The sequence below is a fragment of the Solanum dulcamara genome, chromosome 6 (genome assembly GCF_947179165.1).
Source record: "Solanum dulcamara chromosome 6, daSolDulc1.2, whole genome shotgun sequence".
Classification (NCBI taxonomy): domain Eukaryota; kingdom Viridiplantae; phylum Streptophyta; class Magnoliopsida; order Solanales; family Solanaceae; genus Solanum; species Solanum dulcamara.
This window is the reverse complement of record NC_077242.1, coordinates 9,774,368-9,846,456: the sequence shown is the minus strand read 5'-3', so window position 1 is coordinate 9,846,456 and position 72,089 is coordinate 9,774,368. Positions and strand designations below refer to the sequence as shown.

At 34.7% G+C, this 72,089-nt stretch overlaps 2 protein-coding genes, 1 long non-coding RNA gene and 1 pseudogene across 3 annotated transcripts; 3 read left to right on the top strand and 1 right to left on the bottom strand.

The window, feature by feature from the left end:
* The first annotated feature begins 18,570 nt into the window (after positions 1 to 18,570).
* LOC129892465 (uncharacterized) lies at positions 18,571 to 20,999 on the top strand. Its single transcript, XR_008767322.1, has 2 exons — positions 18,571 to 18,659; positions 20,495 to 20,999. It is a non-coding gene; the product is annotated as an uncharacterized LOC129892465 (long non-coding RNA).
* Positions 21,000 to 42,809: 21,810 nt separating this feature from the next.
* Positions 42,810 to 44,624, bottom strand: LOC129892625 (benzyl alcohol O-benzoyltransferase-like). Its single transcript, XM_055968206.1, has 2 exons — positions 44,095 to 44,624; positions 42,810 to 43,930 (listed from the first exon to the last, which is right to left on the bottom strand). Exons 1-2 carry the CDS (start codon positions 44,557 to 44,559, stop codon positions 42,998 to 43,000), a joined length of 1,398 nt encoding a protein of 465 aa, XP_055824181.1. The 5' UTR covers positions 44,560 to 44,624; the 3' UTR covers positions 42,810 to 42,997.
* An 18,274-nt stretch (positions 44,625 to 62,898) lies between these two features.
* Positions 62,899 to 64,715, top strand: LOC129892589 (benzyl alcohol O-benzoyltransferase). The gene is made up of 2 exons (XM_055968167.1): positions 62,899 to 63,430; positions 63,595 to 64,715. The coding sequence occupies exons 1-2, from the start codon at positions 62,966 to 62,968 to the stop codon at positions 64,525 to 64,527; spliced, it is 1,398 nt and encodes a 465-aa protein (XP_055824142.1). The 5' UTR covers positions 62,899 to 62,965; the 3' UTR covers positions 64,528 to 64,715.
* Positions 64,716 to 66,666: 1,951 nt separating this feature from the next.
* On the top strand, positions 66,667 to 71,620 carry LOC129892433 (benzyl alcohol O-benzoyltransferase-like; annotated as a pseudogene).
* The last annotated feature ends 469 nt before the right edge of the window (positions 71,621 to 72,089 follow it).

The following is a 72,089-nucleotide window of genomic DNA, read 5'->3' as shown; positions in this document are numbered from 1 at the left end:
CACCCAGTTAGGCTAGGTTGTCCTCATTAAGTAGTTGTAAACTTATTCACAATACATATTATATCGTAGATTAATAACAGATTTCATGCTTAGGCCTTCGGAAATAGTGTCCAGATGGTTAAGTGATTGTCATTATTGGTGGTGCTGCAGTCCCACAGGGAGGAGGTAGAGGTGTTGTGCAGGCCGGAGGAGGTAAAGGTGTTGTGCAGGACGGAGGTGGTAGGGGAGTGTTACATACGATAAAATTACCAAAATACCCTTAGACTAAAAAATGCTCATGCAACTTATCTTCATTAACTTCTTCGGTCAATCCGAGGCCAGAATGTTGATCAGGATGAAAAAATTATGTGAAAAAATGGTTTTGGTTGAATTTTAGGCCAACAGGATCAAAAGATAAATTTTTGAAGTGTAGTGACGAAAATAGAGAAGAGGGAGACATGTCCTTGAACTATGAGTGAACAAGTCCGCATCGCACACTTGTTCTCTCACAGGCCAAATTTTTTGCCTGTTTTTATTTTTAAGAAGGGACATTCTGGTCTTTTCTTCATCACTCCTATATTCAACCCACGACTAATATAGGTCATTTTTTACCTTAAAAAAGTTTATAAACATTCCTAAGTCCATTCTACGCAATTTAACTTGAGACATAGAGCTAAGGAGTGGAGAAGAGGCTAGGGTTGAAATGATTCAAACAACTTCTTGCCAGATTGATTATCTTGTCTTCATATGTAAGGCTAAACTAAAGCATGGACTTTGTTCTTCTATGTGCCCCATGATTGTGAAATGTTTATTTGTGAATGAATTGAGTCTTCATGATAGTGTTTCTTGAGAATTTTCTTAAATTTAACATATTTTATATAATATTGCGTAATTGATGTTTTCTACGAATTTGTTTTTTGAATGAATGATTTAAGCTACTATTTCATAAACCCTAATAGTATTTTGATTAATGCTAAATGTATATGCCTAAGGATTGAGTCTAGAACCTTGAACTTGTAAATGCATGATTGTGATTGGGATGTAAGCATGATGATTGTCTTGATGAAACTTTATAGTCCTTTATATCTTCATAATTACACCCAAATAAATGGTCTCAACTAAATGTTGTCATAAATAATTGTCAAAAACTATTCTTAAATATATAATTGGGAATGATTGTACAATTGATTAGTTGAAAGAATTGTTTGGATAAGACTAATGAACTGATGTGAGTCTATATGAAACTTATTGATTGATTTGATAGGGATTGATTGTCTTATGAGCATTGATTCTTGCGAGGAGTATTGAGCACTGAATTGGATAAGAGTATAGTCACTACTCAAATCCCATGAACTACGTAGCCAGCGTAGAATGGAAGATTAAACCCCTTAAGTCCCAAAATAATGGACTTTGATAGATTGTGGATCCAATGATAGTGATTTGTCCCTTACCCTAACAAAGTATTTGATGGGTGTGGCAATGACACCGCTTCATTGTATATCACTGGCTTATAGGTGATGGTTGTCAGTTAGAGAAACTCCCAATTAGGATATGATCTTGCCTGATAGGATTGTTTCATTGAGATTTTGGGTGATTGAGTTGATTTGAAAAGTTTCACTATATTATAAATTTGCATATCCTTTAAGTTAAGTCCTTTGAGTTGATTGATGATATTGAGGTAAGCGTTGTTGATTGTTTCTCATTTTTTCCATTTTACATATACTCGTACATTTCATGTATTGATGCCTTTTGGCTTGCATCATTTTATGATGCAGATACAAGTGCTAGAGATCATCAACAGGCGCTCCGTTGAAGATCTACTTCTTTTCTGAGAGTGGTAAGACATCCTTGCTTTTCAGGGGGATCATATTTATTTCATCTTTACTTTCGTAATTTCTTTTGAGTAGCCATGAACGTATCATTGACACCATCTAAATAGTGATAGAGGTTTTATAGATGGATAGTGATGATGTTGAGTCTTTGTTTTGGTTTTCAAACTTTTTCCTTGAGTTGAAGTTAAGTTGAGATTAGATTTAAATTGCTTTATAATTCTTTAAAATATTGAGTTGGTTAGCCCATCTGAATGATTGCATGCATGAATGAATGAATGGATATGTGATTGGACCAAGTGGTTTGCTTGGGGACCAGCAATGGTCTTTGAGTACCTGCCACGCCTAGGGTATCCTCTTTGTGTGTGAAAAACTTAGTATCAGAGCATGAAGTTCAAGAGTTCTAGGGAGTCTATGAAGCCGTATCTAGTAGAGTCTTATTTATGGATGTATTGTACACCACACTTATAATCAAGAGGCTATAGGATATTAAGAATTGTCTTACTTTTGTTGTATTTTGAGTTTGAGCGATAAAGTTTAACTCTATGAAAGCTTTTTTCTAATTCGTGTATTTACACGTTGTACACAATACTTTCGGCCAGAGGAACACTGATAAGACCGAGGTTTCATAGTCAGAGATGCCTCCACCAAGGACTAAGGGCCAGCCGGTAAGGTCTACTGAGGTGCCTCAAGTACCTATTACCCATCTTGCACAAACTTTAGAGGCAGAGTTTTGAGGAGCTATTTCTATGCTCACTCAGTTAGTAGCTGCCCGTAATGGTAGTCAGAATACACCAACTCCTAGCTCTAGTTCTCAAGAGTCGTCTTCTACCATGAGAATTATAGATTTTCTGAGAATAAATCTGTCGGTTTTCATAGGGACTAAAGCTGAAGAAATACATACTACTGAGATTGAGGGGGTTGAGTTGGTTTCCTATCAGCTCAAGGAAGTGTCGAATGTGTGGTATAACTAATGGGAGGAAGGTAGAGGTAAGAATGCTGAAGCTGTCGCTTGGGATGAATTTGAGGGTGTTTTTCTTGATCACTTCTTCCCTAGAGAATTGAGGGAAGCTAAGGTAGAAGAGTTCGTAAACCTGAAACAAGAGGGTCTAATAGTAAAGGAATATGGTCTGAAGTTCATCCAACTATCCAGATATGCTCTAGAGATGATCCAGATATGAGATCAAAGATGAGGAAGTTTATCTCCGGCTTGGGAAAACACGTAAAAAAAAGTGGTAGGCCTCATTATTAATTTATGATATGGACATTTCTAGGTTGATGGTGTATGCTCAGCAGGTCGAGGATGATAAAAATAAAGATAGAGAAGAGCACTTGAGCAAGAAGGCCAAATCAGTCGAGCATGAGAATGAGCAAAGGCAAGGTAAGGGCTAAAGGTCCTTCTTCCAGAAAAGGTCTTCTAATTATTCCCCGTCGACCTTAAGTACACCTGATCCCAACCAAATATATGATCAAAGGTCACAGAGCCACCAAAATTTTAGGGCCGAGGGTTCTCAATCCCAAGATAATGTCTCTCCAGGTTCGAAAGAGAAGCCACTTAGTAGTAAGTGTGGAAGGCTCCACCTGAAGAATGTTGAATGGGAGTAATGGTTGCTAAAAATATGGAAAGATAGGCCACTTTCAGTGGGATTTTCCGATGTGGGGAGACAGAGCCCAATCCTCTACTGCATCACCCCCAGCTTAAGATAATCAGAGAGGTACTACTTCCGGTAAGGGCGAAGGTTCAACCCGTCTGTATGCCATGGGTAGTCGCCAAGATCAGGAGAACTCACCAGATGTTGTCACTGGTATGATTCAAGTCTTTACTATTGATTGTTATGTTTTGATGGATTCGGGTGCCACTTTATCATTTGTAACTCCTTATGTGGCTAGTAGATTTGATAGAATTCTTGAATATCTTCTTGAGCCTTTCAGTGTGTCTACTCCTATTGGTGAGTCTATTTTAGCTGAGAGGATCTATAGAGATTATGCTGTATCAATCTATCACAAGGATACCATGGCTGACTTAGTTGAGTTGGACATGGTTGATTTTGATGTAATTCATGGCATGGACTGGCTTTATGCCTGTTATGCCTCTGTTGATTGTAGGACTCGGATTATTAAGTTCAAATTCTCGAATGAACCTGTCTTAGAGTGGAAGGGTAGTCCTGTTGTGCTTAAGGGTAAATTTATTTCCTATCTTAGGGCCAGAAAGTTGATCTCTAAGGGGGTATTTATCACATCGTGTGAGTTAAAAATGATAGTGCTGAGTCTTCTACTCTTAAGTCAATTCTGATTGTGAATGAGTTTTCTGAAGTGTTTCCTAAGGATATGACCGGCGTCCTTCCTGATAGGGAGATTGACTTTAGGATTGATGTTCTTCCCGATACTCAGACTATCTTTATTTTATCTTATAAAATGGCTCCTGCTGAGTTGAAAGAGTTGAAACAGCAATTGAAAGATTTGCTAGATAAGAGTTTTATTAGGTCGAGTGTCTCACCCTAGGGCGCTCATGTCTTATTTGTGCGAAAGAAAGATGGACCTCTTAGAATGTGTATTAATTACCGACAACTGAACAAGGTCATAGTAATAAACAAGTATCCTCTCCCCAAGATAGATGATTTGTTTGACCAACTTTAGGGTGCCTCCTATTTTTCAAAGATAGACCTCAGATCGGGTTACCATCAGCAAAAAGTGAGAGAATATGATATCTCAAAAACAGCCTTTCAGGCCCATTACTGCCATTTTGAGTTTTCGATCATATTTTTTAGGTTGACTAATTCACCTGCAGCGTTTATGAATATCATGAATTGGGTACTCAAGAAATATCTTGATATATTCGTGATTGTCTTTATTGATGATATTCTGGTCTATTCTAAGAATGAGGAAGAACATGATTATTACCTTAGAATTGTCCTCTAGACACTGAAAGATAAGGAGTTGTATGCAAAGTTCTCCAAATGTGAGTTCTGGCTTGCATCAGTGGCTTTTCTAGGCCACATTATATCTGGAGATGGTATTCGGGTTGATATCCAGAGAATTGAGTCAGTGAAGAATTGGCTCAAACCCATCTCTCCAATTGATATAAGAAGCTTCTAAGGTTTGGATGGTTATTATCAAAGGTTTGTAGAGGGATTCTCCTCTATATCATAACCCATGACTAAGTTGACTCAAAAGAAGACTAAGTTTAATGGTCCGATGCTTGTGAGGAGAGTTTCCAGAAATTGAAGACCAAACTGACCACCGCTCCTATTTTAACCTTGCCTGATGGAACAGAAGGTTTTATAATATATTGTGATGCATCTAGAGTTGGTTTGGGTTGTGTGTTGATACATAGGGAAGAGTGATAGCTTATTCTTCTAGAAAGCCTAAGAAACATGAAAATAATTAACCAACTCATGACCTTGACCTGGCAACTATGGTATTTGCTCTTAAAATTTGGTGCCATTATTTATATGGAGTGCATGTTGATGTGTTCACTGATCATAAGAGCCTGCAATATGTCTTCAGTCAGAAAGAGCTTAACCTGAGGAAGAGGAGATGGATAGCATTGCTCAAGGATTAGGACATGAGCATTCTCTATCACCCAGGTAAAGCTAATGTTGTTGCTGATGCTTTTAGTAGCTTGTCTATGGGTAGCACTGCCCATATAGAGGAGGGAAAGAAAGCATTGGCTAAAAAGGTGCATAGATTAGCTCGTTTAGGAGTTCAGCTTGAGGAGATTAATGAAGGAGGAGTTAATCTTCAAAATAGGTCTGCATCATCCCTTGTAGTAAAGGTGAAAGAGAGGCAAGAACAAGATCCTGTCCTTCTTCAATTGAACGAAGTTGTCCATAAATAGAAGGTGACAGTTTTTTCCAAAGGGAGAGATGGTGTGTTGAGGTACCAGGATAGATTATGTGTCTCAAATGTCGATGATCTCCGAGAAAGGATCATGGCTGAAGCTCATAGTTCTAGATACTCTATTCATACTGATTCTATAAAGATGTACCATGACTTGAGAAAAGTCTATTGGTGGATGGAATGAAGAGAGATATTGATGAGTTTGTTTCCAAATTCCCAAATCATCAATAGGTTAAAGTCAAGCATCAAAGGCCATTTGGTTAGTTCAGAATATAAATATTTCAGAGTGTAAGTGGGAGATGATCAATAAGGACTTCTTTATAGGTTTGTCGAAGTCTCGAAAGAAGCATGATTTAATTTAGGTGATTGTGGATAGGATGACTAAATCAGCCCACTTCTTGGCAATTAAGACTACTAACACCGCAGAAGACTACGCAAGATTGTACATCTAGGAGATCGTCAGATTGCATGGGGTTTCCCTTGTCTATTATCTCAGATAAAAGAACCCAATTCACCTCTAAATTTTGGAGGTCTTTTCAAAAAGGATTGGATTCAAATGTGAATCTTAATACAACCTTTCATCCCTAGATAGATGGTCAGGCAGAGCGCATCATTCAGACTTTGGAGGATATGTTGAGGGCATGTGTACTTGACTTCAAAGGTAATTAGGATGATCACTTACCTTTCATTGAGTTTGCATACAACAATAGCTATCATGCAAGTATTTAGATGGCTTCCTATAAAGCTTTGTATGGGAGGAGATGTAGATCACCAATTGGGTGGTTTAAAGTTGATAAATGTGAGTTGATTAGGCCTGATCTTGTTCACCAAGCTATGGAGAAGGTGAAGGTTATTTGAGAGAGGCTGAAGAAAGCCCAAAGTCGTCAGAAATCTTATACTGATATGAGAAGGAGAGACTTAGAGTTTGATATGAATGATTATGTATACCCGAAAATGTCACCCATGACGGGTGTCATGAGATTTGGAAAGAAGGAAAAGCTTAGTCCCCGATACATTGGCCCTTATCAGATTGTGAGGAGGATTGGGAGTGTAGCTTATGAGTTGGATTTACCTTCTGAGTTAGCCGCTATTCATTTGATATTTCATATCTCGATGTTGAAGAAGTGTTTGGGAGACCCTTTATTGGTAGTTCTCATTAATAGTATTGGAGTTAAAGATAACATGTTCGACGAAGATATTTTGATTCAAATCCTTGATCATCAGGTTCGCAAATTGAGGACCAAAGAGATTGCCTCAATCAAAGTCCTGTGGAGAAATCAATTTATTGAGGAAGCCACGTGGGAAGCTGAGGATGATATGAAAGCTAAATACTCGCATCTATTCGTGCCTAATAATGAGAATGATGAAGGTATTATCTCTACTCTTGACTTGAACTGATTAATCTATTCTTGAGTCTGAATAGTTAATTATCTAGATTGTTTAATTTGATTGATTGGTCGATTTGATTGAGTCTCGATTGTTATTCATGCCTTGATTCCATATCTAATGGCTCTTCATTCGAGAATGAATGATTCTAAGGGGGAGATAATGTTACACCCAATAAAATTATCAAAATACCCCTAGATTAAAGAACGCTCGTGCAACGTATCTTCCTTAAATTTTTTGGTCAATCCAAAGCCGAAATATTGATAAGGGTAAAATATTGTATGAAAAATAGTATTGGTTGAATTTTAAGCCAACCAGATCAAAAAATAAATTTTTGGAGTGAAGCAACGAAAATAGAGAAATGAGCGACAGGTCCGCTACTTGCACTTAAATTTATCCTAGTTATTTTCTAAAGGGTTAAAATTTGATCAAAAAAAATTTTCAAAAAAAAATGAACTATGAGGGAACAAGTCCGTGTCGCACACTTATTCCCCCACCAGCCAAATTTTTTGCCCATTTTGATTTTTAAGGAGGGACATTCCGCTCTGTTCCTCACCCCTCCTATACTTAACCCACAACTAATATAGGTCATTTTTTACCTTAAAATAGTTTCTAAATGTTCCTAATTCCATTCTACGCAATCTAACTAGAGACCTAGGATAAAGGAGTGGAGAAGAGGTTAGGGTTCAAAAGATTAAAGAAACTTTTTGCCAAATTGATTATCTTGTCTTCATATGTAAGGCTAAACTAAAGCATGGACTTTGTTCTTCCATGTGCTCCGTGATTGTGAAATATTGATCTGTGAATGAATTGAGTCCTCATGATAGTATTTCTTGAGAATTTTCTTAAATTTAACATATTTTACATAATACTGCGTAATTGATTTTTTCTACGAACTTGTTTCTTGAACGAATAATTTAAGCTACTATTTCATAAACCCTAATAGTATTTTGATTAATGTTGAATGTATATGCCTAAGGATTGAGTCTAGAAACTTGAACTTGTGAATGCATGATTGTGATTAGGATGTGAGCATGATGATAGTCTTGATGAAACTTGATAGTCCTTTATATCTTCATAATTGAACCCAAATAAATGGTCTCAACTGAATGTTGTCATAAATAATTGTCAAAACCTATTCTTAAATATATGATTGGGAATGATTCTACAATTGATTGGTTGAAAGGATTGTTTGGATAGGACCGATGAACAGATATGAGTCCATATGAGACTTATTGATTGATTTGATTGGGATTGATTATCTTATGAGCATTACGTCTTGGGAGGAGTATTGAGCGATTGATTGTCTTATGAGCATTGCGTCTTAGGAGGAGTATTGAGCACCGAATTAGGTAAGAGTATAGTCACTACTCAAATTCCATAAACTACGTAGCCAGCCTACGATTGAGAGTTAAACCTCTTAAGTCCCAAAATGATGGACTTTGATAGATTATGGATCCAATGATAGTGATTCGTCCCTTACCCTGGCAAAATATTGGATGGGTGTAGCAATGACATCGCTTCGTTGTACATCACCAGATCATAGGTGATGGTTGTCATTAGAGAAACTCCCAATTAGGATACGATCTTGCCTGATAGGATTGTTTTATTGATAATGTGGGTGATTGAGTCGATTTGAAAAATTTCGCTATATTTATAAATTTTCATATCCTTTGAGTCAAGTCCTTTGAGTTGATTAATGAGATTGAGGTAAGAGTTGTTGATTGTTTCTCCTTCCTGTCATTTTACATACTCATAAATTTCAAGTACTGATGTTTTTAACCTGCATCATTTCATGATGCAGATACAGGTGCTAGAGATCTTCAATGGACGCTCCATTGAAGATCTACTTCTTCTTTGAGAGTGGTGAGACCTTTTTTCTTTTTAGAGGGATCATATTTTATTTCATCTTTATTTTAGTAATTTTATTTGGGTAGTCATGAACCCGTCATTGGCATTATATGGATAGTGATAGAGGCTTCATAGATGGAAAGTGATGATGTTGAGCCTTTGTTCTGGTTTTCAAACTTTTTCCTTGAGTTTAAGTTAAATTGAGATTGGATTTAAATTGCTTGATACTTTTTTGAAATATTAAGTTGGTTAGCCCATCTGAATGCCTTTTAAATTGTATTGAGTCTTCTGTTGAGTGCTTGAATGAATGAATAGATATGTGATTGGACCAAGTGGTTCACTTGGGAACTAGCAATGGTTTTTCAGTTCAGCCACACCTAGGGTACCCTCTCGAAGTGTGATAGGAATCTCATTGTTATGCTTTTCTGGGAAGACCTGAGGCTGAGGCTTTCGATGCAGTTATCACAGGTATTGTCCAGTCTTTCTTCGACCTGCATCTGTGTTATTTGATCTAGAGTCTACTTTCTCTTATGTGTCTGCCTATTTTGTATCTGAGTTTGATTTGACATGCAATCATATGTTTGTGCCTCTCCATATTTCTACACCAATGGATGAGCCCTTACTGGTGGAACGAGTGTATCGATCCTGTCTTGTTTCTTTGGCCGGGTATAATACTTGGATAGATATGATTATTCTAGGGATGGTAGATTTTGATGTGATATTAGGTATGGATTGGCTTTCTCCCTATCGTGCTACTCTTGATTGTTATATTAAGGTTGTTACCTTAGCGATACCTGGTGCCTCGAGGATTGAGTGGAAGGGTACTAGTGGCTCCTATCCTAGTAAGGTTATCTCATATATTCGTGCTCAGAGGTTAATTGATAGAGGTATATGTCTTATTAAGCCGTTATTCGAGGTACTATTCTAGTGGTTAAGGAGTTTTCTGATGTATTTCCTACTGATCTACCTGGTATTCCTCCGGATAGGGACATTAATTTTGCTATTGACTTGGAGCCAGGCACTAAGCCCATTTCTATTTCTTCATATCACATGGCTCCGACTGAGTTGAAGGAGTTGAAGAATCAGTTGCAAGACTTATTGAGTAAGGGATTTATTCGTCCTAGTGTGTCACCTCAGGGTGCACCGGTTCTGTTTGTAAGAAGAAAGATGGGACTATGAGGATGTGTATTGATTATAGGCAGTTAAACAAGGTAACTGTCAAGAACAAGTATCCTTTTTCCCGTATTGATGATTTATTTGATCAACTTCAAGGAGCAGCACTATTTTCTAAAATAGACTTGAGGTTCGGTTATCATCAATTAAAGATTAGGGCATCAGATATCCCTAAGACAGTTTTTCAGACTCGTTATGGCCATTACGAGTTCTTCGTGATGTCGTTTAGGTTGACCAATGCCCCTGCAATATTCATGGAGTTGATGAATGGGGTGTTTTGCTCGTACTTGGATTCTTTTATGATAGTATTCAGTGATGACATCTTGATGTATTCCAAGACTGAGGCAGATCATGTACTTCATTTAAGTTGGTACTTCAGAAGTTAAGAAAGAGAAGGCTTATGCAAAGCTCACCAAGTGTGAGTTTTGGCTCGATTCAGTGACATTCTTGGGACATGTGGTGTCCAAAAAGGGGATTAGAGTGGATACGACTAAGATTGAGGCAGTTAGAGGTTGGGAAAGACCTATTTCTCCTACTGAGATTCGTAGATTTATGAGGTTAGCTGGTTACTACAGACGGTTCTTACAAGGCTTCTCTACTATTGCAGCTCCATTGACTAGATTGACTCAGAAGATCATGGATTTTCATTGGTCCAAAAAGTGTGAGGCGAGCTTTCAAAAGCTTAAGACTTTATTGACTTCGGCTCCTATTTTGATGCTACCCGAGGAGGGTGTGGGCTTTATTGTGTATGGTTATGCTTCTGATATTGGTTTAGGCGGTGTATTTATACAAAAGGGGAAAGTGATTGCCTATGCTTTGAGACAGTTGAAGGTCCATGCGAAAAACTATCCTACTCATGATTTAGAGTTAGGGGTCGTGGTCTTTGTTCTTAAGTTATGGCGTCATTACTTATATGGTATGCATTGCGAATTCTTCACAGATCATAGGAGTCTTTAGTATATATTCAGTTAGCGGATCTGAAATTGAGGCAACGTAGATGGCTTAAGTTGCTGAAGGATTATGATATGACTATCTTGTATCAACCAGGAAAGGACAATGTGATAGCGGATCCCTTGAGTAGGAAGTCCTCTAGTATGGGGAGTCTTTCGGCGATTCAAGTTGAGGAGTGAATTGCTAGAGATGTTCTGAGGATGGCTAATAACCTTGTTCGATTGCAAATTTCAAAGGATGGTGGTATTCTCGCCTTTGTAGAGGCACATTCCTCCTTGGTTGAGCATATTAAAGAGAGACAGTTGGAGGATGAGAAGCGGTGTATCATTCGAGACAAAGTGTTGAGAGCTAAAGCTAAGGAGGCGGTATTTGATTCAAATGGTATATTGAGGATTGGCGGCAGAAATTGTGTGCCTAAATGGGTGACTTGACTAGACTTATTTTGGACGAGGCTTATTGTTCGAGGTATTCTATTCATCCGAGAGCAGACAAGATGTATCATGATTTGAGCCAGCACTATTGTTGGTGTAGGATGAAGAAGGACATTGTAGTGTTTGTATCCAGGTGTTTGACTTGTCGATAGGTAAATTGTGAGCACCAGCAGCCTGGGGTATGAGTCAGAGGATGCCTATTCCCACTTGGAAGTGGGAAAAGATCGCTATGGATTTTGTTATGGGTTTACCTCCCACCATAGGTGGTTATGATTCTATATGGGTGATTGTTGACAAACTAACTAAGTTTGCCCATTTCATTCCAGTTAAGGTGACATACATAGAGAATAAGCTAGCCCAGTTGTATATTAGTCAGATTATTCGGCTTTATGGTGTCCCAGTGTCCATTGTTTCGGATCGAGGTTCAGTATTTACTTCGCACTTTTGGCAGGTATTACAGCATGGTTTGGTACTAGACTTAATATGAGTACAACTTTTAACCCACAGATCAATAGTCAGTCTGAGCGGACGATTCAGGTGTTGGAGGACATGCTCCGAGCTTGTGTTATTGACTTTTGTGCTAGATGGGATCAACACTTGCCCCTAGTGGAGTTTACCTACAACAACAGTTATCACTCCAGTATCCAAATGGCTCCATTTGAGGCTTTTATGGTAGGCAGTGTCGATCTCCTATTGGGTGGTTTGATTTAGCTGAGATGGACTCTTTAGATACAGACTCTCTTAGAGATTTTATGGAGAAGGTTCGTATGATTAAAGGTAGACTTTTGACAGCCCAGAGTAGGCAAAAGAGTTACGTAGATTGGAAAGTTCGACTATTGGAGTTCATGGAGGGTAATTATGTTTGGCTTTGAGTGTCGCCCATGAAGGGTGTGATGTTGTTCGGAAGAAAGGGCAAGCTCCGCCCTTAATTCATTGACCCATTTGAGATTTTGGGACGAGTTGGAGAGGTGCCTTATAGATTGGACTTACCACCTAGCTTATTGGCTGTGCATAACGTGATTCATGTTTCCACGCTCTGGAAGTATGTTCCGAATGAGTCCCATGTGTTATCACTCAATTAAGTGGAGTTAGGTCCAGACCTGACACTTGAGGAAGAGCCTATATCCATTCTATATAGGCAGGTTCATAAGTTTAGAACCAAGGAGATAGCTTCAGTGAAGGTACAAGGAAAGCACTTTTCAGTCGGAGAGACGACTTGGGAGACGGAGGCTGAGGCTTCAGGTATATTCCTTTACTTTATATTCGAGGATGAACAAAATTTTTAGTGATAGATAATGTAATGACCCATTAGGTCATTTCGAGAATGAGTCATCCCTCTTTCACAAAAGACCCTTCCATATATTTAAATTGGTAAGTGTGGACCATTCAGTAACTCCAGTAAGTAGTTAAGGGGTGATTTTAGCTAAGTAATTTAATTGGAGAACTAAATTGTTAATTTATTTATTATCCTATATCATATATATATATATATATATATATATATATGTATAAAAAAATAAGTAGTGGACTTGTCTCTTTTAATACTTAATTAATTAAGAAAAGGGAGAATAAGTGAGAACAAACGAAAACCTTACCTGCACGTCAATACAAAGAGGTAACACATTCAGGTAATGGATTCAATATTTCCAAATTTCCTTGAATACGAGCATTGTTGCTTGGAGGGTAGTGAGTATGTATTAAACTAAAAGGTAGAGGAAATTAAGTGCAAAGACAATTAATGTTACTACAAGAAACTAAAATTTTCAATTGATGACTATAAATTATTGGAGGGCAAATTGAAAAGTTAGTGATTAGGCAATCATTGAGTGATGATTGCTAAATAATTATAGGAATGTCATTTACTAATTCGTACCTTTAACAAGTTATTTAATGTTTCCTTTAGGTAGTATGCCAAAATTTTATTGGTATCGTTACTGCATCACTGACCGAGGATTAGTTAGTTCTCGAATTTTGATATATTGAGATATGTAATTAAATATTATTTGTATTGTATTATATGAACACCCTTAGATTTATGATTGGGAAAATTATAACCAAATCCTAGGCTTGAAATTTAAAAAATATGAGAGTTAACATGTTATTTGGCATCAACATTAGGAACCCAATTATAGATTTGGATGAGTTTTTGGGTTTAGGCTAGACATATGGTAATATGGGTGTTGTTAGTTTCAAAATCTTGTTGTGATTATTTATTTGATTAGATTACATTGATTTGGAGGCCAAACCAAAAGGGAAGGCTGAAGTTCTGAAATGAATGCTTGATTATTTAAGGCAAGTGAACTACTAAACCTCTGTTTAAGCTTGTAGATTCTAGTATTTCCTTGTTATGTGCATTGGAGAGTAATGGCTATTGAAATGAGTTATTGACTGTATGATTGACCTTAAAATGAAGATAAGGGGTATAAAATGGCAATCTCATAACGTGTATTGGTGAGATCGATATGATGATATTGTTGACTTATTTTGGATATGTGAAATGACTATACTGATATGAGATGTGAAAATTATTGTTGATATCATGTTATTATCGTAAATTATATGAACATGAATTGATTGTATTGAGGGGAAGGGCCACACGTTCCGTAGCAGGTATTATGAAATAAAGGAGTCGGGCCACACGCTCTGTGGAAGGATATGTATATTGAGGGGACAGGCCACACGCTCTATGGTAGGTTACCTGGACAAAAATATCCCCCATATATTCCGGACTGTGATTCAGCGGATGTGAACCGATAAAACAGACATGCATCATTTCATTACATTGCATCACACCTTTTTGATATTTGTGAATTCGTATTTATCCCTTATTGCTCTGTATATACTGAACTTGACTTGATATGATTCACTTGATGAGACAATTAATGAGTATTCGTGGATTGTATTATTATTATTGTACAAAGTGCAGAGTTGGGATGGTTTTATGCAGGTTGTAGTTAAGGAGGTTCGGTTGGAATGACAGGAGTACTTGTAATCTATTGAGCTTTTCTTAGTTTTAGTTGTCCACTTGCTGAGTACCATATTGTTTGGTACTCACCCCTTTCTTCTACACTTGTGTAGGTTATGATCCAGACTTTGTTGATCTCCTTGTGTTTCCTACCATATCCGAGGCTATCATTTCGAGTGTTAAAGTAGCTAGTACATCCTCTAGTGGACACCTCTTACTCTTTTATTATGTTTTAGTCCTATTCTAGAGACAAAGACATTATGATTTTATTTTCTTTCGTACTTCGGTAATGTATAAGTGGTTTGTACACGTGACAATCAATCTTATGGATACCTCTTACTCTTTTATTATATTTTAGTCATATTCTAGAGATAAAGACATTATGATTGTATTTCCTTTTGTACTTCGGTAATGTATAAGTGGTTTGTACTTCGTTAATGTATAAGTGGTTTCCTACCACATTCGAGGCTATCATTTTGAGTGTTAAAGTAGCTAGTACATCCATCTACTGGATACCTCTTACTCTTTTATTATGTTTTAGTCCTATTCTAGAGACAAAGACATTATGATTGTATTTCCTTTTATACTTCGGTAATGTATAAGTGGTTTGTACACGTGACAATCAATCTTGAGGGATTTTGAGTTTATTTTACGTGTTTTTGATTAAGTGAAACTTTAAATCATTTTATTTTCTTCCGCATTTACTTTCTGTTGGGTTTTAGGTTGACTTGTCTCGGTGGTTTGAAATGAGTGTCAGCACACATGGATTCGAGTCGTGATAAAATGGTATCAGAGCCCCAATTTTATAGGTCTCACGTGTATACAAACTGAGTCTAAGTAGAGTTTTGAGGATCGATACGAAGATGTCTGTACTTAACTTCGAGAGGCTATGAGGACTATTAAGAAATTTTCCTTTTTGTTCTTTCACTTTGTATCGTATGTGGTTACTTGCTTGGCACTGAATTGTCGCGTGTCCTTTTTGACAAATAGCTAAGACCAGATCTATTGCTAGTGGTAGAGGAGGGGAGGCACTCCCCGAGGTTTATACTAGGAGCCTAACTAGGGGTAGAGATAGAGGCCGAACTAGAGGTCGTGGTCATAGAGTGGCGGCAGGTAGAAGTCGTGCCTGAGGAGAGGCACTAGCTAGAGGTCATGCTAGAGAGGCTTCTCCTAGCCACAGATTGATGCTAGAGAAGACTAGGTCCCTCTACAGCTTGCTACTGCACCATTGCTTCAGGATACTTTGATGCGAGTATTGTATTCGCTCGAAGGATTTGCCCAGAGTATGGGAGTGATAGGTACACTCGAGAGTTCTCAGACTAGAGTAGGGGCTCATACCTTGGGGTAGCATCAGATTTCGGTTGTTCAGGGTCTGGTGGGCCAGCCACTTGCGGCCCTTAAAGCTGATGAGGATGAAGTACAAGTGAGGGGAGCTCAAGGTGCACATGTGGTCATGTTGACTGACGACGAACAGCACCGATATGAGAGGTTCCGAAAGATGGACCCACCACAGTTTTAGGATGGGAAGACTGAGGATGCACACAAGTTCCTGACCATGTGTCGGGAGCTATTGCAGACAGTAGGGTTAACTGATACCCACGGAGTTCGATATGCTACACTCCAGTTGCATGGACCAGCCAGAGAGTAGTGGAGAGTGTATCTGAGTTCCAGGCCAGTTGGATCACAACAGGTGACTTGGGATGAGTTTGCTAGTGCCTTTTATGACCGTTTCATCCCCTAACGTGTGAAGGAAGAGAGTCGATTATGGTTTAAGAGTTTGAGGCAAGAGAGTCTTACAGTTGCTGAGTATGAGACTAGTTTCTATCAGTTGTATAGACATGCCATGGTCGTCCTTCCTGATGAGACAAAGAGAATTCGCAGATTTGTGCGAGGATTGACCTATTCCATTCATACAGCAGTATTTCGACCCGTCCGTGAGGGTGCTTCCTTCCAGTCCATTGTGGGTGCTGCCAAGGAGGCGGAGTTGATAGAGAGAGAGGCGTTCGGAGACCCTAAGAGGGTCGTGCTTCTGGTCAGTTTTCGGGTACCTCATTTGGAGGTAGAAGGTCCTATAAAGGAGGTGGTTCTTTCTAGTGTAGAGGACCAGTTCATGCATCTATGTCAGCTTCTGAGGATGGTCAGACACCTCATGGATCCTACAATACAGTTCAGAGTTACCAGGGGTCACAGCAGAGGCCGATGTACCGGGGTGGTTAGATAGGTTCTTCAGATTCATCGCAGAGGTTTTCGCACGAGAGAGCTTGTTGAGATCCGGATCATCTTTCATGGCAGTGTACATCTCAAGGTTGAGGAGAACCCCAGCCTAGCTCTTCAGCTTCAGTTAGAGGGCCAGCGCCTCCGGTCAGAGGTAGAGGTAGAGCCCAGACTAGTAGAGGTGGTCGCACTCCTGATAGGGGTGTTGGTGGTGCTACAGTCACACCGCATCTTTTTTACTTCAATCCATTTTGCTTCTATTTGAGAAACCGTTAATAGTCCTATATTTGTATCTAAATATGGATTGAGTTTACAAAATTTGCATATTTGAAAATTACTCAAACATCTACTAATTGTTAACACAAAAAAGTTAGCACCAAATAGCACGGGATACTAGATATGGGCCTTAATTTATGCACCATAAAAGTCATAGAAGTAGAATTCTCTAGCCACTTTTTGATTATCTAAATAAAAATTAATTTTTAATATGAAATTTTAAACTTTACTCGTGATAGTATCTTAACATTTAGCAAATGATCTAAATTTTATGTCTGACACATATTCACTAATACACTATTTATGAATCGAACACGAAAATAAATAAATAAAAAGTGTCTGATTCAAAAGGAGAGTATGATGAACAACGATCAAATAGGTAGGCCTCTGCCTAATTACAAAGCTTGCTCAGGAAATATTTCTGACAGAAGATTTATTCCTGATGAAATTCTTTTCTTTTATAGTTTTTTGTGGTGGTAAAATGATTGTATATCAGGCGTATAACAAATATAAATCATTGTATATCATTTGTATCACTGTACTACATTGACATATTCATGAAAAATAAGTGATATAAAATTGATATATCCATGTATGTATCGACCTTGTATCTCGTGTATAAGTCATTTAATACCACGTGTATCATCATACATGTTGTGGTATACATATGACATACATGTGACACACAAGTGATACATCTTATGTATATTCTGCATATATGTTTATTGCATACCTTTTGCGGTTAAATTCATCGGTGGCCCTCTTAAGTTGGCACCAATTTTCACTTAGACACTTTAACTAGTCTTTGTTCATTTTAAACACCTCATGTCATGCTCCGCTGTGTCATTTTAACACTTTTGCTGAGTTGGCAGAGTGCGTGTATTGCACTTATTTTGGGCTTGTGAAAAGCATTTTTTGTGAAAAAATATTTTTTTTCCTTTCTTCTTATTTCATCTTTCTCCTTCCATCTTCCACCATCATTCATCAAATGACCACCACATTAATTTGAAAAATCTTGTAAAAGCATAGCAATGCTCTGATTTTGAACAAAATAAAAAAAATCATTGCACTGATTTTAAAATTTCTTACAAGAATGTAAAAGAATAAAACACGAATAAACTTCACCGAAAAATTACTATCGATAAGTACTACTCCAAATTAAATCTACAACTCGCCGAAAAGGATGGAGATCCACCATTGTTGTCACTCTCTTTATGTCTTCCTTACTCTCTTCCACCAAAACATATTTTATCTAAAATTAAAATTATTTACTCTAAAAGTAAATATAAAAAGTCATTGGAGAAAAATCAGATCTAATCTCATAATTTTATCCGGTGAAACTCTATTTTTTTCGGTAAGGAAGAGTTCCTGTTGATTGAGATGAATTTTCTAGAAAATGATTTTTTTTATTACTGAAATATTTTTTAAAAATAAGTTTAAATAGTTTTTCTTTCTTCTTCTTATATTTTTTTTTGTGAACCAAACTGACGTATCCTCATTTTATTAGTTAGCATGCCACGTCACCCGCGAGTAGATTACACATATTTTATAATTTTAGCTGATTTATAAAAATGTGTCAAAATGACACATGACATAAAGTATCTAAAATGAACAAAACCTAATTGAGGTATCTAAATAAAAGTTGATGCCAACTTTAGGATCAGCGATAGATTCAGCCTTGTATCACTTGTACATGTGATTACGTACACACGATCTACGGTGTCTCTCCCACAACTCTCTCAGTTCTCTCATTACTGTAATCAGGTAAAATTTCTTCCGTTGATAACTGTAAATTTGTAATTTAGGGTTCTTAGTGTTCTTCAATTTGTAGTTAACGCAAATACTACTGATTGTGTCTTCAAGCCTTGTGTTCTTGTTTAGGGTTCTTAGTTTTCTTCAATTTTTACAAAATTTCTTTGCAATATGCTTGTATACGTTTATGTTTTATACCATAAATTTGATGATTCTTAATGTGATAGTTCAAATTCATCCATAATTTTCCAGATAAACGATATCCTATACCTAAGAATGGCAGAATTTGATGATTGGTTTTAGCAGTCTTCCTTTTATGATGCAAGTTGAGATCCCCTATGAATCCACTCTTTATCGATAGCCTCTATACTCGTCTATTGTTTGTTCTCTTTGTTTTCTTAGTTGTGTTGGCTTGACTGGCATGTAGTATAGTGATTATGGCTTCAAAGTTTGTCCACTAGCGTGTGTTTGGTTAGGAGAAAAATTAGTGATTTTTTACTTCTTTTAGTTATACTGAGAAAAGATCCCAGCAAGATATAGGAGTAATGAACTGATAAGCAAGCAAACGCCTCTATAACCCCCACATGATGTGGATGGGCTCCCTTTGGAGGCTTAAATGGATATGTCGATATATTCTGTGAAACAGCATTGATTAAGATGGCAGATGGAGTTAAAGGTTGTTGTTATGTTTTAAACTTACTGATAGCCTTGTTACTTACAACAACAACATATCTAGTGAAATGCCACAAGCGGGATCTGGGGAGATAGTCTTATTACATGTGATATTAATATTCTCAATATTCATGGGGGGATACTTCTGTTTCTAACTTTTTTTAAGTTCAGTTTGTTTACTTTAATCTTTGATAAATTGTGAAAAAAGATCTGCTTACTTTGTTCAAGTTAAGATCCTTCAAGTCTCATTATGCTGCTATTGTTCGTCTATTCTTAATTAGAGATTATGAAAGTCCTTCATAACGTTGTTTGACTACTACGACTCAAGCCAAGCATAAATCACAAAAGATGACTGTAGTTAACAATCTACATAATATCCAGTTGTATCTCTCTTCTTGCCGAACAAGCTTTCTTGATTTTAACTTTCGCCAATATGCACACTTAGATTCACCCCTACTAATTTGAGGATGCATCAACTTGGGATTCAAATTAGGAGGAAGCTAGATTGTCATTCAGGAAGTTGTTGCGATAATTTAGGGGTGTGACATACTTCTAGGCTTTTCATTGCTGGGCTCTTTGTTATTTTAGTTTTATTTGATCTTATAAGGATAGTACAGTCTGCTTTTTCTGGGTTTTTTTCTGTTTATTGAGTGGCTATACTTTTATTCTAATATGTGTTCTTATAGCTAGCAAAACAGGCATATGGCTTTTGAGTTTAGCCTACTCAGAGCACTTTTTCACTTTTAAACAGTTTCTTTCTCTTTCTTGTGTCGGGATCAGTGGATAATGTTTTTATGACATATCTGACTTTCAGTTTTAGCAAGAGCTTAGTGCATCAGGCTACATTTTTTTTTATCTTGAGTTCCAATTTTAGTGTTGTTTTATAGGTCTCCGCGGAATTTCAGATGGGTGAATTGGTGATTATCATATATAAATAATAGATGACAGTTTGTTTGGGAAAGATAAATCCTCAAATTTAAATCATATATATATATAACAACTAAAGAAATTTATTTTAGTCAAGTCGAGGTTTCCGAAAACAACCTTTGTCTCAGTAGTTTAAGGTTTTGGAGGTAGCAAAAGCATTGAAGTACTTATTTTATATAATGTTAATTATTCATGTATACATAAATTCCCTCGTAATTTATACATGTATTTTTTGTTGGATTTCAAAGAGGATTGGATGAATGGAGTCAAACACAACATACTTTTGAGGCTGATTCCACTACCCAACTGTCATTTGATGATATTAGTTCAATATGGATAAATATGGACTTGGAGTACAACCTTCCTCGTGTCATCCATCGCCATTGTTTTCTGGTACTTTTACTTCTCAATCTTCGGAAGAAATAGAAGCGATGCGAAGATAGATTGTACAGCTGATAGACAGAACGACTTCAAACATCTGAAGCTAACTTTGCTAAAGTGTAGAAATTCATGGAGAAACATAGGCCTGAATCTGATAATGATGAAGAAGAGACTGACTAAAGAGTAGATTGTTTTGGAAGTTTATTTAGGATGTTTGGACATTTTCTATGAGATTTTGACTTGTTTTAAATAATGTACTTCTGTTTTTAATAACAGATGAATACTTATTAGACTTAATTCGGGTGATGCTTGAACTTTTAGACTTATTCATATTGAATGGAATTTTAGTGTTTAGGAATGTATTTGATGTTTGATTTCATTGTTCAGTTTTTACGGATAGATGGTAAAATTATTTAGCATGTGGTGTACCAAATAAACATCTTTTTTTTGTATGAAAATGCAATTTTTTCGATTACAATAATCAATAATATCATATAATTTTTTCAGAAAATGAATATTGCCGACTACAGTAATCGGAGAACACCTAATTAGTTAATAAATGAATTAATTATGGTGACTATAGTAGTTGAAAAGTACTTAAATGATTATAAATGAGTAATATGTGTAAGACTACAGTAATCGAAATACATATTAATTAAATAAATAAATATTTTAACTATTATGACCATTGTGGTCGGCATTGTTTAAATTAATAAATTATTATTTTGATAGTTTTCTGACTACGATAGTCGATATTTAGATAGTTTAATGGTCAAGTCTAGTTTTATATGTTCCGACTATAGTAGTCAACAAATTTTGACTACTGTAATCAGCAAATATTTTCTGACGTTTAATATGTCGACTACTTAAAAATAGTCGGAAAGACATCGGAGAACTCTATTTTTTATTATATTTTGAATATTTTTGCAGTTAACAAACAACAAAATTATAATAGTGTTTGTGCATCAGGTTTTAAAAGCCTCAAACGAATGGTTATTGTCACTTTCAACGTGGATTAAATGACCAATTGAATCAACCAACTCATTTTAAATCGCCACACCATTATACATACAACACATGACAGAGTGTCTAATCTAATGAATCAAGCAAATGTGGTGGTTTGTCTCAAGGTTTTAACCACCCCACCACTTGGTTCACATTTAAAACAAGAGTTCTAAGAACAATATCGCTTCTCACATGACCGTAACTCTCACAAGCCCATAAGAAACTGCGGTAAATGTTGATTATTCAAGTGGATGATATACAAACTTGATTCTTCGTACTCAAATGTAGGTGGATAAGGTGTCAATAGATCCAATTATTCATCCCTATAATTCTTTGATTTTGAGTAGTAAATTTTAACTTATGTGGATGATTTTATAGATCACAGAAAGCACAAATGAACTGATTGGAGAAGTAATTTCTCTCCACAACTAATAGATCCTAATAAGATTCGATTGTGAAATATCTCCTTGAATTCATCCCATACCTACTTTGCAGTCGAAGCAATGACTATACTAGAGATTAATTCTGGTGTTACTACTCCATTGATCCATGATAATATGATTGCACTACATCTGTCTCACTGTTTCGCTAATTCTCTCTTGTATAAACTTTGTAGGCAACTACCATCGACAAGACCTAACTTGTTTTTACCCAAAAAATTCATCCCATCCATCTAATCCATAATGTGTAATTTGTTGGTTCCATTAATTTCAAGCCAATTAGTACAACTCTAGGTGTATCTCCTAGCTGTAAAAACAATTGATGGGTGTAGTCTAACTGCGACATCTGTGTAGTTTTGACCTGTGAGGTTCCTGAATCTGCCATGGTTGCAACCCTTCCCAAGCCGATCTAGAAAACACTCGGTGTAACCCTTATAACGATCGCTGCTTTGATATCATGAAATTTTTTATTAAACTAGCTACTATGATTAGAGAGCATAAGAGTAAGAAGAGGAAATTAGTATTGTTTATTCATTGCTGCATCTGATACTCTACATATGCTCTTTATATAGAGTTACATTGACTTAGTCTCTAAAGATGAAAATACACTAATGCCCCCACTTCCAACTAACCAACTAACTTTTGTTAGTTTGTTACCTAAGTGACTAAGCATCAACTAACAAAAATACTTTTTTATTCAAGGTTTGTATTCAAAATCTTTGATTAAATGATAGATTAGTACTTACCACTTCACCACCACCTTCTGACTTCAATGGTACAAATCAAATGTTCTTCCTTTAGGTTAATTGCATTAATGCACCTTTTCAGTTTGGTGTATCTATTACCCTAAATCTCATTGACCATCTGTCATGACCCAAATTAATCCTCCAGTGGAAGAACCAATACTAACCCAACTAAAACATGCATTTAACAAACATAAACAATTTAATATAGTTTAAAAGTTGAGTTCCTATTAACTCTGGTAAAATTATCAAAATGTGGAGAAATTAACTCCCTAAAACTTGAAAGTCATTGTACCAAAACTCTATCTAAAAGTCTAGAATAAAGGGGTGCAACCCCTAAACAAGAAATACCAAATAATTATCTAAAAGTCTGAGTCTAAAAAGAAAGAACTAAGAACTAAGATGAATCCATGACAGTATGAAAGAATTGGCTCACCCTTGAATTCGAACGATCATGAATCTCCTAACCGAGGTCTCTCAATAGTCGTCTGAATATGCCCTATACTTAATAAAGAAAGACCAAGTGCAGTATCAGTACATAAGCATAGTGTGCTGATAGGATCTCACGATCATTATCAGTAAATGAAATATGAATAAGAAACTACAACCTAGTAAAAAACAGGTAATACACAATGAGCATGTTTAGTCATATTACAACAATCAAATATGATCCTAGCATGGAACCCATACCCAAACTGTTAGTGTATCGGCGTGGTACCCATTCCAATAGTCAGTGTACATGTGGTACCCATTTTAAATGTACCAACGTGGTACCAGATCCAATTGTACCGGCATGGTACTCGATTCAAATATACCGATGTGGTACCCAATCCAACATGAAGTCACATGTCACAATCATAACCACAGTAAATAGCACTCACACTTGTACAACCAAGTAATACATTCATTGAATGCAATTTGATCACATAATATCATTTCAATTCATGTTCTTTTATTTTCCATTATAATATATCATGCATGCAATACTAACGAATTAATTAACAGGAACATACAACACAAATGGAAAAACACAATCATTACCTACCTTGAAACAAGCCTTGGAAACTCTAAAGAACTGGACATTCCCTTTTTCTAGCACTTTGGCTCGTTCTTGGTCTAAAACAAATAAAAAAGTCAAGAATTAATGAACAATGACCTAAAATATCTTGATTATATCAAAATCCTAACCCTTGGGAAATTTCATTATCATCTCACCCAAATAGAGCTTTTCCACCATTAATTTTAGGTTAAAATATTCCAGTAAGAGAATTTTGACAAATTCTAAGGTCTAAGAATCGAATTACAAGTTAAAAGAATGATTAACTTACCTTAATTGAAGGAATTGGTGGAAAACTAAAAGGAAATAACCCTAAGTCTTCCCTAGCTCTCTAAAAATAAAGTTGCAGAAAAAAATAATATTGAGACTTTTCTGACTTACATACTGCGACTGTCCCGCTATAGCAGCCTTCAGTTCGCTATAGCGGGATTCATCCTTCTACGGTGGCTTGCATAGAGACAGAACCTCAAAATTCATGTTCCAAACTCCTATTTTGCAACACAACCTCAAACCTTAACATTTTAACATAACCCTTTCACACCAAGATCAATTTTGAGAGTTTTACTCGCATAAATTTAATTTAATAAAGTTGTATAATATCCCTGATACTAGTTTAAATAATCAACTCCAATCTATTACTGGATTGGCGTAGACCTTACCTGACTTAAATTCTGTCCAAGTCTAACCTAGTTTTGAAATTTTTTAAGTTACTACTCAAAAGTTTTTTGGCTCAAATTTCTTACCCATTATCTTATCCATAATGACAAGAGCGGTTCGTTACAATAGATATCAATTATCCATCGCACATCCCCTAGTGATCAAATAAGAAAAAATGGACTAAGGCAAGAGTAGAGTAGTACCTGAAGTATCAAACAAGTAAGGATACTTGTCCCCATGTTCTTCTCGGTCTTCCATGTGGCTTCCTCAACTGGACAATTCTTCCAATATACCCTCAATGACTTAATCTCTTTAGTTCTCAACTTCCAGACATCATGATTAAAGAATTGCACTCGGATCTTCCTCGTAATGAAGATCTTTGTCTAACAAGACTGAATTTTACTTAATAATGTAGTCTCTATCTCCATGGTACTTTTTCAACATGGATACATGAAAAACGAAATGAACTCCAAATTGGCTAGGTCTAGAGTCAACCTAGGAACAGACTGACTGAAGAGTAGATTGTTTTGGTAGTTTATTTAGGATGTTTGGACATTTTCTATGAGATTTGACTTGTTTTAAACAATGTACTTCCGTTTTGAATAACAGTTGAATACTTATTAGACTTAATTCAGGTGATGCTTGAACTTTTAGACTTATTTATATTGAATGGAATTTTAGTGTTTAGGAATGTATTTGATGTTTGATTTCATTGTTCAGTTTTTACGGATAGATGGTAAAATTATTTAGCATGTGCTGTACCAAATAAACATCTTTTTTTGTATGAAAATGCAATTTTCTCGATTATAATAATCAATAATATCATATATGTTTTTCAGAAAATTAATATTGTCGACTACAATAATCATAGAGCACCTAATTAGTTAATAAATAAATTAATTATCAGGACTACAGTAGTCGGAAAGTACTTAAATAATTATAAATAAATTATATGTGCAAGACTAAAGTAATTGAAATACATATTAATTAAATATATAATTGTTTTAACTTTTACGACCACTGTTGTCACACCCCGAAAAAATACTCTAGACGCGATCGGTACTCAGAAATCATTGTTGCCTCTCAAGCGAACCACTTGGCCTAATCACACATTCACTTACTTAGCGAAAGACTTAATTTGATAAAAAAAAATACATCTTAGTGGGTTATCTCAATCAACAATCTAAATCAGTTCATATCAGAAGAATAGCTTTAAGCAAAACGGTCCAAATCAACTCAAAGGATAATAGTTTTAAAGGAAACAAATCCAAAGAATAGAAACATCAACTCCAAATCTATCATTTCTAGTCTATGAAGCATCTATCCTATTGAACTAGCTGGTGCCAATGACAAGTACATGTCTATCTCAAATAAATAGAAACTGCTAAACTCAAAAGAAGGAAAACATAAATGGTATCATCCAAATGCATGGAGGACTCACCAACAACTGGAAGTAGAATGATGCTCAACGATACACCTGTTGACGATCCCTAATACCTATATCTGTATCATGAAATGATGCAAACCAAATAGAGTTAATATATGAAATGTACGAATATGTAAAACGATAGGAAAATAATAAGGATCAAGATAGAATAATCTCAAATTAGAATAAGGAACTCAATTAGAATATCACAAGTCTAAAGTAAATATGTTTTAGGCGGGAACAATCTTATGCGAATCAAACCAATCATTTAGAGTACTATCAAGGTCTATTTGAGAGTTTCTCTAATCCAAAAATCATCACCTATGAATCAGTGAGGTACAACGAGCCAATGTCGTTGCCACGTCCGTCCAATACTTTGCCAGGATAAGGGATGAATCAACCAATCAAGGATTCACAATCAATCAATAAAGTCCACTTTAGGGAAAATAAGGGAATTCATCTAATTTACGATACAATCCTCACCTACGTTGGCTATGTAGTTATTGAGTTCGAGTTGTTAGTTACTCTTACTCAATTTGATGCTCGATACTCCTTCCAAGACTCAATGCTCATAAAACTCTATTCAATCAGTTCAATTTAGTCCTTCGACAAGTCTCATTTGAACTTTTATCAATTCATCAATTCTATCACAATTAAACCTCTCAACCAATCATACTATTCAATCAATCTCAATCACATCTTTCAAGAGTAGTTTAGATATGCATTTATGACAATATTTAATTTTATTCAATCATTTGGGTTCAATTTGTGAAAATACAAAGGACCTTCAAATTTTATTTAGGCTACTTTCATGTCCAATCCCATTCACATGCAAGGCATTCACAGTTCATGGTTCTAAACTCAATCATTACATAGGGACATTCAAATATTGGTAAATTTCTAGTTAGGGTTCATTTAGAAAAAGGTCAAATCATTTGTTACAAGTATTATTGACATAAAACAAACATCAATAACATATTATGCAAGAATATACTAAGGTTTATGGAAAACTTTCAAGAAATTACTCATGGAAGATCCAATTCAACTCAAGTCCACCCGTCAACTAATTAGGTCACATGGAAGAACTCAAATCCATGTTTTAGTTAGTCTTACATACCTTAATGACGAATCTATAAGAAAAAACTTGAATATAAGTCCTAACCTTGGTGTGTTTCTGAAGTTCTTACGCGTAGCAATTCTTTTTAAGAATGAGAGGGTTGAAGTAATAAAAACTAATTGACTTTGGCTTTTAACAAAAGTTAATAGTCGTGGTTTGGGGTTATGGGATGAGAGAGATACAAAAACACCCCTCCTAGAGCGTGAAAAGAAAAGAAAAATAAAATTTTGGAGTAATGGGCGCGATCGCACGACTGAAGCCTAATTTGCGCGGTACTTCACACAACCTTGACAGTAACACTACCCTCATCGTGCAGCTGGCGTCCACTTCGCGCAATGGTTTGCGCAAACTACTTAGTGTCCAAAAAAATGAGCATCATATTTTGCACACAACTTAAATTGACGAACAGTCAAAAGCGATTGAAAGAAGACTTTAAGGTCTTTCAATTGGTTGGTATTAAGTCATAAAGCACATACGAGTTCAGTATCACTTTGTTTGTGAGAAGGTGGAAGAAGGCAGTGTGGATATTCAGAAAATTCATACTAATGACAACTTAGCAGATATGTTTACGAAGTCGATCAACTGTAACAAGTTTATATGGTGTTGATCTTCTATTGGCCTAGCAAAAACATAACATTGCAGTAATTGGGTAAAAAAGATGGTGTGAAGACTTAATTAATTCTCAATTAAATCTTCAAGTGGAGAATACAAGATAGTCAAATACTAGAAAATGTATTTTAAACGCATAGTCAAAAAGAGAACAAAACGTGTTTTAACGCGTAGTTAAAAAGGGAGGTGCAATACGCAAATTTTACATGAATTTTACGCATTTCTAGTTTCTATAATTAGAGGCCTTTTTCTCTCATTTAGATCATCCCACAAAAATAAATACAATCCAATAGAGTAAGAATACAAAGAGAGTTATACACCAAAATAAATATTGTAGTCTTGAGTATCCTCTTTACTGAGATGTTCAAGTGGATGATATACAAACTTGATTCTTCGTACTCAAATGTAGGTGGATGAGGTGTCAATAGATCCAATTATTCATCCCTATAATTCTTTGATTTTGAGTAGTAAATTTTAACTTATGTGGATGATTTTATAGATCACAGAAAGCACAAATGAACTGATTGGAGAAGTAATTTCTCTCCACAACTAATAGATCCTAATAAGATTCGATTGTGAAATATCTCCTTGAATTCATCCCATACCTACTTTGCAGTCGAAGCAATGACTATACTAGAGATTAATTCTGGTGTTACTACTCCATTGATCCATGATAATATGATTGCACTACATCTGTCTCACTGTTTCGCTAATTCTCTCTTGTATAAACTTTGTAGGCAACTACCATCGACAAGACCTAACTTGTTTTTACCCAAAAAATTCATCCCATCCATCTAATCCATAATGTGTAATTTGTTGGTTCCATTAATTTCAAGCCAATTAGTACAACTCTAGGTGTATCTCCTAGCTGTAAAAACAATTGATGGGTGTAGTCTAACTGCGACATCTGTGTAGTTTTGACCTGTGAGGTTCCTGAATCTGCCATGGTTGCAACCCTTTCCAAGCCGATCTAGAAAACACTCGGTGTAACCCTTATAACGATCGCTGCTTTGATATCATGAAATTTTTTATTAAACTAGCTACTATGATTAGAGAGCATAAGAGTAAGAAGAGGAAATTAGTATTGTTTATTCATTGCTGCATCTGATACTCTACATATGCTCTTTATATAGAGTTACATTGACTTAGTCTCTAAAGATGAAAATACACTAATGCCCCCACTTCCAACTAACCAACTAACTTTTGTTAGTTTGTTACCTAAGTGACTAAGCATCAACTAACAAAAATACTTTTTTATTCAAGGTTTGTATTCAAAATCTTTGATTAAATGATAGATTAGTACTTACCACTTCACCACCACCTTCTGACTTCAATGGTACAAATCAAATGTTCTTCCTTTAGGTTAATTGCATTAATGCACCTTTTCAGTTTGGTGTATCTATTACCCTAAATCTCATTGACCATCTGTCATGACCCAAATTAATCCTCCAGTGGAAGAACCAATACTAACCCAACTAAAACATGCATTTAACAAACATAAACAATTTAATATAGTTTAAAAGTTGAGTTCCTATTAACTCTGGTAAAATTATCAAAATGTGGAGAAATTAACTCCCTAAAACTTGAAAGTCATTGTACCAAAACTCTATCTAAAAGTCTAGAATAAAGGGGTGCAACCCCTAAACAAGAAATACCAAATAATTATCTAAAAGTCTGAGTCTAAAAAGAAAGAACTAAGAACTAAGATGAATCCATGACAGTATGAAAGAATTGGCTCACCCTTGAATTCGAACGATCATGAATCTCCTAACCGAGGTCTCTCAATAGTCGTCTGAATATGCCCTATACTTAATAAAGAAAGACCAAGTGCAGTATCAGTACATAAGCATAGTGTGCTGATAGGATCTCACGATCATTATCAGTAAATGAAATATGAATAAGAAACTACAACCTAGTAAAAAACAGGTAATACACAATGAGCATGTTTAGTCATATTACAACAATCAAATATGATCCTAGCATGGAACCCATACCCAAACTGTTAGTGTATCGGCGTGGTACCCATTCCAATAGTCAGTGTACATGTGGTACCCATTTTAAATGTACCAACGTGGTACCAGATCCAATTGTACCGGCATGGTACTCGATTCAAATATACCGATGTGGTACCCAATCCAACATGAAGTCACATGTCACAATCATAACCACAGTAAATAGCACTCACACTTGTACAACCAAGTAATACATTCATTGAATGCAATTTGATCACATAATATCATTTCAATTCATGTTCTTTTATTTTCCATTATAATATATCATGCATGCAATACTAACGAATTAATTAACAGGAACATACAACACAAATGGAAAAACACAATCATTACCTACCTTGAAACAAGCCTTGGAAACTCTAAAGAACTGGACATTCCCTTTTTCTAGCACTTTGGCTCGTTCTTGGTCTAAAACAAATAAAAAAGTCAAGAATTAATGAACAATGACCTAAAATATCTTGATTATATCAAAATCCTAACCCTTGGGAAATTTCATTATCATCTCACCCAAATAGAGCTTTTCCACCATTAATTTTAGGTTAAAATATTCCCGTAAGAGAATTTTGACAAATTCTAAGGTCTAAGAATCGAATTACAAGTTAAAAGAATGATTAACTTACCTTAATTGAAGGAATTGGTGGAAAACTAAAAGGAAATAACCCTAAGTCTTCCCTAGCTCTCTAAAAATAAAGTTGCAGAAAAAAATAATATTGAGACTTTTCTGACTTACATACTGCGACTGTCCCGCTATAGCAGCCTTCAGTTCGCTATAGCGGGATTCATCCTTCTACGGTGGCTTGCATAGAGACAGAACCTCAAAATTCATGTTCCAAACTCCTATTTTGCAACACAACCTCAAACCTTAACATTTTAACATAACCCTTTCACACCAAGATCAATTTTGAGAGTTTTACTCGCATAAATTTAATTTAATAAAGTTGTATAATATCCCTGATACTAGTTTAAATAATCAACTCCAATCTATTACTGGATTGGCGTAGACCTTACCTGACTTAAATTCTGTCCAAGTCTAACCTAGTTTTGAAATTTTTTAAGTTACTACTCAAAAGTTTTTTGGCTCAAATTTCTTACCCATTATCTTATCCATAATGACAAGAGCGGTTCGTTACAATAGATATCAATTATCCATCGCACATCCCCTAGTGATCAAATAAGAAAAAATGGACTAAGGCAAGAGTAGAGTAGTACCTGAAGTATCAAACAACTAAGGATACTTGTCCTCATGTTCTTCTCGGTCTTCCATGTGGCTTCCTCAACTGGACAATTCTTCCAATATACCCTCAATGACTTAATCTCTTTAGTTCTCAACTTCCAGACATCATGATTAAAGAATTGCACTCGGATCTTCCTCGTAATGAAGATCTTTGTCTAACAAGACTGAATTTTACTTAATAATGTAGTCTCTATCTCCATGGTACTTTTTCAACATGGATACATGAAAAACGAAATGAACTCCAAATTGGCTAGGTCTAGAGTCAACCTAGGAACAGACTGACTGAAGAGTAGATTGTTTTGGTAGTTTATTTAGGATGTTTGGACATTTTCTATGAGATTTGACTTGTTTTAAACAATGTACTTCCGTTTTGAATAACAGTTGAATACTTATTAGACTTAATTCAGGTGATGCTTGAACTTTTAGACTTATTTATATTGAATGGAATTTTAGTGTTTAGGAATGTATTTGATGTTTGATTTCATTGTTCAGTTTTTACGGATAGATGGTAAAATTATTTAGCATGTGCTGTACCAAATAAACATCTTTTTTTGTATGAAAATGCAATTTTCTCGATTATAATAATCAATAATATCATATATGTTTTTCAGAAAATTAATATTGTCGACTACAATAATCATAGAGCACCTAATTAGTTAATAAATAAATTAATTATCAGGACTACAGTAGTCGGAAAGTACTTAAATAATTATAAATAAATTATATGTGCAAGACTAAAGTAATTGAAATACATATTAATTAAATATATAATTGTTTTAACTTTTACGACCACTGTTGTCACACCCCGAAAAAATACTCTAGACGCGATCGGTACTCAGAAATCATTGTTGCCTCTCAAGCGAACCACTTGGCCTAATCACACATTCACTTACTTAGCGAAAGACTTAATTTGATAAAAAAAAATACATCTTAGTGGGTTATCTCAATCAACAATCTAAATCAGTTCATATCAGAAGAATAGCTTTAAGCAAAACGGTCCAAATCAACTCAAAGGATAATAGTTTTAAAGGAAACAAATCCAAAGAATAGAAACATCAACTCCAAATCTATCATTTCTAGTCTATGAAGCATCTATCCTATTGAACTAGCTGGTGTCAATGACAAGTACATGTCTATCTCAAATAAATAGAAACTGCTAAACTCAAAAGAAGGAAAACATAAATGGTATCATCCAAATGCATGGAGGACTCACCAACAACTGGAAGTAGAATGATGCTCAACGATACACCTGTTGACGATCCCTAATACCTATATCTGTATCATGAAATGATGCAAACCAAATAGAGTTAATATATGAAATGTACGAATATGTAAAACGATAGGAAAATAATAAGGATCAAGATAGAATAATCTCAAATTAGAATAAGGAACTCAATTAGAATATCACAAGTCTAAAGTAAATATGTTTTAGGCGGGAACAATCTTATGCGAATCAAACCAATCATTTAGAGTACTATCAAGGTCTATTTGAGAGTTTCTCTAATCCAAAAATCATCACCTATGAATCAGTGAGGTACAACGAGCCAATGTCGTTGCCACGTCCGTCCAATACTTTGCCAGGATAAGGGATGAATCAACCAATCAAGGATTCACAATCAATCAATAAAGTCCACTTTAGGGAAAATAAGGGAATTCATCTAATTTACGATACAATCCTCACCTACGTTGGCTATGTAGTTATTGAGTTCGAGTTGTTAGTTACTCTTACTCAATTTGATGCTCGATACTCCTTCCAAGACTCAATGCTCATAAAACTCTATTCAATCAGTTCAATTTAGTCCTTCGACAAGTCTCATTTGAACTTTTATCAATTCATCAATTCTATCACAATTAAACCTCTCAACCAATCATACTATTCAATCAATCTCAATCACATCTTTCAAGAGTAGTTTAGATATGCATTTATGACAATATTTAATTTTATTCAATCATTTGGGTTCAATTTGTGAAAATACAAAGGACCTTCAAATTTTATTTAGGCTACTTTCATGTCCAATCCCATTCACATGCAAGGCATTCACAGTTCATGGTTCTAAACTCAATCATTACATAGGGACATTCAAATATTGGTAAATTTCTAGTTAGGGTTCATTTAGAAAAAGGTCAAATCATTTGTTACAAGTATTATTGACATAAAACAAACATCAATAACATATTATGCAAGAATATACTAAGGTTTATGGAAAACTTTCAAGAAATTACTCATGGAAGATCCAATTCAACTCAAGTCCACCCGTCAACTAATTAGGTCACATGGAAGAACTCAAATCCATGTTTTAGTTAGTCTTACATACCTTAATGACGAATCTATAAGAAAAAACTTGAATATAAGTCCTAACCTTGGTGTGTTTCTGAAGTTCTTACGCGTAGCAATTCTTTTTAAGAATGAGAGGGTTGAAGTAATAAAAACTAATTGACTTTGGCTTTTAACAAAAGTTAATAGTCGTGGTTTGGGGTTATGGGATGAGAGAGATACAAAAACACCCCTCCTAGAGCGTGAAAAGAAAAGAAAAATAAAATTTTGGAGTAATGGGCGCGATCGCACGACTGAAGCCTAATTTGCGCGGTACTTCACACAACCTTGACAGTAACACTACCCTCATCGTGCAGCTGGCGTCCACTTCGCGCAATGGTTTGCGCAAACTACTTAGTGTCCAAAAAAATGAGCATCATATTTTGCACACAACTTAAATTGACGAACAGTCAAAAGCGATTGAAAGAAGACTTTAAGGTCTTTCAATTGGTTGGTATTAAGTCATAAAGCACATACGAGTTCAGTATCACTTTGTTTGTGAGAAGGTGGAAGAAGGCAGTGTGGATATTCAGAAAATTCATACTAATGACAACTTAGCAGATATGTTTACGAAGTCGATCAACTGTAACAAGTTTATATGGTGTTGATCTTCTATTGGCCTAGCAAAAACATAACATTGCAGTAATTGGGTAAAAAAGATGGTGTGAAGACTTAATTAATTCTCAATTAAATCTTCAAGTGGAGAATACAAGATAGTCAAATACTAGAAAATGTATTTTAAACGCATAGTCAAAAAGAGAACAAAACGTGTTTTAACGCGTAGTTAAAAAGGGAGGTGCAATACGCAAATTTTACATGAATTTTACGCATTTCTAGTTTCTATAATTAGAGGCCTTTTTCTCTCATTTAGATCATCCCACAAAAATAAATACAATCCAATAGAGTAAGAATACAAAGAGAGTTATACACCAAAATAAATATTGTAGTCTTGAGTATCCTCTTTACTGAGATGTTCCTTTTACAAGAAAGAAGTGTTAATTATTATTTTCTCCTTGTATTTGAGAGTAGTGTACTCTTATATTATCATAGTAAGATTATTTTACCCTATAGTTTTTCCCTTCTATCTGTTTGAAGGGTTTCCACGTAAAATTTTCGTGTCTAATTTATTTTCATTATTTATTATCATATCAAACTTTAGTTGTAGTGCTTCCTCCTCCAACAGTTGAGACCTCAGAAGGGCCAAAAAAGGATTTATGAACCATGTCATCTAATGGGATAATTGTACCTTTTGTATCGAGAAGTTCATCGTACTCGTGGTGTGTGCACGTCACTCGGGATGGATTTTCGGCATTTAGCAATTCCCGGCACCAGACTGGGAGTGTATATGGAGCAGATGCCCTGCATGCCATTTCGCCAACGACAGTCATGAATTCAACAAGACCAGTTGCATCACTCATCGTGTGGTTTAATCGCACTGCAAATATAAAACTACCACACTTGAGGCGAATTACATGCATATAATTAATTGATATATCCGTTAATTAACAATCAAATATTGAAAATTAATAAAGAAAAAAGTTAATTTATGTGAATGTATTTATTTGGACATGAATTTTTCGTGTCGTAAAAAGGCACCACTAGCATATGCACGCACTACTCATAAAAGGCAAACACAAAATCCACTTGATCATGATTCCAAGACAACGATCTCACATGCTAATAACTGGGTTCAAAATTTAATACTGATAAAAATAACTACCTGAATAAGAAGTAGAGGATAATTAAGAATTCCGGCAGAGCCAGGAACATCATAAAGAAGCTCTTCCAAACACGGAAATGGAGGCTAAAGTTCATCTCCAAATTCTTCAAGCTTAACATCAGCATTCGCCTCTGTTCAAAGGATCAAAGAAGAGGCTGAAGAAGATGAAAGGAGATGAAGAGAGTGACTGAGCGCAATTAGGGATTTCTGTGTATTCCCAAAATGAAAAATGAATGCTCATTTATAAAATATCTTATGTTCTGTACATATAGAAACTTAGCTGAGCCACTTAATTAGTGTGGGGCCTACTACACTAACAAACCACTAATAACCAACTAACAACCAATCAGCTAACTACTAACAGCCTAACTACTAACAGTTAATTAACTCCAATACTCTCCCTCAAGTTGGAGGGTGCATAACATCCAACACTCTCAACTTGTTCATTAGATACATATGTTATTGCTTTCTCAATCCCTTTGTCATCAAGTCTTCTTGTTGATTATTTGTCTTCACAAATTCAGTCTTTATGGTTCCTTCCTTTATCTTGTCCCTTATGATGTGTCAGTCGATCTCAATGTGTTTTGTTCTCTCATGATAAACTGGATTTGTTTCTAGTTGAATTGCTACCTTGCTATCACTCCAAACTGTTACTGGCTGATAGATTTCTACTCCAAGCTCTCTGAACAAGCCCAGCAGCCAAGTAGCTTCTGCGACAACAGTTGTCATGCTTCTATATTCATCTTTCGCTGAGCTCTTGGATACTGTTTGCTTCTTCTTAGATTTCTAGGAGATTAGTGACTCTCTAAACTTCACTGCATAGCCTATGATGGATCTTTTAGTGTTAGTACATGCTGCCCAATCTGAATCACACCAGCATATTATCTCCTATATAGGTTGTGATTTGAAAATGAGACCCTGACCTGGTGCATTCTTCAGATATTTAACCACTCTAACAGTTGTTTCCCAATGTGAAACCTTAGGCTCTTGCATAAATTGACTGAGTGTTTGGACTACAAAGCTAATGTCTGGCCTAGTGATGGTGACATACAACAATCTTTCTATCAGCCTTTGGTATCTTGAGATTTCTTCTAGAGGTTTATCATCCCTGACTCCAACAACCTTGTCATATTCCACAGTAGTCAGTTTGCTTCCAGTTTCCATTGGTGTGGCAGTTGGCTTTGTGCCTACCAAACCCATTTTTTATATGAGCTCCAATATGTATTTCCTTTGATTAAGGATGATGCCATATTGTGATCTCAAAACTTCTATATCAAGGAAATATTTGAGTTCCCCTAAGTCTTTTACTCTAAAGTCATGCTACAGGATTTGCTTGGCTTCCTCTATGAGACTATTGTTATCTCCAGTAATAAGAAGATCATCTACATATACAAGTATTATGACAATGTTGTTACCTGACCTCTTTGTAAAGAGTGAGTAGTCATGAAGACTTTGTGTGAATTCTGCAGCTAGCAATGCATCAGTCAACTTGATATTCCACTGCCTTGATGCCTGTTTTAAGCCATACAAAGATTTCAATAATCTGCATACCTTGGTCTCCCCTTGCCTCTTGAACCCTTCTGGTAGTTCTATATATACTTCTTCATAAAGCTCTCCTTACAAGAATGCATTGTACACATCCATTTGGTGGAGTTTCCAACCCTTTGAGGCTGCCAGTGCAATCACTGATCTCACAGTGATCAATTTGGCCACTGGAGAGAAGGTTTCATAATAGTTGAGACCTTCCTTTTGACTGTATTCTTTTGTTACCAACCTTGCCTTGAATCTCTCTACTTCCACATTTGCTTTATACTTGATCTTGTAGACCCATTTAGAGCCAACTACATTCTTTCTATTTGAAAGGTCAATAATCTTCCAAGTATGATTATCCTCAAGGGCCTTGACTTACTGCTGCATAGCTTTTATCCACCTTGCATCCCTTGAAGCCTCCTTAAAGCCTTTTGGTTCAGCTAAGGTAGAAAACTTAGCTAAATAACTCCTATTTTTTTCTGATGTTCCTACATATGACAAATACTTGCTTATAAAATAGATGTGATCATGACTAATGTTGACAACATAGTTATTCAGCCACCCAGGTTGTTTGGTCGACTTAACTGGCCTGTTACGACAGCAGGAGGAGCAACAGTCTACAATGGAACTTATGTAGCCTTTTGTGTAGCCTCATCAGCCTCATCAGCAGCAGCAGGTTCAGCAATAACAGGTTTAGCATAATTACAGATGGTGGTTTATCCATTTCCTTTTCTAGTGTATCTGTAGTAGCAGCATCTGTAGCAGCACCATTATCAGGTGTCCCCTTTGCTGCTACTGGTGGAGACTGGCAAATGTGAGCAGGAGCAGGGGAATCATATAAAGTATCACCATGGCTTAGTTGAAGAAATGTGCATCTTTTTCAGCTATAGAGTTGCTAAAAGGAAAATCATTTTCATGGAATATCACATCTCTTCTAATAAAAAATTTGTTAGTAGATAAATCAAGCACAATATAGCCCTTTTTGGTTTCTGAAAACCCCATGAATACAGCTTTCTTGGCTCTATAAGCAAATTTGTCTGATTTTGGTAGTGTAGTAATAAAACATAGGCAACCAAGCACCCTTAGATGATCAAGGGATGTTTTGCTATGGTACAGCAACTCATAAGGAGTGCAGCCCTTCAGTGCACTTGATGGTAATTTGTTCATAAGATATACTGCAGTTTTGAAACAAAAACCCCAATACTTTATTGGAAAGGTGGCCTGAAATTTAATAGCTCTTGCCATCTCCAAGATCTGCCTGTGCTTTCTCTTAACTTCCCCATTTTATTGTGGTGTATAGGGGCAGCTGCTTTGATGAATTATCCCTAGGCCCTCTAATAACTCACAGCTTTGAGAGTTAAAAAATTCAGTGTCATTGTCAAATCTAATAGTCTTGACTCTACAATTAAATTGTGTATTCATAAAAGCAAGAAATTGTTTCAAGACAACAATACTTCAGTCTTTAGCTGCAATAGATGTACCCAAGTATATCTAGTATGATCATCAACAATAGTGAGAAAATAGTTCTTCCTATCAAAAGTAGGAGTTTTATAAAGACCCCACAAATTTAAGTGAACTAGTTCAAAAGGTTGAGCTGCTCTAGAAGTGCTCAAAGGGAATTGCAGTCTGGTCTGTTTTGCTACGGGACAAATTCTGCAATTATTATGCACATTCTTGTCAATCTTGTCCTTGAATTCTACCATAGTCTTCATTGTGGATGTTGAAGGATGACCTAGTCTTCTATGTCATAGACTGCATCTTCCATCTACACCTGCCAGGTAAGACTATCTTATGCCTCCTTATTCATCATAGTTTTCAGCTGCTCCTTGGAAAATGTATAGTCCTCCTTGCAACCTATCAATCCCCTTCATCCTGCCACTGTAGAGATCCTGAAAGACACAGTGATCAGGAAAAAATTTGACTGAGCAACTTTGTTTCTTGGTTAGTTGTGATATTGACAGTAAATTATATTTAATATCAGGCACAAATAGCACATTCGTAATTCTCTCTTGTCCAAATAACTCAGCACATCCTGTATGTGTAATTGGAACTACACTTTCATTTGGCAAATGCATCTTCATTCCTTTGTTTGATTGTAGGCTATAAGTGTTCTTTAGTATCTTGTTATTCGTAGTAACATGATAAGATGCTCCAGAGTCAACTATCCACTTGCATCTTTCTAACTGAGACATTAAACAAGTCACAATACCTGTCATATGGGTCTGGTACTCTTCAGAATCAGTGCCATGATGTTTGTACTGAATTTCTAATCATGATGAGTATCCTGCCATCACTTCTTCTGTTGCCATCAACATGTTGACCCTCATTGTCACCCTTACATGCATGTTTCTCATGGACATAATCTGCATTGTTAGCCAGTGCAGCATGTGCTTCCTTCCTCCATTCTTCATTGTTATTCCTCTTGTGCCCTTCTTTGTACCTGTCTTTCCTCTATCCATCACAATAGTTATTGTCCTTCCTGTAACCATCATAAGCTCCTTCCACTTTTCTGTTAGCTTTATTGTTCTTTTCTGAAGGATATCCAACTAGCTTGTAGCAATCCTTCTTCGTGTGGGTATCCAAAAGACATATAGTCTCTCTTGACCCTCTTCGCCGAGGTCCGTGGTACTTAGAGTTATATTCTAAGTTTAGTCTCATAAGTTCAAAAGAAATGGGGCACGCTATTATTTGAGCATCACAATGTTCTTGTAGATTGTCATATATAACGTGTGAATTAAAGAAGGCCAATCAAGACAGAATTTGAATTAACTTCAAAGAAATATTCATACAAATTCGTAAAGTTATTAGCTGTGATTATTATATACAGTGTAGTTTTATGAATCTTCTTTTTGGCTTCTCTACGCTGAGATATGAGTATTTTTAATAAGATCATGCGAATATGAATCTGTCAGTTTTCTTGCATGTGAAGTTCATTTTTGAAGTTTGTTTAGAACGATCCTGAGGGACCTGAGATATAAATTTTGGATATGTTTTAGATTAAGAAGTTTTATTTCTGATAAATTAAGTCTCTCCTGGCTTTGGTGCTCTCATACAATGATATATCTCTTGTACTATCAAAACACACAATGTGATAAACAACAATATTTAGGGGAAAGACCAAGCTTAATGCGATTACGTCAATGTATCAATATGAGTAAATAACTCTTGAAGATGAAACGTAAAAGAAATGTTTAAAGAAATGTGCAATATTTTTAGTACGATGATTAGGAGTGAAAAGTACCCACGTCTTAGGAGGACAACTGTTACATTCAAGAGTCCAATCATCTAAACTAGGAAGTTCCCCTAAAGATGGCCACAGAGCAGCATATTGGCTAGCTAATGGCGTACCTACAAGCAATTTGGTCTCCACCTCACTGTCCTTATGATCTGATAGCACAAGGTATCGCAACTCTGAAGAAGAGGAAGTCAAATTTCTAAAGTAAACCATGATTCAATCTGTAAAAAAAGTGCTTTATTAGCACTTAAATTAGTAATTCAATAATCATGGTCATGAATCTCAATAATGAACGATTATATTCTTTGAGCATGAACTATGCCTAATCTAAATGGTGTAACGTCTTTCTCGATCATGTAAAGTCTTTGCCTTAGATGGTGTAAAGTTCTTGGCTCGAACGACGTGATACCTTCAACTCAAAGCATGTAAAGTATTTACCTTAGACGGTGTAAACTCTTTGGCTTGGACTATGGGATGCCTTTGTCTTAGACGGTGTAAAGTCTTTGCCACAAATCATATAAATTATTTGCCTCAGACGGTGTAAAGTCTTTGGCTTAAACTATGTGATGTCTTTGACTCAGATGGTGTAAAGTATTTGCCACAAATCATATAAAGTCTTGCCTCAGACGGTGTAAAGTCTTTGGCTTAGACTATATGATGTCTTTGACTCAAACGATGTAAAGTCTTTGCCACAAATTATATAAAGTCTTTGCCACAAATCATATAAAGTCTTTTCAACTCAAATCATATAAAGTATTTGCCTTAGACGGTGTAAAGTCTTTGGCTTGGACTATATAATGTCTTTGACTCAGACGGTGTAAAGTCTTTGCCACAAATCATGTAAAGTCTTTGGCTTGGACTATGTGATGCCTTTGACTCAGACGGTGTGAATTCTTTGCCATAAATCATGTAAAGTCTTTGCCTCAGACGGTGTAAAGTCTTTCGCTTAGATTATGTGATGTATTTGATTCAATCGGTCTAAAGTCTTCGTCAAAGATAATGTAAAATTATTGTTTCAAACAATGCAGCACCTTTGACTCCAATAGAATAAAAGTTTATTGTATATGAAGTAATATTTTCACTTGCAAAAAAAATGGTCTAAACAAACAAAAACGTACCTCGTATCTTAACGAACTCAAGAGTGTATGCAAAAAGGAGCATCAAAATTGTCAATGCCAATGATAAAAATAAATAAAAGGGGATAGTCTATTTATAGACAAATATTGATGGTGAGGGAGTCCTTCTCCCAAAGTAACTATATTTACTTTTTGGGTTAGGACTCTAGTGGAATGGTACAAATTTATTCTCTCAAAATTCTAATTGGTTGTGAAATTGTGAAAATTTGGGTTATTCGTCTTCTAAAAGGAGTGTGTCTTTTCTGAATTCTAATTGGATGATTATTATTATTATTATTTTATTTTATTTGGTTGGCAAATGCCTACCCTTTATATTATTGATCTCTATCCTACTCTAATTGTTCAATAATAATAATAATAATAATAATAAATAGCCACTGATTAAGTCCAATTGGAGTCTCATTATTTACTCCAACTATGTCACTCTAATTGGAGGAACGTATTAATTTAATATGTTCATGGTGCATATTAAATTGCACGACATACTATTATCGTTTAGTTAATACTTCAAGCCCAGTCTTTGTATAAAATATTTCGACAAGACTTGAAGTAGGGGGCATTTGTAAATATTAGAATTATATTGAATTTAAATCCGTAAATTAATTTAGACTATATTAAATTTTAGAAAATAGTCCAAATGATGTGCAATCCAAGTCAAATAAATGATCCACTAAAATCACACCATGTGTCAAAGTTATGTAGCAATCCAAGTCAAATTAAATAAGCAACTAAAATCATATCAAGTGTTAAAGTTATATGGCAATCCAAGTCAAATTAAATGAGTCATTAGAATCATGTCATATGTCAAAATTATGTGGCAATCCAAGTCAAATTAAATAAGCCACTAAAATCATGTCACGTGTCGAAGTTATGTGGCAATCTAAATCAAATTAAATGAGTCACTAGAATAATGTCACGTGTATATGTGATATGTTCTGACTAATCAAATTAAAATTCTTCACCAAAGAAATTTGATTGGTCTGTTCAAACCAACCAATCAAATCACATCCTCATATCACTCCCTACAACTATAAATAGGGGTCCTCATTATTCTCAGAGGACAGTTTGAAAAAAGCAAGAAGCAAGAAGAGAGCTCGTGGATCAAATGCCATAAATTTTCTACAAAGCTACAAAGTTCAAGTAATCAAATTCAAGCTAAAGTTCAATATCAAGAACGAAGAAAAATATCAAGAAGTTCAAGATCAAGTTACTTGTTCATATTTATTATTCGTCATAACCATACAAGTGTTCGTGACGAATAATTCAAATCCAAAGACGAAGATTCAAGATCAAGCTATTCAAGCCCTTGACTCTAAATCAAATTCAAGTTCAACATATTTCATATCATTTGAAGAATCAGAGGATTATCATAGAGATTGTAACACACACTACATTTTGAAATCAAATATTGATCTTTCTTACTCCAATTCTCTGATATTGATTATTTATTTTTCTCGGCTCGAAAATTTATTGTTTACATTATTTTTCTATTCGATCCATACATGCAACCCAATAAAGCAGAATTAACATAGATGCTTGTGAATTGGCTGCCTGAAGCTGCTGGTAAAGTGATGAAGGAAAAAATACTAAGAATGAGATTATTGGGTTATTTGGGTCGGGTATTACATATTTGGTCGAATTTGACCCTCATTCCATATCAAATTTGTCCTATGCTTCCACTTGTTTTATTAAAAAATATTATAAATTATCAAAAACTGCCATTCTTTCGTTTATTGAATCAGATTTGTACCTAACATTATTTTCATGTGACATGTTATACTTCACTTATAAGTCAATTATTTAAGGCGAGAACCTAAAGCATGTGACATGTTATAATTGGTTGCATATAAACATTCTATAAAATGCATTTTTGGGTCCTCATTTTATGTCACGGAGTTGTTATGGTTTAAATATTTTACTATGAAATAAAAAAATTTAATATCTAAATTCGTAATCAAAAATAATATTTTCCACTCTCATACTCTGAACCGGTTCACATAAATTGAGACATATGTATAGAAGAAACTATACCAAAGCTGCATGTAAGATTTGGCATATAAAAGAAACTCTACGGCCTTTAATTTGCCAAGACATTTTGGATGTAGTAGTAAAAATCATTGCACACGATTAACCTCTCAAAGTGCAGGTTTGATAATGGCATAGTTTCTGTTGCTTAATGGATCATCACCTGTCAACATGCCATCGAGTTCCTTAACGAATATTTCCATTGCAAAGGCAGGCAAACATATAGGGACCACAATTCCATTTTCACCATTCTTGTTTTTAAATGGTATGTAAAAACTAGCCACACCAGGAATTGCCCCTACTCCTCCTTTAGCCGGTCCACCATACACTGCTTTCCCGCATCCAAAATCCACTTCTCCGAATCCAGCTCGAGTCACGTCCGACACGAGATAAGTCCGAACCACAGTGAAATGGGGCCTCCCTTTCATCACCATCAAATCCGCTACCGATTTCATGTATTCTTCGGTCACGTCTGACTTGGCCTTCTTCACTAGCTCCAGTGCGTATCCTAATGGATTTTTGCACAATTTAGCCGCGGTCGTGACTGCTACCGGGAACGCAAAGGCGTTGCCGTAGAAGCCATTAGGCAAGGGTGGATTGAACTTGGAACGTGCATTGACAATGCAAAGAACGCGGACTTCCTCTTCAGGATCGGGTTTAAGAGAAATGGTTCGACAGCGCCAGAGGACTGATGTGAGCAGTTCAAAAGTGGAACATTTGCGCAAATGAGGAGGGATGAATCGACGAAGCGCTGAGACCTCCGAAGGGCCAAAAAAGAAAGATTTATGAACCATGTCATCTAATGGGATAATTGTACCCTTTGTATCAGGAACTTCATCGTACTCGTGATGTGTGCAAGTCACTCGAGGTGGATTTCGTGCGTTTAGCAATTCTCTGCACCAGACTGGGAGTGTAGACGGAACAGATGCCCCGCGTGCCATTTCGCCCACAGCAGTCATGAATTGGACAAGACCGGCTGCATCACTCATCGTGTGGTTCAATCGCAGTGCGAAAATGAAACCACCACACTTGAGACGAGTTACCTGCATATAATTAATTGATATATTCGTTAATTAACAATTCAAATATTGAAAATTAACAAAAAGTTAAAACCCTTCACATTTTGAACTTTATGGGTTCATGATTCTAAGACAACACTAGTAATAGAGTTCAAAACTTAATAACTAGTAGTACATATTTAAGTTACCTGAATAAGAAGCAGAGGACAATTAAGAACTCCAGCAGAGCCAGGAACATCATAAAGAAGCTCTTCCAAACACGGAAATGGAGGCTGAAGTTCATCTCCAAATTCTTCAAGCGTAACATCAGCATCCGCCTCCACGAACATAACTCCCTCACCGGTACAATCCACCATCAGCTTCCGGCCATTTCCCTCCCGGAGCCGACCAGCAAACGGGTAGTAAAAAACAAGCGTTTCAGCTATAGCCTTTTTAATAACTTTTACAGGGTCATGATTTCCTCCCACAGAAGAAACCGAATCCTTACGGTAAAAATTAATAACGGGAATTTGGAAGCGAAGACCCTCTTGATCATCAATGTCTGAGAGAAATTTAGTTTCAAGTGGAGTTGGCTTTGCTGGAGGTATTAGCTCTGCTTTTTGCCTCCTCACTGTGAATACTAATTGTGATGATGATTGCTTAATTGGATTCATTATGAAGAAGAAGAAGAAGAATATTTTGGTTTAGTGTTTGTGTACATAATTTCCCAAACACAAAAGCTATATATAGAGGTAGTAACAGGGTTATTTACATGTTAAAATAATGTAGCCAATTTTCATGAAATTGTGTGACACTGTGGTAGTAAGTGGACCGAAGAAGCGTCGTTATGGACACAATTTAAGAAATAAAATAAGATAATCATGGATCTATAAAGTATCTCAACAACAACAACATACCTAGTATGGACTTTATTCCTGATTGATTCGTGTGGTAAAGATATTATTTTTGATGGACCTCGATTTTAAAAAATCATTTTCAAAACAATTTGTAGGAAATGCAAGAGTGAGATGCTATTACAAAAATATTGAAAGAATGATTTAAGACAATAAAAACAACCAAAGTACAAGAAATAATAGCAGTAATTAACTATAAATTATTTCATTAAAAGTAGAATGAGAAGTTTAAAATTAAATTATTGAGAGTACTTTAAATATAAAAAGATATTATCACCGTCCCAAATTATGTGACACCATTCGTGATGACATAAAAAAAAATTAAAAAAGAAAGAACTTTAAAACTTATAATCTAAAATAAATTTTAAACATTAATGTGACTCTAAATCATTTCATAGTAAAGAAAAAATTTTAAATTAAAATATTGCTAATTAGAAAAAAATGATATTCTTTTTTGGAGTTGTTTCTTTGTTAATGAGCTGGTCAATTTTTATTTTAGTTACTTACTGCTGACAAGGAAATGGTTGTTAGAATCTATTGATTTGAAATTGACTTGTTACTTTATATGAGGATTTGAAAAATATTTGTTGGTGTTTTCACATTCAACAACAAATTAGTAGTACGGATTCCTTTTAATTTTCTGTTGATTCTTTTAATTGGTTAAACTCCTTTCAAGTTTTTGAATTGGTAGTTATATGAAAGTGTATGGAAATTTATGTGTAGTGTCCAAGAAAGTTTAAGCTTGTATGACTTCAATAAGGTAATGTTTAACATAAAAAGGAGTAATATAACTTTCTTTCACCACATTTTCTCTCCATTTCCTCAAGTGCACATTAATGTTATAAAATGCATTTTCAAGTATTTTCTTGAGTACTCATTTTAGACGAACTTGTTAATGTTTGGGGAAGTCAACTATTTTTCTTTGATTATAATTTTAAAAATATTTTGAAGCATTCGTTATGTGGATTTGTTATACTTTTCATATGGTTTTCACCCTCACTCTCTCGTACAATTTCATATCATGAATTTAAATCAATGTTTAGATAAGTAATTTGAAATCATGATTTCATATCTTAAATTCTCTAAAAAACATGATTCAGGATTTTAAATTTTTTAAAATATGAAATTTGACTCATAAGTTTGTAATTTATAAAAAAAACATCGTTTTAAATATTTTTGCAAAGAAAGACTCATGATCTGCGTGAAAAAATCGTCTGTACCATCTGAACAAATTATTTTAAAGAATAACTAGTTACAGTACTATTGTTGACTAGTGAATATTATAAAATTATGTATATTTGAAAATCTGTAATCACAAACACTTATCTATAAAAAGAAACATGGAGACATGTGACTTATCAATGCGGTGTCATAGGATATTTCAATATCTTTGTTTATAAACTATGATTTGCTTATTTGGTAAGATTGTATAAGAATTTGAAAACTTTTAATCGTTTCACAGCTTGTAGGGATTTCATGTTTATGAGAGAAATTACAAATTAAAAAATTATAATTACATGTCCAAATAAAACTTCAACTTCATATCAATTTAATTTTATATCATGATTCCATATCTCATATCAAAACAAACCGTCAGATAACGGAACATACTATGCAGAGTGTGTACTTTATTTAGCTAGGTACTTAAATTGAAGTAGATGCGTGCACCAACAAAGATTTTGGGTTGGAGTCTCTTCGGTATGGAATCGTGTTTGTTAGAAAGTATTTTATTCTTTATGTAAAAATTTTAACGCAAATTTATATTTAATTCAATTCTAATATAAATATCAAACATCAAATAGATGGGTGCACTTTATTTTTCCAAGAATATAATTTTTCTGCCTATTGATAGTCTAGGGGCAATTATTAATTGTACCACTGACTACAGTCTGCAGCCTCAATAACAGAGATAGTGTTTTCCTTTTGCTAATATATCATATCTTATCCTATACCAACGTGGATTATAATGGGTGATAAATATTTTTTATATTTTTAATTTGAGATTTTAGGTTCGAGTCTTTTTATGTATGGAGTTATTTTTATAAGGAAATTCTTTAATCCCTAATATGATATTTTTTTATGCAAATTCAAATTTAATTAGAATTTAATGCGGATATCAAACACCGAATAAAAAATAAAAAAAAATAATACAAAATTCTTATTATCCTTTTAAACCTCATTCGTAAAATTACATATTGTTGTTATATATATATGTGTGTTTGTGTGAAATAAACGACCCTTAGTTATGTTGTAGATACTCTGCAGGCACAATCGAGACTGCTTCTGTTTCATTATATATGTAAAATGGCAAGCTTCTTCTTTCAAATAATATTAAGCGTTTGTGAAAATTTCATATATTTTTCATTTTTCTTTCGAGAACGTATCATTAAATGGTTAGAAACTTTTTTCTTTTTTGTATATAAGTTTTATTTTAATATTAAAAAAAAAGGTCAATTTCATATGGTTGTTATACTTGCTAGGAACTCTCTTGTGAATTTCATACTACACTGACTGGAAATACATTTGAAAAAGAAATCCTAAGTATTTCTCATTCTCAACAACCAAATTATATTAATTAGTGGCGCATGAAACCAAAACCAGGCGAAATGTTTTTCTCTTTTCAAATTCTTACATATTTTATTCATTAAACTTTAGCAAATTTTTTTACAAACAATAATGATATATTCTCATGAATAGGGTTTGAAAAGAATAGGATATAAGCATATCTTATCTCTATTTTTATATAATAGAGATGTTGTTTCCAAAAAATCTTCGACCGAAAGGAATGTACGTAACACATGACTCTTAACAGATTTTTTACAACATTTATTATTAATTTTTACTATATTATGGTGTTCCTTTCTTGTATACTATTATTATTAATTTATTATATTTCTTAATTTTTCATTATGGTCTAGTATTTGGAAACCTTTGGGTCTTTGGTCTTCTTATTAAATATGCTGTCATTTTCTCAAAGTATTTTCGTAGCAAATAATATGTTGGTTGACTCCTGTTCTTTTAATTGCCTCTTGAATGTTTTAAAGCCAATTTTTTGGTCAAATAAGCGTGAAGAGGCCATCACTGTAATAAACTAGTTACTTCGTGTTTCAAAATACTATCATATTTTATTTTTTTGAAAGTTAATTGGACTAATTTTTAAATAAAATAAAATAATATAAATTTAATATTTTATTTTAATTTGTTCTTACATCAATATGACCAAAAACTATATTCAAAAATGTTAGATATGTTATAAAATAAACTAAGTCAGCAAATTAATAAGAAAAAGAGATAGTAAGAGAATGAGAGAATTGAGAGAATTTCGTATATTTTTTCTTCTGCGCGTAAGGCTATTTATAGCGTGAATTATTAAGGGATAAGGGAGAGTGTGCAAATTTCTCCTAAAGTGGGTTCATAACATGGACATCCACTACTACTTTTCATAACACTCCCCCTTGGATGCCCACGTATAAAAGAAAAATTCTAATGAAAGAACAAATATACATAGTTATCCTGAATATTCATACATGTTGTGCCTCGTTAAAATCTTACTAGGAAAAACTCAGTGGAAAAAAGCCTAATGAAGGAAAAAGAGTACACACATCTGGTAATACGCATTGATTGTTGCCTCATTAAAAACCTTATCAGGAAAAACTCAGTGGTACAAAACCTTGGGTAAGGAAAAAAGAGTGCAGCGCGTATTTTACCCCTTTGATGAAAACTTCACTTGATATTTTGGAGACGACGCATTCCAACCTTATATCTTAGCTTCTCAAAAGTTGATGTCGGTAATGCCTTTGTGAATAAATCTGTAAGATTATCATTTGAACAAACTTGTTGTACATCAATATCACCATTCTTTTGAAGATCATGTGTGAAAAATAATTTTGTTGAAATATGTTTCGTTTTGTCTCCTTTTATGAAACCACCTTTCAATTGAGCTAAGCACAAGACATTGTCTTCGAATATAATTGTGGTACTTTGACATCATTTTTTAGGCCGCATCTTTCTTTAATGAACTGTATCATCGATCTCAACCACACATATTCTCTACTTGTTTCATGAATTGCTATTATTTCAGCATGATTTGAAGAATTAGCAATAATAGATTGTTTCGTAGATCGCCATGATATATCAGTTCCTCTGTGTGTAAATAGATAGTCTGTCTGAGATTGAGCTTTATGTGGGTCTGATAAATAACCTACATCTGCATAACCAATAAGGTCTACACAACTTTTGTTAGTATAAAACAGACTCATATCAAGGTACCCTTTAAGTATCGCAAAATATGCTTGATACCATTCCAATGCACTAATAGCATTGAGATATGGTACTTCAGGACCAAGAAGTTCTTCATTCTCTTCTAGGGGTCGAAATGGATCTTTATCCACTTCAAATGAACGAACAACTATTGGAGTACTTAATGAATGCGCTTTGTCCATGTAAAATCATTTTAAGATCTTTTCAGTGTAGACAGATTGGTGGACAAAGACCCCGTCTGCTAAATATTCAATTTGCAGACCTAGACAAAGTTTTGTCTTTCCAAGGTCTTTCATCTCAAATTCTATCTTTAGATATTCAATCGTCTTTTGGACCTCTTCAAGGGTTCTATGAGATTTATGTCATCAACATAAACGGCGAGTATAACAAACTCTGATTCTGTTTTCTTAATAAAAACACATGAACAAATGACATCATTTATATAACCTTCATTTATCAAGTACTCACTAAGGCGATTATACCACATACATCCTAATTATTTCAGATCATATAATGATCTTTGCAGTTTCATTGAGTACATCTCTCGAGACTTAGTACATGCTTCAGGCAATTTTAATCCTTCTGAAATTTTCATGTAAATTTCATTATCAAGTGAACCATAAAGGTAAGCTGTAACTACATCCATTAGATGTATTTCAAGATTTTTATGTACAGCTAAACTGATGAGATATCGAAAAGTTATTCCATCTATAACAGGTGAATATTTTTCTTCATAGTTGACCCTAGATCTTTGAGAGAATCCTTGTGCAACAAGGCGTTCCTTGTATCTTACAATTTCATTTCTCTCATTTCATTTTCATACAAAAATCCATTTATAGCCAACTGGTTTTACACCTTTAGGGGTTTGGACTACAAGTCCAAAAACCTCACGTTTAGCAAGTGAGTCTAATTCTGATTGAATTGCCTTTTGCGATTCAGGCCAATCATATCTATGTCGACATTCTTCTATGGAATTAGGCTCAAGACTTTCACTATCTTGTATGAGGTTAATTGTAATATTATATGAAAAAATATTATTTATCGTAATTTTTGATCGATCTAAATTTATCTCATCACCGGTAGAACTTATTGAAAGTTCTTCATTCATTTGAGTCTCGAGTTCACTGATTTCTTCAGAAATATCAGGATTACTCAAATCTTGACCTTCTTCGGGGAATTCTTTTGTAGTATCATTTTTGTTATGCCTTACGCTTCTCTTTCTAGGATTTTTATCCTTTGAACCCAATGGTCTAGCACGCTTCAGGCATATTTGAGATTTAGAAGCTATGATGCTAGTAGACGGTCCTTTTGGGACATCAATACGGATAGGCACATTCACTGCAAGGATATGTGACTTAGTTATCTGTTTCAAATCAGTAAATGCATCTGGCATTTGATTTGATGTGTTCTGTAAGTGGATGATCTTCTGGACCTCCTGCTCACATGTGTGGTACGTGGATCAAAATAAAATAGTGATGAAACCTTTCACGCAATTTCTCTTGCGGGGTCCTTTTTCTCTCTCCCTAATGGCGGAAAATTATTTCATCAAACCGACAATCTGCAAATCGAGTAGTAAATAAGTCTTTTGTCAACGGTTCAAGATAGCGAATTATGAAGGGTGAGTCAAACACAACATATATGCCCAACCTTCGTTGAGGGTCTATCTTTGTACGTTGTGGTGGTGCTACAGGCACGTATACCGCACAATTGAAAATTCATAGATGAGCTATATTTGGCTCATGACCAAATACTAATTGTGATTGAGAATATTTATTATAATGTATCGGTTTGAGACGTACAAGTGCTGCTGCATGTAAGATAGCATGACCCCAAACAGTAATTGACAATTTTGTTTTCATTAATAGAGGTCTGACTATCAATTGTAGGCACTTAATAAATGACTCTGCAATGCCATTTTCAGTATGAACATGAGCAATAAGATGTTCATTTTTTATCTCAATTGATAAGCAATAATCATCAAAAGCTTGGGATGTAAATTCTCCAGCATTATCAAGGCGAATAGTCTTAATTGGATAATCTGGAAATTGCGCCCTTAATCTTATTATTTGTGTTAACATCTTCGCAAACGCCAGACTGCGAGATGATAAGAGGCACACATGAGACCATCTAGATGATGCATTTATTAGGACCATAAAATATTTAAACAATCCACTAGGTGGATGAATAGGTCCACATATATCTCCATGTATACGCTCTAAAAAGGCAGGAGATTCGATGCCAACCTTTAGGGTCGATGGTCTGGCAATTAATTTGTTTTGATAACAAGCAACGCATGAAAATTCATCATTCATAAGAATCTTTTGGTTCTTTAACGGATATCCAATTGAATTTTCAAGAATTCATCTCATCATTATTAATCCAGAATGACCTATTCGATCATGCCATAGCACAAATGTATTTAGATCAGCAAATTTTTAGTTTACGATCAAATATGCTTTAATTGCACTAATTTATGTATAATATAGGCTAGACGACAAAGTTAAAAAAAATTCAAAATATATTTCTATCCTGAGACACTCTTGGTTATACTAATGTATTCAATATTCATTTCATTTAGTGTCTCAACATGATATCAATTTCTGCGGATATCTTTAAAACTTAACAAGTTTCTTGAGGATTTAGAAGAGAACGTGCATCTTCTAAAATAATCTGTCCCCTTAGGCAGAAATATATTAGCACTTCCGGAGCCTTCAATTATTTTTGAATTATCAGAAATTGTAGTAACATTTGCTTTTCTTCTAAGCAAGTTGGAAAAATATTTCTCATCTTCAAAAATGGCATGAGTTGTTCCACTATTAATTATACAAATATCCTCGTGATTGATCATTGATCCAAACAAAATTTGAGGCATATTCATATTTTTTATTCAAAAAGAAATAAAGTAAATATTATAATTAAAACATGGCTTATTACACAAATTTTATTTATTTACATGGATTAGAAAAATACAAACATATTATTTAGTACATACAAAAAGAATCATTTAAATATTACCAGGGTTATCGATATTCATATTTCCTTCAGCGAAATTAAAGAAATTAGCTACATCGAGATGCATAGGCTCAATATTATCTTCAGAGATAAAGTTTGTCTCTAGATTATTTTCTGTCTTCTTCAAGGATGTCTGATATAGCTGAACCAGACGTTTTAATGACCGGCAAGTCCGCGATTAGTGTCCCATACCTCCACATCTATGACATATACTTTCTGAATTTTTCTTTGTTAAAGCTTCTGGCTTTTCACTCTTCTTTTTGTACTGCTGATCATTTTTAGGTGCCAGTCGAGCATCATTATTGTAATTTCTTCTTCGACCATGACCATGACCACGACTGGGGCCATGACCTTTTTCTCGTTGGTTATAATTTATCTGATTCACTTCAGGGGGTGGCATAGAATCAATGGGTCGACTATCATGATTTTTCATTAGCAGTTCGTTGTGGCGTTTAGCAATAAGAAGGTGAGAAAGTAATTCAGAATATTTTTTAAACCCCTTTTCATGATATTGTTGTTGTATGAGCATATTCGCAGGTGGAAATGTGGAGTATATTTTTTTAAGTTTATCTTGCTCAGTAATTTCTTCTCCGCATAAATTTAACTGAGCTATAATTCTAAACAAGGCAAAACTATATTCAGTTATATTTTTAAAATCCATTAATCTCAGATTTAGCCAATAATGACGTGCCTGTGGAAGGATGACCAATTTCAGGGGGTCATATCTTTCTTTTAGATTCTTCCACAATTTAAGGGGATCCTTTAATGTAAGGTACTGTAATTTTAATCCCTCATCAAGATGGTGATGGAGAAATATCATGGCTTTGGCACGGTCTTGACTAGATGTTGTATTGTCATCTTTGATGGTGTCTGCCAGACCCATCGATTCTAGATGTATTTCGTCATTTAGTGTCCATGATGAGTAGCATTTTCCAGATATGTCAAGAGCAACAAATTTAAGTTTAGAAATATTAGACATTTTAAGAAAATAAAATTCTTACCCCTTTTGTTACCTTCTTACAAATATAGCTTAAAGCGATGGAGGCTCGTGCTGATAACGTGTTATAAAATAAAATAAGTTAGCAAATTAATAAGAAAAAGAGATAATAAGAAAATGAAAGAATTGAGAGAATTCTGTATATTTTTTCTTCTGCGCGTAAGGGTATTTATAATCTGAATTATTAAGAGATAAGGAAGAGTATGCAAATTTTCTCCTAAAGTGAGTCTTATAACATGGACATCCACTGCTACTTTTCATAACAAGATAAAATTTACACTCTCAAAATAAAAATCTAATAAGTAATTTGAGACGGCAACCAGTCTACTAGTGCTATCTTGTTGGAAACTTAAGGGAATCTTCCATTTTCTTTTTATATAATTTAAGTTACATAATAGATATTTGAAATAATTTAAGAGACCGTCCTTCAGGTTTGGTTCTATAATATTCAATTTTTTTTTGTAGTTTATGATGTTATATCTATCTCACTTATTTTGATTTTTTTAAAATTATTCTTTAAATTTATTTAAAATAAATATAAATTAATTACGTTTTGATAAATTTACTCTTTTTTATATTAATTTCTTCATATTAAAAAAATAACTTATTTAATAAAAAAAGTTTAAAAATAAACCTAAATAAATAAATATTATTGTCATCCTTAAGAATCGAAAGTCCTCTTCATTCAAAACTTTCACATTTCAGTTTAATTTCTCTTAATTTTTCTTGGTGAAAATGATGAGTTTATCGCGAATAAAATTGAATTAGTTCACTTTATTTCGCAAAAATCTTCAATTTGTGTTTGGTAAAAAGAACATGTGTATCTATATGTAATATATAATAGTACTAATTTATTTGGGCTAATTTATTTTTAAAGTATTTGTATCAGAACGTCAGATACTTTACTTTACACGATTTATCGACCAGATACATCACTTACTTGATGTATTGGGATATCGATCGGATACATCACTTTACGTGATATATCAAGAAATACGTGATGTATCCGAATTCCACCAAATTTTTTTTTTTTTGTAATTTGGAAAAAAATAAAGATACGATGTAATTAGCTCTTAACACTATGAAATTTATATAATCCTTATACTATCAATAAATTTTATTTATAATGTTATTTATCATAAAAAAATTTATTTATAATTACATAATAAGTAATCTAATTATGTAAATAGTCACTAACATCACTTGTGTATATCTATTTTATTATATATGCCAAGGAAACTAGTTCTTTTCTATCTATACTATTCTTGAACTTCATAAAGTAATAATGCTTCTTATCTTATCTATATATATCAAATGTCATTCAGACAATTAAAATTGTGATTGACCGGTAAATATTTTTTCATTATTAATAAAAATCTCAAGTTTGAACTTCATTAATGAATTACTTTAAATAAAAATATTTTATTTCCAAATAAATTTTTTTTAACGCGAATTAAAAGTTAATACAAAATAAATGTTCACAAAACAATTCCTTTTGCGATTGCGTCCATGTCCACTGAGCACTGTCTAACTCTCTTATTTGAGGACATGATTGTAGGGGAATAATTAGGATGTCAGACTTTTGAATTGTGGGTTGAGCAGCCGCACTGAAAAAAAAGTGGGAAAAAAAAGGTTCATTATTGTTGTATTGTTTGTTGCTTAAATATTTTATCGAAAGAAATGTGTTCAAGTTGAAGAAATTAAACATTTTGGGGTTGTTTCATGTGACGGATAAAAACAAGGAAGGATTACACAAATTTTATAGTGTTAAAAGTTACTTATATTTTATTTTTATTCTTTTTTGAATTTCAAAATTTCTTAAATTTGATGTTATTCGGATACATCCCAAAACGTCCTGATATATCGCATAAAGTGATGTCTCCGATCGATACATCGCATAAAATGATGTATCCAACATTCCGATAGATCACGTAAAGTGATGTATCCGATCGATACATCGTGTAAAGTGACGTATCCAACGTCTCGATACATCGCGTAAAATCATGTATCCGAGAATAGGAGAGAATATGAATTTTTGTAATTTTTTCAAATGGTAGGGAATTTTAGAGAATACGTACGGTAAACTAAGTTGTGTATTTAGGTAACTTTTCATAAAAATAAATAGTTTTAGGATTAAAAAAATAATTCAGTGATAAAATTTTTGTGTCTTATTTGGTTGTCAAGTTTTGAATAATTTATCACACCATTTATAACATAGTGATGGAATAAGTTATCCCATATACATGATGGGATAACTTATCTCACGATAGCTAATTTCAGAATAATTAATTTTGGGATAATTTATTTCCAATCAAACGACCCTTTTGAGAGAAATATGAATTCATGATGAGAAGTCTTACTTTGACGGGTGAAATATTTTTTGTTAAAAATTGAAAACTTTTATTAAACTAGCTACTATGATGGAGAGTATAAGAATAATAAGAAGAAATCAGTATTGTTTATTCATTGTTGCTTATGATATTCAGTATATGCTCTTTATATAGAGTTACATCGATTTAATCTCTAAAGATGAAAATACACTAATGCCCCACTTGTAATTAACTAACTAGCTTCTGTTAGTTTGTTACCTAACTGACTAAGCAACAATTAACACACCCCCTTAAATTGGTATGTGAAAAATATTGAGCAGACCAAGTTTGAAAATTTACGTTGATGTTGAGCAGTTCCTAAACCTTTTGTTAGCACATCTGTAAGTTGCTGTAGGAATAAATTGAGGATGCTTCAGATCACTGTCGATTTTCTCTCTAACAAAATAACAATCTATTTCTATATGATTGGTCCTCTTATGAAATATAGGATTAGAGGCTATTTATATAGTTGTTTGATTATCACAATACAAATCTATAGGAGTGTCACGACCTAAGCCTAGGGCCTAAACGTGACACGGCGAATGAGACACCCGGAGGTATCTCACCCAAGTCTCTTAGCATTCATTAAGCATTTCCTTGGTAATGATAAGCAAAACAAGCGGAAAACAAAAGGGGTGTAGGGACTAAGGGGCTTCACATTTAATAAGAGTCAAAGACAACATAACATCTTTTTCTATGTCCAACCATACCTTCTACATTAAAGACTTGGCGGGGGCTAAGACATGTCCCTAGCTCACCCTCAAAATAAGTGTCAAGAAGTGTCTTAATAAAAGTCTTAATGTTCTACATAACATAAGCTTAGAATAAAAAGGATGTTGTTCCCGAACCATGGAAACTCACCACAAGCAATCTTCAAACTAATTCGAGCTAGCCACATGGAGGATGTCGAGGAGCGACGTCGGTTCCTACATGGTGATATTATGTAGGCAAAAATATGCGTTAGTACTTTGAATGTACTAAGTATGTGAGTATGCTATGAAATGAAGAACATAAGAGAGACATGAGTAAGCAATATGCATAAGTGAATGCATGCATAAGACATTATGAAGCCTTAAAATATTTATTTTTGTGGAGAAGTGACCATAACCGACATTTAAGACCATGCGAGCTATTACATGGAATCCAACATAAGCCCCTACATTGGCACGGGGAGACTACTTGCCGGGTAGAATTCCATTCAGTTTACATTCAATTATTTAACATTTGGTGGCTACAAAGGCCTAGCCGACAAGGGCTCCTATGGTGGCACATAGTTAATGCAACATGAGACTTTACTTAAGGACCCCTTAGGCGAGTCCCCATCTATATGCTACATTCGGTACTAGGTTAATCCCACAGAATAACATTTATCTATCATAATAACATAAGCATTATATAACTTTAGACATCAAATCATCATCGGTGGAATAGCTCATTAAAACCTTTGGTTTATAATATCATCATGATTGTCATGCCCTATTTACCGTTCTACTAATGAACCTTGATTTATAAGAAAATTAGGTCTACAATCAGTGATGGCATTCTGGGTACCATGCTAATCGGACCTTCCATTTTGAAAAAATGTTCAAAAGCATTGGTGGCCTATAGGGATGTCAATCATGTCATATCATAACCTTAAACATTTTATTTGATTCAATGTGAGAATTGTCCTTTCACATTGAAACTTTACTTTGGCTAAGAAGCTCTTTCATTAATCAATCATTTCATAAAGACTCCCCTTCATAAACCTTTACTTCATAACATTCATTGGAGTCATACTTCATTTCAACTTTACTTTACCATAGGAAACTAGGTGGGTTCAAAGCAATCAACTTTCAAGTCATTTAAATCAATGCTAACATGCATGAGAGTGAAAGAATTTATCATTTAAACATCTTAAAATAACCCACCGATATAATTTAAAATTACTTTCGAGCCTTCATAGAAGGACCTTGATAAATCATCCATTTCATGTAAATAAGAATCACAATAAGTCAACATAGGCAAATAAACTTCAAATATTCAAGAATCTATACATTTGAAATCGTAGTATGAAAATTCATAAAAACTCATCACTTGAAATTGAGAGTCAATATACATATATATCAATAGGAGTAAATAAATTTAAAATATACCATAATCTATGCTTTTGGTACCATCATGTAAAATCCCATAAGATTTCATCATTTAAAATTGAAATACTAAGTTGAGAAAATATTTGGGCTACATGGGTGGAAGAACTCATTGATGAAAACCCACATACCTTGGGGACACAAAATCTCTATAGGAACTTGAGGAAGAATTGAGACTTGAATGTCTTGAATTGGAAAATCTAACCTTGCCTTGAAGCACTTGGGAGAGTTTGAGAGGAGGAGAATTTAGTATATTGAGTCTAATTATAAAGAATGAGGGTTTAGAAGTTTTTGGATCTTTAGATAGGAGGATTCAGCCTCCAAAACGATTCCACTTTGGTTAAAACACAAGAAAAGACTAAAATTCCCCTCGAAATCTAGAAAACCGGCTAAAAAACCTACAGGCGCGATGGTGGCGCCGCGCCATCACCCAAAACTACTGCAGCGGTAGTCTTTGATAAAATGATCATACCTTTTAACTCTAAACTCGAAATGAGGAAAACTTGATGGCATTGAAAAGAGGACTCAAATACCTTTAATTTGATAGGTCATGGCCACCCAATTCGTTATATGCTAGGAGATATGGTCATTTGAAGTTGACCCTTATATAGACTCATTCGAAAACTTAGCCGATAGAAATTATTTGGATTTGACTTGGTGTTACAGATCCCTCATGACCCTAAAACACATCTAATACCTTCAAATACTTATTAATTGATCTTAACTCATATGTAAAATTAGAATTCGATGAGTTCAAGCCTATACGCCTTCAAAGAATAGTTCGGGTCTTGGCATAAAAAATTTCGAGGTGTTACAATATCTCCCCCTTAGGAACATTCGTCCTCGAATGTGAATCATTAGCCTAAAAGGGGACATGGCATGAGGACTAGCAACCCAACAAGAACAAAATGACACTCGCAATGCATAAAATATGAGATCTTTATACTTACTATAAAAAATGACTTTAAAATTAAACTTCATGAACATGCATACATATGAGGACTTAAGAAAACTGAAACATAGGAGCCTTAAACATTGAGCATGAGTAACTTAGTACCTTAGACTTGAGTAGAATGAAAAAGATGAGGGTAACATTTCATCATAGCCATTTCCGCTTCCCATGTAGCACTTTTCGACTTATTGATTTCTCCTAAGGACTTTAACGGATGCAACTTCTTTGTTCCTCAATCTCTTGACTTGCCGGTCTAGAATTTCAATCGGAACCTCTTCATAGGTCAAATTCTCTTCAACATACAATATCTCCAAAGGCATATGGAGCTACGAGCTCCCGCACATTTTCTCAACAAAGACACATGAAACCCCGGATGAATGAAGGCTAACTCCAATGACAAATCACATTCATAGGCCACCTTACCAAAAAGCCTTAGGACCTTATACCTCTATAGGAAGATCTACTCCAAGAGTACTACCCCTTACTACCATATTTCACAAACTTCAAGACCTAATAACGAAACATTCAATATATCATACATTCACCCACATGCCATCAATACCACATTCAGGCCTAGTTCTATAACCACTCTAATACACTCACTTGAAACCCTTAATAAGAAGTCATCAATAGCCTACTACTTTCACCCATATACCTATAACCACGTATTCAAGCCTATCATTTTAACCACTTTATGGCTCCCTTGAAGTCATAATCACCTAAGAATTTTCATGCCTACCTTAGCATCTCTACATCCACATTTTCATTAAATCCTACCAAGAAAACACCAATATACTCTTACCTATCTATTTCACACAACAAGATCCTGTCTATGAAGTCACATATGAAGTCACAAATCATAGTCACAAACCACAATGTAGCACACATACTTGTACAACCAAATAATACATTTATTGCATGCAATTTGATCATAGAATATCATTTCAATTCATGTTCTTTTCTTTTCCCTAGTCATATATCATGCATGCATTAAAAATCACATGTAACACAAGCGGAAAAACACAACCATCACCTACCTTGAAATAAGTCTTAGAAACTCTAAATAACTGGAGCTTTCTCCTTTTCTAATGCTTTGGCTCATTCTTGGTCTAAAACAAACAAAGAATTCAATAATCAATGAACAATGGCCTAAAATACCTGGATTATATCAAAATCCTAACCTTGGCTAATTTTATGATCATCTCACCCAACTAGAGCTTTTTCACCATTAATTTCAGGTCAAAACCTTTTCCTAAGAGAATTACCATGCATTCTAAGGTTTAAGAATCGAATTACAAGTTAGAGGAATGATTAACTTACCTTTACCAAAGGAATTGGTGAAAAATTGAAAGAAAATAGCCCTAAATCGCCCCTAGCTCTTCAAAAATGAAGTTGCAGAAATCCCGAGACTGTCCCATTACACTACCCTTAGATTGTAATAGCGGCCCCGCCATAGAGGGGTTCAGCCTGCTATGGTGACTTGCACGGAGATAAATGTTACACTCGATAAAATTACCAAAATACCCCTAGATTAAAGAATGCTCGCACAACGCACCATCCTTAACTTTTTCGGCCAATTCAAGGTCCGAAATTTCAATCAAGGGAAAATCATGTGGGAAAGTGGTCTCGATTGAATTTTAGGCCAACTGAATCTAAAGATAATTTCTCAAGGCAAAATTTGCAATTCTAGAAATGTGCGCGACAGGACCGCATCGCGAACCTGTCCCAACATAGTTCATTTTATCCCTTATTCATAAAATGCATTCGTTATTTACCTTTTTTGGTCATAAAACACATTCGTGGAATGAGATTTATGTGTAAATTTTTCGTACATTTTTTAGTTTCAATGAGGGTCATTCTGATCTTTTTCTCCACCCTTCCTATACTTAACCCATGACTGATATAGGTCGTTTTCAACCTAATAAGGGTTTCTTAGCCTTCCTAAGTCCCTTTTTACGCAATCTAACTAGAGACATAGGTCTAAGGAGAGGAGAAAAAGCTAGGGTTCGTTTCGCTCGTTTTCTCTTTCCAAAAAAAGTTATGAGATTGGTTTTGTGTGCGTTAGCGATCATCAAACCTGTCAAGAGCATTTGTTGAGTTATTCAAAATTCTTCAAGAATCTAATTCTTTCAGGTATGTAAGGCTAACACAACGTTGGATTGAGTTCTTCCACATGCTCTTTCATTTTTATTGATTCGAGTTGAGTTGAGTTGGAGTTTTAGAGTTTTCTAAATTGAATTCTTTAGTTATCTATTGTCTTTTTAAGTTTTTTGTACTTATTTAAATACGTATTGATATTGCTAATGGTTTGAGTATTTGATTTGGATGCATGTTTGTGTCTTCATTCACATGAACCCTAATTGAGGATTATATTTGATTTTGAGCATTGCTTTTACAAGATTTTGAGTTTTTACATCGTTTGAGTCTGAGAAGTCTTTGAAAGTTTTCATTATTTTGAACATGAATATTTATAGCATAAATGATGGTTTTGAGACAGAGTTTTAATAAGTTATGATTGATTTTGAAAATATATTTTTTCTGAAAGAACTTGATGATTTGAGCATGAGCCAAGCCCGAGTTGAATTGACGGAGTCTTTAAGAGTATAACTATTTTGATCCTGCTTTCACTATGCATTATTTTGAATCGAGATTGCATGTTTTAAAGAGACTTAAAAAAGTTGAGTATTTAATCTAAATGAATAAATTAGATTGAATTGATTTGAAAGAATATAATGATTGAAACGAGATTGAGTTTTGATGAGAGTCCAATGAGATTAGTCGAAATTGAACTGATTGATTTAAGTTGCAAGAGCATATTGACTCTTGGTAGTAGTATCGAGCACCGAATTGGGTGAGAGTAAAACTCAATAACTACGTAACCAGCATAGGAGAGGATTGAACCGTTAAGTCGGATGTTTTCCTTTTATTGTCCTGACAAGATAAGACTTGATTGATTGTGGATCCAAGATTGATAGATTCATCCTTTACCTTGGCAAGTATTGGACGGACGTGGCAAAAATGTCGTTTCATTGTACACCATCTACTTATAGGTGGTGGAATTGTTGTCGGTTAAGAGAGACTCTCAGATTGTGCATGAAAGTATATGACATGTTTTGAACAAGTTGCATATTACGGAGTCCTTCTTAAAGCATTGTTATATTTTATACTTGCATATCATATTAAGTGGGGTGTGTTTCATTCTATCTTGAGTATCTTTGATGTATTGTTGTTTTATTCTGCCATATTACATACTCGTACATTCCACGTACTGACATTCATTTGGGCCTGCATCGTTTTATGATGCAGGGATAGGTATTAGAGATCATCAACAGGCGCTTCGTTGAAAATCTATTTCTTTCCTGATAGTGGTGAGACCTCCTTGCTTTCGGGGGGATCATATTCATTTTTCTATTGCCTATGAGTAGTTCTTTTTAGGTAGCTATGAACTTGTCATTGACACCATTTAGATAGTAGAGATAGAGGTTTCATAGACTAGATAGTGATGGATTTGCTTTGATGTCTTTAACTCTTGATTAGTTTTCTTTCAAACTATGTTTTTTATTAGAATTATTGAGATTGTTGATTGAGTTAGCCCACCAAAATTTATTTTTCTCTTAAACAAAGTCTTCCCCTGAATAAATAAATGTGTGATCAGGTCAAGTGATTCGTTCGAGAGCCATCAATGGCTTCTGAATTTCTAACTTATTCGGCTATTAAAATCCTAATCAATGAGGACTACAATTTCTGTATTTAACATAATTTAAATTTTATCATATACAGCTATTTCAAAAAATATATATTACATTTAGTCGCTCCCACGGCCCCTCCCACCCCCCTCTTAAGTCAGTGCATGAGGATTCTAACTTCCAAACTTGAAAATTCTAAGAAAATAGTCATTTGAAGAAATCACCACCAAATTTCCTTTTAGAAAACTAATACTAGTAGGTGAGAAAGCAATTTCTTTTAAGGGAAATTTCGTTGTTGAATATGAACACTTTTTTAAAAAAATATTCAAATCCACACAAAGTGGCAAGTCTATTTCAAGTCAATGCAGTCCAAAGCAATTACCATGAAATGTTGAAATTCACAAAAAACAGACAACCATTAACTTAACTAGTACTATACTAAGGTATGTTGTGTTGTTGGAGATGATTTTTAGTTAGATGATTATTTGTGATTTATTCTTGTCCACAAATTTAGGTACATTTAGGTACAATAATATACTCTAAAGTCTAAACTATAATAAAAAATTTCCTTACCACTAACGACGCTTCTTCTGTCCACTTACTATCACAGTGTCACACAATTTCATGAAAATAGGCTACATTATTTTAACATGTAAATAACCCTGTTGCTACCTCTAATCCTCTATATATAGCTTTTGTGTTTGGGAAATTATGTACACAAACACTAAACCAAAATATTCTTCTTCTTCTTCTTCATAATGAATCCAATTAAGCAATCATCATCACAATTAGTATTCACAGTGAGGAGGCAAAAAGCAGAGCTAATACCTCCAGCAAAGCCAACTCCACTTGAAACTAAATTTCTCTCAGACATTGATGATCAAGAGGGTCTTCGCTTCCAAATTCCCGTTATTAATTTTTACCGTAAGGATTCGGTTTCTTCTGTGGGAGGAAATCATGACCCTGTAAAAGTTATTAAAAAGGCTATAGCTGAAACGCTTGTTTTTTACTACCCGTTTGCTGGTCGGCTCCGGGAGGGAAATGGCCGGAAGCTGATGGTGGATTGTACCGGTGAGGGAGTTATGTTCGTGGAGGCGGATGCTGATGTTACGCTTGAAGAATTTGGAGATGAACTTCAGCCTCCATTTCCGTGTTTGGAAGAGCTTCTTTATGATGTTCCTGGCTCTGCTGGAGTTCTTAATTGTCCTCTGCTTCTTATTCAGGTAACTTAAATATGTACTACTAGTTATTAAGTTTTGAACTCTATTACTAGTGTTGTCTTAGAATCATGAACCCATAAAGTTCAAAATGTGAAGGGTTTTAACTTTTTGTTAATTTTCAATATTTGAATTGTTAATTAACGAATATATCAATTAATTATATGCAGGTAACTCGTCTCAAGTGTGGTGGTTTCATTTTCGCACTGCGATTGAACCACACGATGAGTGATGCAGCCGGTCTTGTCCAATTCATGACTGCTGTGGGCGAAATGGCACGCGGGGCATCTGTTCCGTCTACACTCCCAGTCTGGTGCAGAGAATTGCTAAACGCACGAAATCCACCTCGAGTGACTTGCACACATCACGAGTACGATGAAGTTCCTGATACAAAGGGTACAATTATCCCATTAGATGACATGGTTCATAAATCTTTCTTTTTTGGCCCTTCGGAGGTCTCAGCGCTTCGTCGATTCATCCCTCCTCATTTGCGCAAATGTTCCACTTTTGAACTGCTCACATCAGTCCTCTGGCGCTGTCGAACCATTTCTCTTAAACCCGATCCTGAAGAGGAAGTCCGCGTTCTTTGCATTGTCAATGCACGTTCCAAGTTCAATCCACCCTTGCCTAATGGCTTCTACGGCAACGCCTTTGCGTTCCCGGTAGCAGTCACGACCGCGGCTAAATTGTGCAAAAATCCATTAGGATACGCACTGGAGCTAGTGAAGAAGGCCAAGTCAGACGTGACCGAAGAATACATGAAATCGGTAGCGGATTTGATGGTGATGAAAGGGAGGCCCCATTTCACTGTGGTTCGGACTTATCTCGTGTCGGACGTGACTCGAGCTGGATTCGGAGAAGTGGATTTTGGATGCGGGAAAGCAGTGTATGGTGGACCGGCTAAAGGAGGAGTAGGGGCAATTCCTGGTGTGGCTAGTTTTTACATACCATTTAAAAACAAGAATGGTGAAAATGGAATTGTGGTCCCTATATGTTTGCCTGCCTTTGCAATGGAAATATTCGTTAAGGAACTCGATGGCATGTTGACAGGTGATGATCCATTAAGCAACACAAACTATGCCATTATCAAACCTGCACTTTGAGAGGTTAATCGTGTGCAATGATTTTTACTACTACATCCAAAATGTCTTGGCAAATTAAAGGCCGTAGAGTTTCTTTTATATGCCAAATCTTACATGCAGCTTTGGTATAGTTTCTTCTATACATATGTCTCAATTTATGTGAACCGGTTCAGAGTATGAGAGTGGAAAATATTATTTTTGATTACTAATTTAGATGTTAAATTTTTTTATTTCATAGTAAAATATTTAAACCATAACAACTCCGTGACATAAAATGAGGACCCAAAAATGCATTTTATAGAATGTTTATATGCAACCAATTATAACATGTCACATGCTTTAGGTTCTCGCCTTAAATAATTGACTTATAAGTGAAGTGAGAATAGCGCGTACAAAAATATTACTCTTTTAAGTTAAACATTACCTTATTGAAGACATACAAGCTTAAACTTTGGTCGACACTACAGTTATATTTCCATACACTTTCATATATCTACCATTTCAAAAACTTCAATGGTCTTTAACCAATTGAAGAAATCAACTTGAAAAAAAGAAATCAGTACTACTAATGATTGTTGAGTATGAAAACTTTTTGTTTTGTTTTTTCACCCGATGTTCGATACTCTTAGAGTCTGACTAATCTTATTAAAAATCAATTTCATCCACTTAAATCACATCCTAGATTAAGGGAGGAGTGTGAAAACTTTTTCAAATCCTAATATAAAGTAAATAAATGCAGCAGACATGGAACTTTGACAATAGATTCTAACAACCATTTCCATGTTAGCTAGTAAGTTTATAAAACTAAAAATTGACCGACTCATACGAAAGAGAAATACCATTACTCACTCTTGTGTTACTTTCTTCTTCTTTTAATTTTAGTTTCAAAAAAATACTTCCTCCATTTCATTTTATTTATTCCATATTTTTTTCTAATTTATTTTAAAAAATATCTCTCTTTTTTTAACAATTCTTTAATTTTAATTTTTTTCGAATGACATTTTTAAGACCATAAAATTAAAGAGTATTTTGATACATTTGACATATTTTAAATTTATGTCAAAAGATGACAAACTAATTATAACAAAGGGAGTATCTTTTTATTAATCAGTACTCTCAATGATTTAATTTTAAACTTCTCATTTGACCTTAATGAGATAATTTGTAGTAACTTACTACTCTTATTACTTTGGTTATTTTTATTACTTTACTATGAGCCCGTTTGGATTGACTTAAAAAAAGTAACTTTTATGTATGAAGTGCTTTTAGAACTTTGAAGTGCTGAAAGTTATTTTTATAAATAAGCAGTTGAGTGTTTGGATAAAAGTGCTTATGATGTGAATTTTAGGGTTAAAAGAATAAAAAAAAGTAGTTTAGAAATTTAGTTAAAATATAAGGGATATAAAAGTAATTTCCATGGTCAAAGAAAATGACTTTAAGCACTTTGGAAAAAAAAAGTTAGGAATCCTAACTTTTCATTTTTGACTGACTTTAAGAACTTTATGGCTTAAAGTCAGCATTAGGCAAACACGTCCAAAAGTTAAAAAGGAGCTTTAAGTTAGTTTTGACCAACTTAAAGTCAATCCAAACGGGCTCTATATCTACTTTTCTTTCTCAATATTTTCATAATAGCGTTTTACTCTTGCATTTCTTTTAGTTTCCCACGTCTATTAGACTTTCTTTCAAAAACCTAAATTGTTTTGAGAATAATTTTCTTAAACAAATGTTCTATCTAAAACAATTTCTTTACACCACCAAAGTAAGGGTAAGGTGTAATACATCCAACCTTCTCACACTCCACTTATAGAACTATTACTAGGTATATATATATTATTGTTATTGAGATGATTAATAGTTACATAATTATCTATAATTTATTCTTGACCATAATCTTATTTTTTTAAAAAAAAACTTTCTTCTTATAATTTATGCCCAGCTAAAACCCATCACATAAAATTGAGATTAACATAGTAATATAAAACATAAAAAGATTCCCAGACACGAACGATGCTTCTTCTGTCCAGTTTCATGAAAATCGGCTACATTATTTTAACATGCAAGTAGCCCTGTTATTTGCTCTACATATAGCTTTTGTGTTTTGGAAATTATATACACAAACACTAATCCAAAATCTTCTTCTTCATATCTGGATTACTTCATTTGAATTTATTCAATAATGGATCCAATTAAGCAATCATCATCACAATTAGTATTCACAGTGAGGAGGCAAAAAGCAGAGCTCATAGTTCCAGCTAAGCCAACTCCATGTGAAACTAAATTTCTCTCAGACATTGATCATCAAGAGGGTCTTCGCTTCCAAATTCCCGTTATTAATTTTTATCATAAGGATTCGAATTCGGATTTTTCTATGGGAGGAAATCATGACCCTGTAAAAGTTATTAAAAAAGCTATAGCTGAAACACTTGTTTTTTACTACCCGTTTGCTGGTCGGCTTCGGGAGGGAAATGGCCGGAAACTGATGGTGGATTGTACCGGTGAGGGAGTTATGTTCGTGGAGGCGGATGCTGATGTTACGCTTGAAGAATTTGGAGATAAACTTCAGCCTCCATTTCCGTGTTTGGAAGAGCTTCTTTATGATGTTCCTGGCTCTGCTGGAATTCTTAATTGTCCTCTGCTTCTTATTCAGGTAGTTATTTTTATCAGTATTAAATTTTGAACCCAGTTATTAGCGTGTGAGATCGTTGTCTAGGAATCATGATCAAGGGGATTTTGTGTTTGCCTTTTATGAGTAGTGCGTGCATATGCTGCCTTTTTTTGTGACAAAAAATTCGTGTCCAAATAAATACATTCACATAAATTAACTTTTTTCTTTGTTAATTATCAATATTTGATTGTTAATTAACGGATATATCAATTAATTATATGCATGTAACTCGCCTCAAGTGTGGTAGTTTCATATTTGCGGTGCGATTAAACCACACGATGAGTGATGCAACTGGTCTTGTTGAATTCATGACTGTCGTCGGCGAAATGGCACGCGGGGCATCTGCTCTATCTACACTCCCAGTCTGGTGTCGGGAATTGCTAAACACCCGAAATCCATTCCGAGTGACGTGCACACACCACGAGTAAGATGAAGTTCCCGATACAAAGGGTACAATTATCCCATTAGATGACATGGTTCATAAATCTTTTTTTGGACCTTTTGAGGTCTCAGCTGTTGGGGAGAAATACTATCACTAAAGTTTGATATGATAATAAATAATAAAAATAAATTGGATACGAAAATTTTACGTGAAAACCCTTCAAACAAATAGAGGGGAAAAACCACAGGGTAAAAGAATTTTACTATGATAATATGGGAGTACACTGCTCTCAAATACAAGGAAACAACAACAATTAACACTTCTCTCTTGTAAAAGGAACAACTCACTAAAGAGAATACTCAAGACTACAATATTTATCTTGGTGTATAACTCTCTTTGTGTTCTTACTCTATTGGATTGTATTTATTTTTTGTGGGATGATCTAAATTAGGCAAGAGGCCTTTATTTATAGAAATTAGAAATACGTAAAATTCGTATAAAATCCGCGTATTGTACCTCTCTTTTTGACTATGCGTTCAAAACGCGTTTTGTAGTATTTGACTATCTTGCATTCTCCCACTTGAAGATTTAATTGAGAATCAATTAAGTCTTCACACCATCTTTTCTACCCAATCACTGCAATATTACGTTTTTGCTAGGCCAACAGAAGATTAACACCATATAAACTTATTACTGTTGATCGGCTTCATAAACATATCTGCTAAGTTGTCATTAGTGTGAATTTTCTGAATATCCACACTATCTTCTTCCACCTTCTCACGAACAAAGAGATACTGAACTCGTATGTGTTTTACGACTTAATACCAACCAATTGAAAAGCCATAAAGTCTTCTTTCAATCGCTTTTGACTGTTCGTCAATTCAAGTTGTGTGCCAAAAATTATGCTCATTTTTTTGGACACTACGTAATTTGCGCAAATCGTTGCGCGAAGTGGACGTCAGCCGCACGACGAGGGTAGCGTTACTGTCAAGGTTGCCCGAAGTGCCGCACAAATTAGTCTTCAGTCGCGCGATCGCGTACGTTACTCCAAAATTTTAGTTTTATTTTCTTTTCTTTTAATTTAATTGGATACACCCAACTTCTCTTGGAGTAATTATCGATAAATGACACGAAATATTTCACTCATCTTAGGTATCCACCAGTGCTTGCTAGACATCATAGTGGACCAGATTTAATATTTCCTTGCTTTTAACAAAGGAACTGCTAAACTTCAGTCTATGTTGCTTACTGGTAACACAATGCTCACAAAAGGGTAGTGAAATATTTTTGAGCCCTAGAAGAAGCTTTTGCTCAACAAGAATATTCAAACCTCGTTCCGACATATGGTCAAGTTTACGATGCCAAATCATCGTTAATTCTTCAAATAAACTTGTTGACGCGGTTGATGTTTCTCCTTCTTGGTGTGTTTCACTTTTAAGCACATATAGATTTGAGCAATTTTTTCTGCTTTTATCATTACAAGTGCTCCTTTTGATATTTTCATGACTCCACCATGAGTCTTATATGAACATCCATTATCATCTAATTGTCCTAAAGACAATAGATTCTTCCTCAAGTCTTTTAAATGTCGTACCTCCAGGATGGTGCGTACCGTGACATCATACATCTTTATTTTGATAGACCCAATACCAATAACATCTAAAGCATGATCATCTCCCATGAACACAGACCCCCTTGAGATAGGATTATATTGATAGAACCATTCTCTCTGGAAAGTCATGTGCCATGTTGCTCCTGTGTCCATGATCCAGACATTAGTGAAACATTTTCTTCCTTCATTATTTGATATTGCTTCACTACATAAAATATCGCCATGATCCGAGGTACTTGCAACATTCCCTTGAGCATTTGATTACTTAGGGTGTTCACTCTTCTTCTTGAACCGACAATCTTTCTTAAAGTGCCCTTTCTTGCCACAGTTATAACACTTGATATTCTTCTTACTTCTTGATTGAGATCTACCATAATTGTGATTTCCACTAGGGCCACGTTCCGGTGGTCTTTCTCTCACCATCATCAAAGCTTCAGCTTGCTGCGAACTTGCTTTTCTGTCTTCTTTATTTTGCGCCGATTTTCTTCTTCTAAGACAGCGGCTGCAATTTCATCGAAAACTATATTATCCGTATTGTTTGTCAGGTTAATGATGAGTAGATCATACGAGTCAGGCAGACTTTGAAGTAGAAGCTCTACACATTCAGTCCCCTCTATTTTGTAACTTATTATTGTAAGTTGCGAAAATAGAGTATTCAAAGTATTGATGTGTTCAGTAACCGACATGGACTCTGCTATTCGAAGAGTATATATAATCTTCTTTTTAAGAAGATTTTATGATGCAAAAACTTGGCCTCATATAATCCCGTAAGAGTATCTCATATTTTCTTCGCCGTCCATTTTTCAGTCACACTAGACAACACTTGATCAGCTAGTGCCAAGTGTAGATCGGCAACTGCTATGCTGTCTATGTCGTTCCACTTGCTATCATCAGTAAAGTATGTGGATCAGCCTTCAATTGCAGCTAAGCAATTGTCGTTTCTCAATATCGCTCTTATTTTTATTTTCTACAATGAGAAATTAGTCCCATTGAATTTCTCAACGTCAAACTTTATTGTACTCGACATTGTTATTTGCTCCATACCCTTCTATATTATTTTTGAATATTTTTGCGAACAATCATGACAAACTGTATCGTTACCGAAATTTACTATTCACGTGAATAGTACTTTTCACCGAATTTTACTATTCACAAATAGTACCTTCGCATAAAACAGACAGAATAACTGAGGGCTTTGATACCACTATTGGGGGGAGGAAGCACTACAACTAAAGTTTGATATGATAATAAATAATGAAAATAAATTAGACACGAAGATTTTATGTGGAAATCCCTCAAACAGATAGTGGGAAAAAACCACGGTGTAGAAGGATCTTACTATGATAATATGAGAGTACACTGCTCTTAAATACAAGGAGAAAACAACAATTAACTATTCTCTCTTGTAAAAAGAACAATTCACTAAAGAGGACACTCAAGACTACAATATTTATCATGGTATATAGTTCTCTTTGTGTTCTTACTCTTTTGGATTGTATTTTTTTTTGTGGGATAATCTAAATGAGGGCAAGAAGCCCTCTATTTATAGAAACTAGAAATGCGTAAAATCCGCGTATTGCACCTCCCTTTTTGACTACGCGTTCAAAATGCGTTTTGTTCCTTTTTTGACATGCGTTTTGTTCCCTTCTTGACTACGCGTTCAAAACACGTTTTGTAGTATTTGACTATCTTGCATCAGCACTTCGTCCATTCATCCTTCCTCATTTGCGCAAATGTTCTACATTTGAATCGCTCACATCATTCCTTTGGCGCTGTCGAACGATTTCTCTAAAACCCGATCCTGAAGAGGAAGTTCGCGTTCTTTGCCTTGTCAATCCGCGTTCCAAGTTCAATCCACCCTTGCCTAATGGCTTATACGGCAATGCCTTTACGTCCCCCGTGGCATTCACGACCGCAGATAAATTGTGCAAAAATCCACTAGGATATGCACTCGAGTTGGTGAAGAAGGCCAAGTCGGACGTGACCGAAGAATACATGAAATTAGTAGCGGATTTGATGGTGATGAAAAGGAGGCCCTATTTCGCTGTGGTTCGGACTTTTCTCGTGTCAGACGTGACTCGAGCGGGATTCGGAGAAGTAGATTTTGGATGGGGAAAAGCGGTGTATGGTGGAGAGGCTAAAGGAGGAGTAGGACCAATTCCTGGTCTGGCTAGTTTTTACATACCATTTAGAAATAAGAATGGTGAAAATGGGATTGTGGTTCCTATGTGTTATTCTTCCTTTACAATGGAAATATTTGTCAAGAAGCTTGAGCGCATGTTGAAAGGTGATGATGATCCATTATTAGTCAACATTAACTATGCCATTATTAAACCTGCACTTTGAGATGTCTTAAATTCCAAATCTTGTACTTGGTTTGTTGTAAGTGTATTTTTTCACCATACGATCAAACTTTGATCCCATTGTAATTTGTAGTTGTCAAATTTGATGATTGAAGGAGTTGAATAGCAAATAAAGCCAACTTTTTATGTGATTAGGTACTACTTTCCAGTGTAAATCTTAGTTTGCGACAAAGTTGACCTTGTCTTGTGTGCTTTCTTTCCTTCCAATTGCCAAAAATACTATAGGAAAATCAGTCGACTCCATTGAATTTCTCTTCAAGGATTATTATTGTTTGTTTAAGAAAACATCCTCGTGTTTGATATTAAAAAAAAAGGTGTATAGTTTAATATAACATATTTACAAACTACTTTTTCTTAAAAGGTTGGTATAAATCAAGTACTACTGTCAATATGCTACGATATAGAAACAACAGTAAATAAGCAAATATTAAACAAAATTTTAATTGGAGATATTCTTATTGTTTAATTGGTGGTTTTAACTTAAAAGGGAATTTGGATTAGTCATTTTAAAAAAATTAAGCTAATTCACTTTTTCATTCATAACAGGTAAAATGAAACCAA

What these genes read in the sequence shown, in the direction of transcription:
- LOC129892589 (XM_055968167.1), top strand. Translation starts at nt 62,966, where the DNA reads ATGAATCCAATTAAGCAATCATCATCACAATTAGTATTCACAGTGAGG. An exon ending in GTCCTCTGCTTCTTATTCAG is followed by an intron (nt 63,431 to 63,594) that starts GTAACTTAAATA and finishes AATTATATGCAG; the next exon opens with GTAACTCGTCTCAAGTGTGG.
- LOC129892625 (XM_055968206.1), bottom strand. Translation starts at nt 44,559, where the DNA reads ATGAATCCAATTAAGCAATCATCATCACAATTAGTATTCACAGTGAGG. An exon ending in GTCCTCTGCTTCTTATTCAG is followed by an intron (nt 43,931 to 44,094) that starts GTAACTTAAATA and finishes AATTATATGCAG; the next exon opens with GTAACTCGTCTCAAGTGTGG.